The sequence below is a fragment of the Azolla caroliniana genome, unplaced genomic scaffold, assembly GCF_043228905.1.
Source record: "Azolla caroliniana isolate FFs.n. ecotype wild unplaced genomic scaffold, voAzoCaro1.0.p SCAF_1, whole genome shotgun sequence".
Taxonomy (NCBI): Eukaryota; Viridiplantae; Streptophyta; class Polypodiopsida; order Salviniales; family Salviniaceae; genus Azolla; species Azolla caroliniana.
The window spans coordinates 12,700,252-12,772,340 of NW_028230436.1; the positions used below are offsets into that span (position 1 = coordinate 12,700,252).

The window sequence follows — 72,089 nt, forward strand, 5'->3', positions numbered from 1 at the left end:
TTTATATTCTAGAATGTCCTAGAATATTCTAGAGTGTTATATATGCTAGAACCTTCTAGAATACTCTATAAACCTTCTAGATTACTAGATTACCCCAAAATATTCTAGAGTATTCTAGATTACTCTATAGAGAATTATAAATAAGGAGCTATCAACCATCCAAAAACCAAATTGGTTCAACGCCATCCTATAGCTCCCTATTGCCTACTTTGTGTACTCCATCTTATATCGCAATACAATATTTTCTTTTCAATTCTCTCTTTCTGCCTCATCAACATATCTCTTTCCCTTTTTCTCTCTCTTTCTTCTTTCTTTCTCTCTTTGTCTTGACACTCAGACTCTCGAACTTGTTTAGGGAAAAGTGTGCATAGTCGGCCACTCTCATCACTTGTGCCCTAATGCCCCATCTCACATCGCAATGCATGTGACCTATGTCGCACATTGGAAGCAATGGTTCGAATAGTAGATAACAGGATGGGCTCTAACATGTATCAATGTGTACGATTTCCCCGTTCCTTGAAGAATATGGTTTTGTAGTTAGGTGCAACATGTGTAGTATAATGTGTGATGCGTGAGCCTCCGCATTTGTCCCATGTCATGATACATTGGCATTGCAAAAAGGCCTCATTTATTGAGGAATCTAGTGATGCATCATGAAGCAAGTGTCTTGCATCCCATCTACGAAACCATTTTTCTATATCTTGCATCCAACTGGAACACAAAATTTTGCTTTTATGCATCTTTTGGATATTTTTGCTTGCGTCCCATGCAATTCTAGGAAGTCGATGCAAGGGACTTTTTTGAACCTTAAGCATGTATTCAACAACCCTTTCCATGGCCATGATCTCAATGGGAAGCGATCCCGTCTCAAGGAGGAGGAGGGTGTAGGGCGTTTGTTTCTTAACTTGTTGAAACTTTGTAAGAAAATGTTTTTGGACATTTTCAAACTCTTTCCACATAGATTTAGGGATGCTACCGCCCCATATTTCCACCCCATAGAGAAGAACCGGTGTCACCAAAGTGTCGAAAATATATTTCTTGAGGACCCAACATGTAATATCTCCAAGATTGCATGTGTTCTCAAATGCATAGTACGCTCGCTTACCCGCCTCTAAGCGGCGTGGAGCAAATTCATTCCATCTATGATTTGAAGGAACTTCAAGGCCAAGATATTTGAAGCTTTCCACACATTCAAGTGGCTCATTGTTGTATATAATGCATGGTTTATCTCTTTTTTGGCTCTTCACAAGCATAATCTTTGTTTTTAGACCTATTGACACTTAATTTAGTATGCATGCACTAAAGTATTTAAAAAGCACTACATCATCTGCATATAGCAAAAGCATAATCACAACATTCCCAATGACAACTTCTTCAACACATTCTTCCTTTACAAACTTGGTAACCATTTCTTCCCATTCATCAATGCAAGTGTTGGTGAGAGTGGGCATCCTTGCTTAACACCAATAGTGCTATTGAAAAAATCTGAAAGTCTATCTCTCATATGCACACAACATATAACCTTCTCATATATTCGGGAAATTGCAAGCATATATTCACTTGGCACCTCAAGTTCTTCCATTTGCCTCCAAAGATGCTCACGAGGTACCATATCAAAAGCTTTATTGAAGTCTACAAAGCAACAATATAAACCTTTACCTCTAAGGCGAATTTCCCCCATTAATACTCAAAGGGTGACAAGGTGATCAATGGTGCTAAGCCAACTTGTCCATAAGTTCTCTTACCATTTTTTTCAGCCCATACACTTATCTTTGATTCCATTATACATCCAAATAGTTTTGCTATTAATGAGCCAACCATGATTGTTCGATAGTTGTTTACATTATTTACATTTCCACATTTATATAAAGGTTTGATCCCATTTGTAGTCCAATCATGTGGCATACCATGTTGCAATGCATCATTAAACATATCGTTTATCCATACATGTGCTTCCTTTCCCATCCATTTGAGAATTTCAGTCTTTATACATTGAAGAGCGCTTGCCTTTTGAGAGGCCAATTAGTCCTATGCATATATCTTCAATTGTAAAGAAGGGAAACATATGTGAAAGAGAACCATAACACATCATCTTTCCAACAAGAGATAACTCATATAAATTTTTACAATGCATAGACAAGTCGTTAAGAGTTAAGTCACCATAACACTCAACATGTGTCCCCTTTAAATTTCCCCAAAATTTAGCACATGCATGTGCTTTCTCTTGCATTTGGAGAAATTGTTGAGTAACATCCCATATTCTTCTCTTTCTTTGAATTAGCCTTTTATACTCATGCAAATGCTTTTGGTAATTTTCTTTATCCTTAACTACATCCAAAACCATAAGGCACTTTTGAGCTTCAAGACATTCTTTATCAAACCATTTTTTCCTAAATTTCTTGGTGCATTTCCAAGATGTGCGGTTGGTCGAAAAACATTTGTTTGTACAAGAGAGAATGATTTTCTTAACAGCTTCCCATTTGCATTCTAGTGTGGCACTATGTTGTATCTTTGTCATTTGTAACATATCCTCAACCATCTTAGAATACATGAACGCTTTCTTAAGGTTCATGCTCAAGTGTGATTGTTTATTATCTTCAATGGTCTTCTCACAATCAAACCTATGCATACATTTGAGATCAATACATAAAGCCCTCTGATCGAATTCCGATGTCCATTCACCAAGTGAGAATTTATGTATATGATCCAAAATACCTTCAGAAAGTAGCACATAGTCAATCAAACTATTTTCGTTGTGTTTTCTACATGTAAAACCATTAGTGTTGGGCCATCTCCGATGTCCATTCACCAAGTGAGAATTTATGTATACGATCCAAAATACCTTCGGAAAGTAGCACATAGTCAATCAAACTATTTTCGTTGTGTTTTCTACATATAAAACCATTAGTGTTGGGCCATAAGGAAACACCATTTGCAATAAGCAATCCAGTACTATTACACATTTGTAGGAGTAACTTCCCAAATTGGTCTGGATCTTTTTCATCGCTAGAAAAGTGGTTATACATTTGCATATCCTCGTGCGTCCTTGAGATATGTGGCATGAAAGATTCTTGAGAATCAAGTTGGAAACTTCTTGTACGAGCATTCATGACACCAAAGAGTCAAGACAATAACTTCCCCTTTGGATTTGAAATAAGCAATATCATCTTCTAGATTGGCAAAAGGTTGATCTTTATCCAAACAAGCATAAAAATTAAAATCTTGATAAGGAATGTAAGTGTATCCAACTGTAACAATGGGCAAATCATTAGGTGTTTCTATTTTGAGCCATATGTAGCATTTATGTTCATCATTTTTTACGATTGACACATATTTCTCTATTTCCTTCTTAATCAAACATGACACCCCTCCTTGTCCTTTTCTTTGTCTTGGATTTTTCTCCCATATCAAAGAGTGTACATTATAGTTTCCTAAACGTTGAATCCTTTAAGTATCATGCTCCCATATTTCAACAAGAAGTGTGATATCCAAGTCATCGGTGAACTCCTCATTTCATGGGTATCCATTGCAATTCCAAAAGCATAGTCGTAAAAGACGTGGGTTAGTCTCATAGGTCACATGTCCCTCTTTGCCTACATTTCCATCTTTATGCACATCCTTAACCTTATTTTTCAATCTCTCTTCATATACTTTACGACATGCATTTTGTTGTGAGATAGTACGATCTTTACTCACAAAGCATTGCGTACCTTTGAGGTATACCCAACTATTTTCGAGTATGATCCGCCGCTTTGTATCATCCGTCATTGTGCATACAATAGGCCTTTCTCCAAAGCGAGTAACACCATGTTGCCCAACTCGGTGTGCCCCATATACATTCACATCTGACATCCCATAATGCATGCTAAAAAATTCACCAATGGCCTTTCCGAAGGATGCGGGTGTTCATACTCTCCTCTTTAATCCCACGAATGACAATGTTCTTTGATCGTCATTCACCTTCTTTCAATTCTTAGAAATCTATGCTTTCTATATTCTTCTCTTGATGCATCACATGCATATTAGATGAGTTTGATACCACATCCCCACCACATACATCGGCCCATGACTTCGTTGTACATACATTTTTCATCTCACTTACATCCCACCTCATCCTATCCAAATTATCTTCTTTTAATGTTTCCTTTAACTCAATCTTGTTAAGGCGCTCATTTGTTTCGAAAGAATCTTATCTTCGCTTATCCGGGGGGTCGTCCCCCTTAGTCACGTAAAGCGATCATTATTCAAACACGGTATCTGCGTTTTGTAATGGTAATCAAAATATCAATCATCTGATGGATCATTGAGTAATGCCTAAGGATTCCTCCATGACCCATCGGATGACAATGATTATTAGCAAAGACTTATCCGTGGCATATTCAATTCCTCAATTGAGAGAGAGAGGACTAGGGTCATGTACGTGCTTTGTTTGCACCATTCCGTTGGAGGACAATACACATTGGTTCATTAAATCTCCTATAGCATGTATCATTTGGAAATACTAATAAGACATTTGGTAAGTTTTAACTCGTTGTTATTTGAGGCCTCAACAATGGGTTTTTTCTCAGTATGTCGAAAATGGTCCAAATGATGAGTTGGAGATAATGTTCCAATTTTGACGATATTGGGGACTGCAACACAATTGGAATATGTGTAATGCTTTCATGTTTGATAATAGACATGATGTGAAAGCCTATATGAAGAAGTTGAACAATATTCTTATGTGGAATTTCTGGAAGTTAGAGCATGTGGGGATAATTTCTTCAAGTGCATATTCAAGTCTCTTCCATTTGTGTATCTTGTCCCATTTTCTTGCCTCTAGACTTATCCATTTGGTACCAATGTTAATGCAATTTGACCAAAAAGGCATGGGTGTTAATTGTATGGTAGGTACTTAAGAAGTATGGGGTGGTAGCACCCCTAAGTCCATTTGGAAAGTGGTACCAATGTCAATATCATGTGACAAAAAAGGCATGAGAGTTAACTCTATGGTAGGTACTTAAGAAGTATGGGGTGGTAGCACCCCTAAGTCCATTTGGAAAATGTTTGAAAACTTCCAACAATGTTTTCTTATGAAGTTTCTTCGAGTCAAGTTGTAAACACCATAAATGCTCCAACATTTTCAGACTAGTTCATTTTCTATTGAGATCATGGCAATGACAGGGTTCTCTAATACATGCTTAAGGTTAAAAAAATCCCTCACATTGACTTCCTACAGTTGGACATAAAGCAAGTAAAAAGCCTCAAAAGACGCATAAAAGCCAATTTTGGAGCTCCAAAACCAGAGCATTGTATGAAGAAATGGTTTGAAAAATGGGATACATAACATTTGTTTTATGATGCATCAATAGATTTGTTTGTGAATGAGGCTTTTTACAATGCCCATGTGTTATGGCATCAAATCATGTTTAATGCATTATGTGACATCATATGTTGGCAATGCACCAAACTATGAAAAAACCATCTTCTTCTTTGAACAAGAGAACCACACTGATTGATACATGCTAGAGTAAATCCCTTTATATCATCCACAACATTGCTTATATATTACTAAGGCCACATTCCCCTTGATGAGGTGGGGCTTTGGGGCCGTGTGGAGACTCATCATCAATGTGTATTAGTTTGAGAGTATCAATCGTTGATGCAATGCTTTGACCACATTCAAGTTTTCTTTTCACATAATGTCATTCTGGTCCACTCCCTACTTTGATTCCTTTCACAATCACAATGTGCACTATCAATTTCAAAGTTTATTAGTAAAATTCTTGAATATCAAGACAAGTACTCAATTTGACACACGTAGGTTGTACAACAATTTCACTTTTATTCCCACAGAATGTTTTACCTTTGAGGATGATAATAAAACCAATACCAATCCATTTATATAACATATTTATGATGATGTTGTCTCTTGTCGATTGATTGAAAGAAGTTCATGGAGTTATTACTTTATGTCAATGTGCAACATTTTAACATGAAATGTCCCTCATCCTCAATCTCATGTTGTCCATAAACAATTCTCTTTAGCTAAGGCATTCCATATACAATTAATTCTCTTTAGTTTGGTGCAACATGAGAATTGTATGTATGTACTGTGTACATATAGGGGAGAGAAAGCAAAAGCAAAAAAGCAAAAAAGCAAAAGGCGATGGCGAGAAGACTTCATTGCTTGCAGGAAATTGAAGAGAAAAGAATGAAGACTGAAGCAGTTGCGACTTTTTCAGGAGGATATTGATTTTCTTCACAAGAAGCCTCAACAAGTTAACGCTCCATTTCTGCTCGTGAGTGGAGAACCCTGTTTCATCCATCTCCCCAACGGTATCTATACTTCCTTCCTTCTTCTCTGCTGAAATCTGTGTCTAAATCCAAACACATACACTCTTTTTCTGTATACACATACATGGAAGTGATTGTTGACAGTGTCGGTGGATGTGAAGTTGCATATTTTTGCATCACGGATGTTCATGCATAACTGCATTTTGCTGCTTTTTCTCCCCCATACATACATACATACATACATACATACATACATATATACATACACAACATACATGTTGCTTCAGGTTTTCATACACATCATGTGACCAGTCAGAGACGCCTTTTTTCTGTGATATCATACCTAATATCATGTGTGGTGATCGTCCAAGTCTTCTCAGAGAATAAAATGATGGCTAGAGTGCCCAGTGGAAGTTCTATACTCACATCACCAGCTGTATCCACTAAGTGCGGAGATGCGGAAAAATGGCTATATTACCACCACAATTCTAACATCGTCAGAGTCGAGAGTCTTAATGCTAATCATAGAAATCAGTGTGCTTCTACTACTAATCAAACACAATCATCTCATGCTCCGAACAATCCTTGAAAATCATTTCACTTAGAATTATACCCCTATTCATTCCCCTACGGTTCAGCGTCAATTCATAAGGAGTTTCGCAAAACCTGCAGGTAATAATTATGGATTGCTCATTCTAGTTATTAGTAGCATACGTATATTTGTTAATGATACAATGTACACAGATGTGCTTATAGCACAAAGGAAGTACATGTTTGTGTCAGCTAGCATCAAAAGTCTGTGGATGGTTTGTCATAAGATCTATATATGTATGTATGTATGTATGTATGTATGTATGTATGTATGTATGTATGTATGTATGTATGTATGTATGTGTGTGTGTGTCAGTCATAAGAAGTATATGTATGAGTTGGTCATGCAAAGTATATGTACTATTGTACTTGATAGCCATAGAAGTATATGTAGGTGCCTGCCTAGTCATAAGAAGCATATGGATGTGTTTACTCAGAAGAAGTATCTGGTTGCATTAGTAGTAAGAAGTATATGGATGCATTAGTGACTAGCCATAAGAAGTATTATGGATGTGTAACTGTATCATTGTGTAATTTTTTTTTGGTAGTTGATTGGAATGAAGATATTGCAGACCAAAATGAGGTTTTTGCCAAGATGCCGACAGAAGGGCAATCAGATTTGACAAAAGATGCAGGTACCGAAGTGTCGCCTGCAACATCCAAAAGAGACATGGGTACTCGAATGACCCCATTGTCAAGTTCTTGTTCTTCTCCTATTAGAAATAGCTCACCCCCACGCCACAATACACCAGTCAAAATTAGACGGAATAGCGATGTGATGAAAAAGGATAATAGTAGTAGTCGTAACAATATTCCGATTCTTGACAGTAGAGATCACCACCTCAATCATGTTGAGATCTCGGAGGGTTGTCACATGTCTAAGCTAGATCTTGTAGACCCTTGTGGAAGCAAAGTGTCCTTGCAATCCTGTGATGAGAAAGACTCCGTGCATAGTTCAATGAATGTAACCACTGAGGAGAATCAGCATGCAGTGGAAGAAGGCATAAACATGTTGGGATCATTCACTCTTCTGGAGACCCGGACTGCAGCATGGGAGGAAGCAGAACAAGCAAAATGTGTCGCTAAGTGGGTTCTCTTTCTTTTTTCATCGATAGTGCGGTTTTTGGTTGTTTTAGTCATCGAACTATGTGATAATGAACAATCCATTCATTGTAGTCATTCCATCAGGGAGAATGATAGAGCAAGAGGGATTTCTCTTCTTTTTTTGATTGATTTTATCTTCAATGTTTTACACCTTTTCTTTTTGCAGGTGTAACCTTCATTTTCTTCTTAATCAATCTACCCTTTTTTCATGACATTTTATCTATTCGTTAACAAATAGGAAATGTGATGTTCGATTATAATTTTATCAGGTATAACCAAGAACAAGCTCGAATTGAGGCATGGGAAACCCTCCAAAGGGCTAGAGCAGAAGCAAAGTTGAAGAGGCTGGAGGTAAAATGGACTAATGTGGAAATCCATCAAATTTAAGTGAAAGAAAAATCTAAATGAAACAAGAAACACTTTGATGCTTGAATAAACTCAATTCATAAGCCAAAGCGAAAATCAACCAAATTCGTTGAATGGGACAACCATTACTTCAATTCATAAAATGGGATCAATTTTCATTTTCATTCCAATACATAAATGAAACAACAATCAACCCTATCCATCAATGACAGTACCATAAATCCATCTATGCACAAAAATACAGAGAAATTAACAACAATCAGCTCAATTCATAGAATGGAGCAAACGAACAATCCATTCATAAAATGAAAACAGTTTGTTTGTTTGGAAATCACCAATGTTGAATTAATTTAACCAAGTTATCCAAACTGTCTTGTTTAAAGGTAAAGTTGGAAAAGCTTAGAGCAAAAGCCATTGAGAAGGTTTCAAGGAAGGTAGCATCTTTGGAGAGGCATGCCAACCAAAAGAGAGTTGTGGCTGAGTCCAAGCAAGCTCGCCACATGAGCAATTTGAGGGCGAGGAAATCTAATCTCCATACATTGTTTCCATGTAGTAACTTCTACAAATGGTCAACTTGACGACACATCTGCATTAATGGTACGACCTAACCTCCCTAAGAACCGTCAGAACATGGAAGGACTCAATATGTAGTATATATACACTTTGATATAGCATCCCAATAATATTCTTTTTCTAGACTTCCAAGAGGGCTTTGGCCAAAAAGTTTGTATCTTCATCACTTGTGGATCCCATTTCAATCTTTAGGTTATCATAAAGTATGTTGCCACTTGTTCTATTGATGCATTTAATAGTATTTATCTCATTTTTCTTCACGAATGTGATGCATCTCACATCAAATTTGGAGTAATGGATATCTTGGCTTTTCTCAATTATCAAGAAAATAACAAAATGAACATATTCTGTATTCTAAAGTTCTGTAAAACATTTTTTCCTATAATTCAAATTGGTACTCTCCTTGTCTGATGAGTACCCACCTAACTCTGGGAACATGAGTTAATGTTCTCTCCCCCCTTCCTCTCTCTATGAATCTCATGGGAAGCCAGCAAAAATATCCAAAAGATGCATAAAAGCAAAATTTTGTGTCCGATTGGATGCAAGATATGGAAAAATGGTTTGGTAGATGGGATACAACACACTTGCTTCATGATAAGTCACTAGATTCCTCTGTAAATGAGTTCTTTTTGCAATTCCAATGTATCATGACATGGAAAAATGTGGAGGCTCACACTTCACACATTACACAAGTTGAACCTAACTACAAAACCATATTCTTCACTGAACAGGGAAACCGTACACATCAATGCATGTTAGAACCCATCTTGTTGTCTGTCATCTGAACCATTGCTTCTATGCGCCTTAGCTCACACACATTGAAATGTGAAAAGGGGTGTTGGGGCACAAGTGATGAGAATGGTCAACTATGAGCACTTTGCTTAAAACAAGTTTGAGAGTTTGAGTATCACACTTTGATATAATGCTCTACATTTGATCATATTTGACTATCCTTTCAACACATCTTCGACCAAACCGAATCCTTGCGCGAATTTCTCTCACATTCACAATGTGCACTCTCAATTGCAAAATTCATTAGTAAAGTTCTTGAACATTAAGAGCTGCTACTCATTTTTACGTATATATTACGTGACATATAATATTTTTGGCCTCATTGGTCATATTTGACCTCCTAAGATGATAATAGAATCTAGGGAAAAGTACCAGGATACCCTTGGAAATTCATCTATTTACCAGAATGCCCCTGGAAGTTCCAAATTTACCAAACTACCCCTATGTCCAAAAAATTACACTTTATAAAGTAATTATACACTCAAATCTTTGGTAAATAGGGCTAGTTCAGGTCCATTTCTTCCATCTTTGGTAAATAGAGCTTGAAGATGTGAGTGTATAATTACTTTATAAAGTGTAATTTTTTGGACATAGGGGTAGTTTGGTAAATTTGGAACTTCTAGGGGCATTCTGGTAAATAGACGAACTTCCAAGGGTATCCTGGTACTTTTCCCTAGAATCTATCAATGCATATTTTGGGTTGAACACATTCACAAGTTTGAGTATCAAACTATAATATAATGCTTGTAGCCTTTGGTTACATCAAGTTTTCTCTCCACATATTATCAATTTGGTTCAATTCATAGACACATTTCTCTTCATGAAAATATTAATAAAATTCTTGAACATCAAGAGGCTCTAATCGACGTTGCATACTATGTAAAAACATTTCATATTTGGTCTTATAAATCATATTTGACCTCAAAAGATTATAATAAAAACTCTTATGCAATCATTTAATTGACATGGGGATCAACTTTGTTGCTATAATTTAGTGATCTTTTTTCTTGTAAATAATAATTTAGTAATATCTTATTTGACCATACCCATAACAACTTTATAGTTGTGTACGTTGTGCATATGTATGAATATGCAAACACTTACTTACATAACTATTAACAACTATATATATGAGAGATTAACTTTGAATATAACTCGAATTGATTTATTTATTGCTCCCCAATGTATATCTTTATGTGAATGTATTTTTCCACATGAAACGCATATGTAACATTACTACTTCTGCATGATTATTGCTAGATACACATTTAAAGGTTAAAAGAAAATGTGTGGTTGTCATACATGTCCATATATGTTAAAGTATATATATTCATTTATGCATTATAATGTATATACATATACCCATCAAGTTTATAAGTTGCTCGCAAAAATTGTGGCACGTCGTTTAACACCGCTTCTCCCTCAACTCATTCATCCGTCCCAGACAGGGTTCGTTAGAAATCGGAGCATCCTAGACAACCTCTTCTCATTCTGGGAAGCAGTAGCCCTTGCCAAGCGTACCAACAACAAGGTAGCGATGGTGCTACTAGATTTTACGAAAGCATATGACAGGGTATGTTGGAACTTTCTAGAAAGTGTGATGGGGAAACTCGGCTTTCAAGAGACATGGATCAAAGGCATTGCAGGACTTTATAGGAACGGCAGTAGTTGTGTTTCACTGGTAGGTGAAAGGGGCCCCTTTTTCCAAATATCCCGATCTGTACGACAAGGATGCCCACTAGCTCCATCCTTATTTCTATTATATGCTGAAGCACTCTCTTGCTTTCTCAACTCGCAACATCTCAACCTACGTGGTCTTCTCATACCTCATTCTCACCAAAGCATCATGGATATAGAATTTGCGGATGACACAACGGTCTACCTGCAAGGGGACTTGGAAAACCTCCAAAAGCTAGAAAGTGGGCTAGCCGTATTTTGCAAGAGATCCAATGCCCTAATCAATTGGCACAAATCCTGTGCAATATGGCTTTCTCATGAAACACATCCGGTGTGGCACCTACATCCCGCTTTCAAATGGATCAATCAAGGAGCGAGCACCAAATATTTGGGTTTCCAAATTAGTTTCAACATACCGCCGAAGACTATGATTGCACCCGTTATCCATTCCATTCGACAAAAGTTGATACATTGGAGCTCGAAAAAACTGTCGCTAGTGGGTCACATCATAGTGGCAAACCAAGTACTACTTGCAACAGCATGGTACATTCTATTAGACTGGACAATCTCCAAGGAAAGTATACATTAGATTCAACAACTGGTCCGCAACTACATTTGGTCTAGTAAGGAAGACCATGTAACTCGCGCCAAGGTGGCATGGTCTATACTCACAGTACCTAAGTCGAGAGGGGGATTGGGGCTTATTTATCCCCTTTCACAATCAAAAGCCTTACTTGCCAAATTTGTGGTGCGAGGACTCCAACTAGGAAATGACTATTGGAAAATGTTACTGTGGTTACGTTTCGCTTACTTTAGGCCACGAAAAGGGGTCAATTGGGCCCCCCAAACAAGATGGATTCTAAACATGGATCTCAAACCTAGTTTCTCCCGCCAATTGGAGGATAGATTCAGTGCATCCATGTGGAAGGCATGGTTTGACATTAGACGAGGGCTTAAGTGTGATCAATCGAGTTCCGAACCTGCCTGGCTCAGTCAACGTATCTTATGGAACCCATGTATCAAGGATGAATCTAATCAACTGCTAGGATCACGTAAGGGGTTGTCATGGAAATACATTGCAGAAGGTCCAGGAAAAAGTATAGAATGTTGGTGACGGTTTATGTCATTGACACTACAAGATCAAGCCAACATACTCCATGGAATCATGGGCGGATAGACTATGAGATCGGAAATCATTAACGCTCTACTGATTATGGAAACTGCTACTCAAAGGACAACAATGGAGAAATGGATAGGCCACAAGGAGGAAGGATCTCTGATCCGGAGAGGTAGGGGATCACCAGACAGGATTGAAGGCTCTGAATTGCGAGACACTGAGACACCAACACAGAATAATGCAATTTGAGTACTTGTGTATATTGGTCATAAATGGATTGTAGATTCTGATCCGATCAAAGTACAACCCAATTGGCACATATGTACTCATGAAAACACATGGCTACGTAAGGTCGGTTGGGACCCTTTGCAATGGACATGGCGTGATCCTTACGCAAGACAAGGAAGTAAACCCATCACTTTCATCCAATTCACAACTAGATTGGGTTGCCACATTCTAGCTGCTCAAACCGCCCAAGAGCCGGTTGTTGCGAAGGTCTGGCACACATTTCAAGTTCCTCCCACAATTATCACCAAGTTTTGGCAGAAAATCTTGAATCAACAACATGTGAGGCGAATTACCATGTTCCAATGACTATTAATACATAAGTTCCTACCGGTGGGAGCATGGCAACGTGGGAACCTTAGCTCTCCTAATTGTGTAGAGTGCCCAAATGCAGTAGAATCAAACGACACGTTGTGTGGGAATGCCCAACGTCCCATCGAATATGATGGGGGGTTGGCCACTTGTTGCAATTATGCCAAGTGCAAGGCTCAATCAATTGGGGAAATATATGTTGGCTATCATGGCAAACCCCAATTGGCATATACGAGCATCAGGAGGAGGGGATGACGTTGGTGATAAATGCACAAGAGGTTTTTTTCTCCACCAACGGCAATGTCCACTCAACTCCTCTTAATGACAAATATCAAGTTGTGTTGGAATTGGTCAGCCAAATAACTCTTTGGATTCTATGGAAACAATGGTGTAGACGGGTCTTCTCCAACCAAACCGCGCATCCAACAAGGTTACTACAAGAGATATGGAGTGAAATTGTAACCACTCTAAAGAGCCAATATGATGGCCTCAAGGGCGGCTCCAATGGAGTTGAAAGACAACGAATAGCCTTCATCCAACAATGGTTGTCCTCTCCCTTTCTTGAGTCAGTGGGCATCCACATAAGATGGAACTATCACGTCCCTACAAGGATTTGTACATAATCGTCTCATTTGTAAAATTTTATAACAAGAGATATGAAGTGAAATTGTAGCCACTCTAAAGAGCCAATACAAGAGATATGGAGTGAAATTGTAGCCACTCTAAAGAGCCAATATGATGGCCTCAAGGGCGGCTCCGATGGAGTTGAAAGACAACGAATAGCCTTCATCCAACAATGGTTGTCCTCTCCCTTTCTTGAGTCAGTGGGCATCCACATAAGATGGAACTATCGCGTCCCTACAGGGATTTGTACATAATCGTCTCATTTGTAAAATTTTATAACTAATGGAAGGAGTTTTTTTTGGAATATATATATATACCCATCAAAAGTATATATACCTATCAACATTAATGTACCTCTTGGACCCCTCTTGTTCATGCCTTGGTATGTCACGACTCACACCCATCACCTTTTTTGAAATGGTAGTCAGCCCTTTAGTCTCTCACTCCTTCTCCATTTATAAATAAAATAAGCAAATCAATACCTTCTTGTAGGACGGAATATTTCTCCTAATAAGGAAAGAATATCATTCATCACTAGAGCAAAATACTAGCCCTTATTGGCCATCCCCTCTTAATTTGAGGCACCCAAAGGGCAACATGGAAAAGAAGAGAATTAACGTGATTTTCGGATGGTATAATGACGAAAAGGAGAGAAAGCAACAAGTTCATGATAAGATCATGGCACAATATGATCAAAGGACATTATGTGTAAAAGTTTTCCTAAAACAATTCTCATGCTAAAATAGTTTGAACATAATAATAATAACATGTTAAGCTAAGTGTTTCTAGATGAAGACTTTACATTAGATAGAGAATATAATAACATCATGGCAAAATCCAAAGATTGTCATTGCTCGTTTCTTTCTTAATGTGCTTATTCAAATGAATAGGTGTCTCCATTGGTTATGCACACTATAAGATAAATCAATGGTTTTAGCATTCAATTTTGCTCCTAATCAAGCACTTACAACTTCATGTGAAGGTTCATTTAATGTTGTAGCCTACGTTATCAATGTGTTTGAAAAACAATTTTTTGAGTATACAAGTGTTTAACGGAATCTCATGAATTTGACAAGTAGGGTGTATACAGAGATTTGCAATTGTTGCATGAAATGGTTGATTGACTCACTAAAGACCAAATCGTCCACATTCAATGGTAAAGGAGAGTATATTCTATATACTAACATTACCTATACATTTTCGTTCTAAATTTGTCCTTAGTTATTCTTTTTTCTCTTGCTCATTGTCGGAGGAATTTGCAAACTTTTGTTTACAATTTCAAATGATTTTCTCCTACAAACTCTCGTTTTTTAAAAGGTTTTCATCCCTTTTATTCTATCTTCCTCTTCTCTTTGTAGAAAGTTTTGTTTACTTTGATTTGCAAATTGTGAATCTCTATTTTACGAATATGTATAATTGTAAGAGAAGCTCATGTTAGAATAATTCATATAAATCCTTTTCAACACAAACATGTCCCGATCCACCTTTGTAATGAGTAATTTTTCCCATTAACAATCGAAATAGTGACCGTCGCACTTAGACCATGAACAATAGGGGGTCTCAATCTTATCAAAATATTTCAATGAGGCATATAAGATTGGGATACATCCTCGGGAAAACAGTAGTATTGTTCAACCTTTGCAACTTTAGAAAATGAAGCCATCTTTTAGAAGTGATTTGTTAGTGCGCGTGATCTCAAATAAAAATATTTGTGAGGCCATTTTCTAGGATCACATTGTTAATGTGTATGATCTCAAGCAATAAATAATGTGGAGAGAACATTTCTAGGAGCACATTGTTAGTGTGCATGATCTCAAGCAATAAATAATGTGGACAGAATATTTAATTGATGTAGCATTATATTGTTGCCCATTTCCATAGCCTCTTCATATTTATAGCTCGAGATCGTGCTAAAAGCATTTGTAATGCCACCAAAGTACATAGAAAATGCCAAACCTAAGGTAGAGAAAGCTAATCAATGAAGCTATATAACTTAGGAGAAACATGTGATTGTGAACTATCTCAATCTTAAAATAGATTGCCAACCAAAAAGATTGCACATCTTCAAGCGTTGGTATTCATGCATTGGTTTCAATCCTCAATAATTGCACATGCATATGAAGATACATGTTTTCTCATATATTATCATATATCTGGTAACAAGGATGACACATCATGGCAACCACGATAAACAAAAAGATGAAACGTGCCAATACCACATGCATTTATGCACTTTGGCCAAATCATCACGTTAAAAGTGTCTCGAGCTAACAGTCATGTATATCTAAGAAATTGCAAGACTTTGCTTCAAGTTGTAGGAAATGTGAACAAACATGATATCGACAATTATCTAATCTTTGTGCATGGTTGGGGTTATAAAGTTATCAAGGGTACAAAGGTTGTGGTTATAAGCTAGGTATATGGGGCTCATAAAGTAAGTGCCTCTGGAAGCCTTTATCAACTAGAGCTACTAAAGGCAAGTTGGCAAAGGTGAAGCTCTATTCTCCGATTGTCGTGATGAACCAACCAATTACTACCATGAAAGTATAAGTACTACATGACAACCCTTCTCCAATTTTTGAAGCATTACTTCTTTGTCTCTAGGACATGACCAATCGATTTCTCTCTACCTTTTCAATGGAGGCCTCGAGTAATCACTCACCTTCTTCACGGACAATCATACCGCATTATGATATGCTAGAGCAAGGCATCGTATGCTTGCGTGTGGGGGGATAATGTGTGGCACCCAATCCACATCCACATAACACTTGTCTTTTGTATGTGTGTGTATGTATAAATAATATGAACCATATGTACCATACGCACATTCACATTCTAGAATGTTTAATCATTCGAGTATGGTAAACACCCTCGAAGTATGATAAATACCATACTTTTGTATTCATTATTTATTATGAGGTAAAAAAAAATTTAAGGTAAAAAGTGCAAAAGAAAAATGAAAACATACGCGTTCGTGTGCATGCGTATGAAAACGAATGTTTTCCAATGCATTCGAGTATATTGCGTACTATGTTAAACAGTATACTGTATCACGATTCACAACAGTATGTATATGAAAAGGAGGAATAAATCAATAACGAATGAATGGATGCCATTCTCTTTCTGAGGTAGCTTCCAGAGGGATTGCACACATTAATGAACACATGTCAAGGGGTCTCAGAGCAGCTGTCTGAACCCCCTAACTCTTCTATTTAGAGTCTGGGAGAAAGAAGAAGCCAGGAAGGGAGAAGAAGAGGAAACTAAAACTGAAACTGAAACACAAGCAAACGAAAATGCAGTGTACTCTGGTTTTACAGCTCTTGTTGATTGTGTTCTTCACTTCCCACATTGGTCCGAGGTCCAGGGCAAACCCTAACAACTGCCTTGATCTGGGAATGAAGATTTTCCATAGGTTCTCTGTGAGAGGGAGAGACTTGTTTTTGAGCAATGAGATTAAAGTTAATTCAGGATTAAATGAACAATTGGAATCTCAAAGGATTAGGGTTAATTCAGGATTAAATGAAGTCGAAGAATCTCAAAGGATTTGGATTAAGTCAGGATTAAATGAAGAGGAATATTCTGGAAGAAAGGATTTGTACCGGTTTCTTCATAGCCAAGATCGGCGTAGGCTTGTTGGCAACAACAAAACCCAGAATAACGTGCTCCAGTTTTCATCAGGAAATGAAACCATGGATTATGGAAATTTTTTTGGATGGTGAGCTTGCTTCATTCTGTTTTTTCTTAGTTGGATGGATGATGATGCCATGTATGATGTGATGGATGATGATAATGATGTGTGCTTCAAACCTGGAATCTTTCATGTGCACATAGCCTATAGAAACCATAGCTTTTAATGGCTTGAGTCCATTGATAAGAAATAAGTGCAAACACAAGATGGAATGAATCAAGATGAGATAGAAGGGGATAGGGAAGCGAAAGAGGGAGAGGGAGAATTTTAATGTCCATGGAAGACAGATTGTGATCTATGAGATGGGGCCTAGCGCATGGCAATGAGAGGGAGAGATCTTTTTTACCTCCACAGAGGATAAGAGGGAGACAGATTGTGATCTTTGAGACGGAGCCTAGTGCATGGCGAGAATCAATCTTGGGCTCTTTCAATTTTAGGACTTTTGATGCTATGATGTAAACCACCAAACCAACAGCCAAGTGAACCAAATATGTTTTAGAATCTCTTTGGAGCCCCCTAAATAAAATGCTTTAGGGTCAAAAATAATTTGTTGTATTAAAGTGTGAGTTGAACGCTTCTGAGCCAGTTTATACTGCCCAAGTGATCGAAATATGTTCTAGAATCTCTTCAGAGAGTCATAAGGAGAAAGAGGCCTTTATAAATGTATAAATTGAGAACTCTTGGACCTTTATAAACAACAGCCTCCCACTTAAAAGGGCCAAGGAGGGTCCTTTAAGCTATGTTTCTCCCTCTAGCTGAAGAGGATGTTGATGTTTTGCCTTTGAAAGACACTTAGTGAGAGCATTTGCAAGTTCTGATTTTGAGCAATCAGATGAGTTCATCTTCTATCACCTCCCCAATGAAGTGACATTTAACATCAATGTGCTCAATTCTTGCATGAAAGATGGAATTTGTCACCAATCATATGGTAGTATAGCTATCACAATATAGGATTGGCATATTCAGCCTTGGTTGTAGATAATGCAACAATGTTTTGCAACATGGAATACTGTGAAACTGCACCACCAGCAATTGTAAATTTAAAGACACATCTGCTAGCGGATTTGCATGTATCCACATCATATTCCATATATGAGTCACAAAATCCATGCAAGTCTGGACTGTTTCCATAATGTAGACGTTTACCTTTTGTCCCTGTTAAAATCTCTCATAATTGGCTTGATGGCTTCCCAATGTGGCTTACCAGGCTTAACCATGAGCCTGCGGACAACTCCCATTGCATATGCAATGTTTGGTCTTGTGCCAACCATGTCGTACATCATAGAACCACAAGCTGAAGAGTATGGTTCAGCCTTCATTGAATTGACTGGTTTGTCATCTTTTGGGCAGTCCATTTTGCTCATCCTGGCAAGGTAAAGCAGCGGCCACTGTCTATCTTGCTCGATCCTCAAATCCAAAATAGATTCAGCCGGGCCTAAATCTTTCACGGAAAGGCTGATTTTAGTTGTTCTCTAAGTGCATTAAGAGTACTTTTGTTTTTACCAGAAATAAGCAATCTACATATAGCCTCAACGATGGGCCTGCAAAGGCAATGATCTGCACCAACTCCCTCTAAACCTAGTTGAGAACATGAAAGCATCAAGCATTTTGTAGCGCTGTCTAGAAGCTTGTTTCAGCCCATCTAGACTCCTCTTGAGTTTGCACACTAAATATTCCTTAACACGAATTGCAAACCCATCTAGGTGTTTCATACTTAACTTTTCTTCAATGTCACCCTGCAAGATGGTAGTCTTTACATCCATCTCGTAAAGGTTCCATTCAAGAGCTTGAAGTGGGAACCAAAAAAGTCTGCAAGATGGTCATTTCAGACTCCAGGGGTGAATAGCTCTTGAAAGTCAACCCCTTTTACATTGTCATAGCATTTAGCAACCAGCCTTCCTTTGTACTTGGGTTTTCCATCCACAGTCTTGATTCTATGCACCCACTAACTAGGAATGACATTCTTACTCTTGGGCAATTCTACCAAATCCCAACTATCATTTCCATGCAAAGCTTTTATTTCCTCTTGCATTGCAAGCTCCTACTTATTATTCTTTATATTATCTGTTATTTACAACCCTATTTTCAGCATTTTTCATTAGCTGCTCATGAACTTCTAACAGCTACCCATCATCTTCGGGTAACATTACCGTGGGCTCATCATGATTTTCAGCTGTTTGTGATTCCACATGACACTGACATTGGTTTTGCTAAAATGTGGACTTTCAGTTGTGTTTCTGAGAGGCACAAACAAGATTCGAGCAGCTTACTCTCATTGCAGACAATATGACCTTTTTGTAAACAAATACAAAAGTGACAAAAGAATCTTGCCAAAATAAATGTAACCACATAAGAGTACATTAATGAGACCCCATAAAAAGTACATTAATGAAACCACATAAAAGTACATGGATGAAACAACATAAAAAAAGTACATTAATGCGATCAAAGAATCTCATTATCTATACATGTAACAAGAACTAACTTCCCCTTGTTTCAAATCAGGTTACACTACACTGTGATTGATGTGGGCACACCCAACACATCATTTCTGGTTGCTCTGGATACAGGAAGTGACCAGCTATGGATACCATGCCAGTGCAAACAATGTGCATCTACCTCCAATGTAAGCCAACTCCTGGTAAGATTCTTAAACATTCCTATTACAACCAAGAACTCGTTCACAATAAGTCTTATAATACAGTTTTTTAGCAATGATTCCCACATTGTGGATTAGGATCAAAGAATATGTACCACATACGATACGCCAAAATGTGTATAGATAATAATTATGAAGGATATGGTTGGATTGGTATGGATGTATGTAAGTACAGAAAGCAATACAGTTCGAACCCCACAGAAATACTGCAGGTCGTATATCATACAGCATCCTAAAAGTGTATTACAGAAATATCTATCATATCTAATATCCAAAATACGGAAGATAAGAGTAACTGAAGCCATAAATATTGTACATATAATGGGTATGCAAAACATGAGAGAGACATTTTAGTGTCTGCTCGAGGCCATAATCAGCCAATGAGACAATCATGATTACAAATAAGGGTGAGTTAGGTTATCCATTCTGAAACAGAAATAAAAACTCTAGGTTTCCTAAACATTCATGATAAGAATCTTAGGTGGAACGAGTTTGGAGATGAGTTACAGGCATTAAGTGCATAACTTATATGTGTGGCTTGAGTAGCAGCAATGGTATATGGCATTTGAGGCTCATTGGTGCAGTGGAGTGAGACAATGTTTTTGAATCTCAAGCAAGATTTGGCCAATGTGTTGTAGGTCAGCATTCTCCATCATTAGTCTAATGTTGATGAAGTCTCAATGGAGTGTGGCATACTTCTCGTGGATATGCTTGTGATCTGTGCACCTGCACAAAATGTTCCTCGCCTCTAGATTTCTCCATCACACAATTTGCAAAGTCTTTTGATGTGGTTCAAATCTATCGCTTACAGAGTTTTCATTCATCTTGCCATGATACGTGGTTCCGTTCATGATGTTTAAGAGGTATATGGTATTGGAAGGGTGGCATGTTCAGTTTTTGCCATTTCCTTTGATGCTTCAAATGCCTTACGTGTGATTTTTTGAGGTGGGATGGTTCAGACCCGATTAATGAGGTTCACTGTTTGGACAAATGCTTCTACCATCATGAGGGGGGTGAATAATTCAGCTCAATTAATCATTTGTGGGGTTGAGGCGTTGCCACATATCATCTGGGACAGCATCATGACTTGTGGAAGCTCTGGTTTTGTCCATAAGTACATGGAGAGGCCTAGGCCACATACAGCACACTACTGGATGAGTTGATTCTTGGCTGCCTGGGTCATAAAGAAGCGCTCAATTATGCTTGTAAACATGAATCCTAGATAGAGATAGGAATCGGCAGCTTCCACTTGCCCTCATTATAAAGTGAAGACAGCTTCTTGATGAATTGTCATGGATGTGTGGAAGATCATAGCCGTAGTCTTTCCTTGGTTTATTGTGAGCCCTTTTTGGCTGCAAAAACATCATCGAGCATTGAGAGAACATGTGGTAGACCTGCATGAGGTTCAGAAACCGAGAGTTTATAGAAGAATATGGACAGGTGTAATTAATATGTTGAATCTCTCACACTCTCCACGTATGATGTAATCTGCTACCTTGAGTGCGTGGAGTTGTCGGAGATGTTCTCTTCATACAGTATCAAAGGTCCTGCAGAAATCTACAAAGCATCCATACAATCGTTTCTTTTGTGGATTTAGTTGGTTCATCAAGCAGCGTAATGGAAGGATGTGATCAATAGTAGAGAAGGCTCTTCTAAATCCTGCTTGTCCTGAGGCTTGTACCTCAACAACCTCATCAGAAGTGTTGAGTTCTGGTTCAAGCACCGGTCCGTGAAGTTTGGGGAGTGTGGGGCCAATCATGGTGGTCCAATGTCTCCATGGTTGTAGGGGGTCTCATGAGTTATGGAGAGGCACGATCATGTGCATGGCCCATGTGTTGGGAAGGGCCCTATTGAACAAGTGTGTGAGGATAGGGGCAAGTTTGCTCACTGTATATATGATGAGCTCACCTTGTAGTCCTGTGTCTCTAATGGTTGTGGCATGGGGTGTTGGTGAGGAGAGAGAGAGTGAGAAAGAGAACAAATTGAGTTAAGTAGCTAATCACCAAAAATTGAAGTAGTGAAATCGACACCATATGTTTCTTCCATACCAAAGGCTATATATTGTACTCTAAACCTTTTTCATGTCCAACAAAGCTTCTTGATTCCTCGCCTCTTACTACATGCGAAATGATGTTTTACAGGGGGTTTGAGATATTATGTCGCATTGTTTCTATGCAGAATATGCCATTGCAACCTTACAACCCTTCTACATCAAACACAAGCAAGCAAATAACTTGTGGAAGTAGTTTATGCTATTCTTTAACTTCATGTGCAAACGAGAGTGATGATTGCGGGTATACTCTCGAATATCTTTCGGATAACACGTCGTCATCTGGAGTTCTGTTCGAAGATGTGATTCATCTGGCCTCTACGACTACAGGAAAACATGGTGGCTCCATAGAATTTCCATTTGTGTTTGGGTATGTCTTTGTCATTGAATTGAAATTCTCTTAAGATTTCTATATTATCACTTTTTCTTTGAATGCATGGGGTTATCCATTTTTCCCTACCTTTGTGTTTCAGTATGTCTTTTTCATTGAAAATTTCAAGATTTTTATGGATACAAATAATAATTATGAATACAAGTGTGGAGTTCGTTCCTCTAATGTGCAGTACGCCTTTTTTAATCGGATTTTTGAAGTATGCCATTTTATTTGTTCCAGTATTGGAGTAGCCTGTTTCATTTAGATTTTCTAAGTGTTCCTATGAAGGGCTAGATACTCATTACACCCGTATGTTAAGAATTGTATAGATATTATTATATGAATTCATGTATTCTTTATTCTTGAATTGTTGGCGATCCTCATGTTTTAATAGAAGTGCAGGAAACCATATTCATCAATTGTTGACAATCCTTATGCTTTTTATAGATGTGCACAAAACCAATCAGGAGCTTTTCTTAGTGGTGCGGCTCCAAATGGTCTTCTTGGATTAGGATTCGGGGAGATTTCGCTCCCAAGTTCTCTCGCAAGATCAGGATTAATAACAAATTCATTCTCTATGTGCTTCCAAGATGATGGTTCTGGAAGGATTTTCTTCGGAGATACAGGAACGCCTTCCCAACAAACAACACCTTTATTACTACTAAATACCACACAGTTCAGTAAAAAAACAGAAATATCAGATCTTAGTCTTTATTTGATGATTATTTTCTCATGTAGTAATTTTGCATTTGAATGAAAGTATTTTAGCATTTATTGGATCTTTGTTTCTCAATTTTATTTTTGTTTTATTAATTAAAATAGTTTTTTATTGGCCTTTCTATGACAGTTTGCCCTATGTTGTGGGATTGGATAAGATTGCTGTGGGGAACAATATCTTCAGCCAATCAAGTGTTCAAATTATCGTAGACACTGGAACTTCCTTCACATACTTTCCGCCCAAAGTGTACTCTACACTAACCACTGAAGTAAGGAAGCTCTAGTCTCTTATGTCATAAATTCGGACTTTCTATTATTAATCTTCTCAAATTCATGACAAGTTCGATGGGCAAGTGCAACTAGAAAGGGCTGTTTTCACCGATGTCCCATGGGAATATTGCTACAAGTTGAGGTTGGTATCTATGTCGCCAATGAAATGATGGGTCAACATTTATGTATGCTCATAGCAAGCATGATATCGTTTCCTCTTTGGCCTTTTCGTTTTCTTCCCTTTTGAACATTCATTTTTTATACGACATTGACAGTGTTAATGATGATCTGGTGCTTCCGGCAATCTCTATGGTCTTTCAAGGAGGCGGCAACTTTTCCGTTGTTTCACCCCTTGTGGGGATTCCTAATGTGAATGTACGTATAATTAGTAAAACTTTTGATGATACATATAAATGTATCACATACACATGCATCCATATAAACACGATATCAATTGAACATGTATTAATCTCATGCATTTACACATACAAATATAATACACATTTATTTTAACAATTTGTTTTGTATGCACAAACACTTAGGCTTGTGCATTGATTTCTCTATCACACATACACATGTTTACAGTAACATTTTGTTTTAGCATGCATAAAGACTTTCGTTTTGGAATGCATCCAAACATATTTCTTATAGCATGCACACTGATAACAATCGGCAACGGTTTGGTTTGGTTTGGTTTGAGAGGGTCCAAACCGTTTAAATTTTTTGAAACCTAAACAAAACCGAACCGTTAAACATTTTTCAAACCATAAAAACCGTGGTTTCGTGGTTCGGTTTTGGTTTTCAACATAGGTCAAATTTTTAATTTTTTAAAATTTATAATATTTCATTTTTTAAAATTTTTAAGATGTTCTTAAAATGTGAAAATAAGGTCTAAAAATGAAAAGATTGTTTAAAAACAATTTTAAAATTTTTAAAATTTTTAAAATAATAATAATAATAAACCGTTAAACCGTTTAAACCTCGGTTACGCGGTTCGGTTCGGTTCAAACCGAACCGTTTCTGATTGTTACACACTGACAACACATGCTAAAGACCATGCATTAATCTCCCCTCAATTGATATATACAAATTTAAAATGTTCATAAAAAACATGTTTTTTTTTAATTCTTTGCTTATTGATAGTTTTTTAAAACATTTGAATATTTTGTATATGCTAGGATAGTGCTCTCGATGGCTTTTGCTTGGCAATATTTGAAAGCAATATCGCAATCCTTGGGCGTATGTTCTTACTATTGACTATGCATGAAATTTTATGTAAAGAGTTATCGATATGCTTATGCATAGGAAATGATGAGGATCATATATGTGAGTAACTAAAGCATGATCATGATTAACAGAAGAATCTCTAGAGATCAAATCCCATCGATCATAATTCCTCAAAACCAAAACGAATCCATCCACTTGCAAATTGTCCTATTTATAATCTTAATATTAAATTGTGATCCAATTTATGTTTGTGCACACAAGAGAAAATGTGATAAAGTTTTGTGCTTAGCATATAAGAGGAAATGCTAACCTTTGTACTACTCACAGAGAATTTCATGACGGGATATCAATTGGTGTTTAATCGAGAGGATATGGAGTTGGGATGGTCCCCGTCAAATTGTGAGTGTGCTTGTTTTCAATAAAATTTAAAATGGTCTAGAACAAGACAAAATCATTAATTACAATGCACACATGGCAGCAAGCAATTGTGTATATAGATAGTAAAGGAAAAAAACCGTGCACATGGTAGCAAGCAACCATACATATAGATAGTAAAGGAAAAAATGCACACATGTAGCAAGTGACCATGTATATAGATAGTAAGGGAAAATTTGCACCAAGAAACCATGTATATGGATAGTATGGGAAAAACTCTTTTAATACTCCCCGATTTTTCACAAAATCGCTAATTCCAATGCAAGCATGGTTGGAAAACTTTTTAATACTCCTCGATTATTGACAAAATCATTAATTAGAATGAATGCATGGTAGCAAGCAACCATGTATATAGATCATAAAGGGAAAACCTCTTTAATACTCCCCAATTTTTGACAAAATCATTAATTACAATGCACGCATGGTAGCAAACAACTATGTATATAGATAGTAAAGGAAAAGACTCTTTAATACTCCCCAAATTTTCTTTATCTCCCAAAATTCCCTAGGTTTCCATTATTCATTTGTCCTTGGTCAACGTCGTTTGAAGCAGTTATATAGCCAATTCTTGCTTTTTGGGGTTTTGACCAAGGGTATTTAAGAAAATAACATGCACGTTGGGCCAATCCTAGTCGTATTTGAATATGGTTCCTTGTTAATAAATTCAAATTGGAATGCAAACATGTTTGCTATCAATATCTTTAGAGGCAATGAATTCATTGAAATCTCTTCTTCTTTTATGAGGACCTGAGAAGGTATCCATGAAGCTTTTTTCTTACATGATAACATCTTTTTGATAGGTTATAAATTGGAGGAAAATGAGATCTTCGTGCCATCACCTTCTCCTAGTGTTCGTCAACCTGTTGCCAATGCACCGTCTCCATTTGTGCCTCCTGGTGTTCACTCGATACCACCGGTGGTTGCATCCTCGCACATCTATAGTGCTTCCTTTCACAACATAATATTCATCGTTTCACTTGTACTCAACAATCTAATGCCATACATACAATGAGAAACTTAAAATTATGTGTATACCACACCTTAGCTCTATAATTGCATTATTGATATAGTACATGGAGTATTGTAGATTACAATACTTAGTGCTTCCACCATGGTATTGCAAAGATGTATTTTCGTACTTGTATTTTATAAGAAAAAATTCGCCATAATCTAATTATCTACTTGAGTTTTCCAGCCTGGCATTTTTAATGTTTGTGCCATGGGACAATGTTGCTTCATTTGATAGATTGGTTTCATTTGTATGCTTTCCATGAACAAGAGGGAGCATGTTTGCATGTGCAGTGTTTTCACATAGAGAGTTTTTACTACATATTAAACCCCATCTTAGGAAGTAGTCACATCTGAGATGATATGTTTATTTGGTCCTGTAGGTTTGAATTGGCCTCCTCGTGGATGATAAGAAAACTCTTCTATATTATTCTATAGTAATGAACATAATATAGAAACACACGTTGAAGTACTATAAGGTTGTTGTAATGAACTATCATGTTTGAACATGATGATTGGCTTGGATGACAAGAATGTGTTGTTTTTGCTTGTACTCTACTTTATCCTTGAGGACCTCTTGAACACATAGCTAGCTAAAGTGATATGGGTCTCTTCACCTCTTTCACCAATTATCCATATAGGGGCCGCCCATTTAGTGTGAAGTATGCTAAGCATTAGTCCATATTGGATTTGGAATACCGAAAATGGTTAATGTTATCTAAAGTGTTCTTCATGGTGGTGGTAGAGATTATTGATTAAAGCTTTCTTACATTAATAGAAAATCTTCAACATAAACACACTTTGGAATCTATCCTTGATTGATTGCAACAGTTGTGAGGTTTCTTCATGCAAATATTATTGACCTAGATTTGTAAGATGTGTGCTTGAAATTCAACCAATGTGACTCCATTAGTTGAGTGGGTGAACACCAAATAGGAGAAATAAAGAGATCTATTCAATCATTGAAATTGAGATTACCAAGTAGATATTTTCATGCCCTTGATTGAATGGGATTGGACGTTGGATTTTGTGCATCCATATGTTGTATTTGGAGGAATTCCAACTTTAATAATAAATAGTTGTGATGAAGCAGAACTCCACGTTAAGTAGCAAATTTTAAAGATATTATTGTGGCAATTCAATAAAAGATCAATGTTTGTCATAATAATATTTTTACAACTTTGAATAGGATGTTCTCTTTTGCTATTATTTGCAATATAGTATTGGAATTTCGAATAACCTGTATTTTTGTTTGATTGTGTAAACTTAGTCCATCATGCATGTGTTCAATGATTGTTTCGAATGAACACAAAATCTACCATCTCAATGCAACAAGAGAATGAGGCTTCTAAATATAGATATGTATTCCATGCATAAGTGTAAACTCATTTGGGTCAAGTGGGCAAAACATAGGAAATCTAATGATAGCATAACCTAATATTGAGCAACCAAACATGCATGCTTGAGTAATATATGTCATTGTGAGTTCTTCCCAAAAATATTTGTCAATGAGAAATTGCACAAATATTTTCAAAGAGTAACATAAAGTGCAAATTAATGTTCCTATGACTAACACATCAAAAGATCACATCTAAACTATACATTCTACGCAATTAAACCCTAAACCCTAAACATGGAGAACAAACATGTGGGCTATTTAGTGTAAGATAAATAAGTGGTGTAGTCCATATGGAAGTAAGTAATGTCTAAAGTTGTGTATTGTATGTCATTTTAACTAATGGAGTATATTCTTCTTTTGGAAAAAAAAAATCTAAAGACTTCACAAGTTAAAACTTGGATAATATGACAGAAGTGTATGTTACAACGGTAGAGAAACCCATATTAGTATGGTGCAACCAAAAAATGTTTATCACATTAAATCAATTTGTGGGCATATTTCCCATACACATTATAAAAGATGAAAAAATCTACCAAATCATTGTTTGTAAATTCTCAAGCTTTGGAATAAGGCTTTAGATAAATTGTTAATCCTTTCCCAATTGAAACAAAAGCAAACATAGGCATTCCCTATCCACAACACGACAATGGAACCTATGCCACTAACTTTCCAAAAGGCATAGAGGTAACAATTATTTCTAAGAATTTTCAATGAATCATGTTGATGTGATGTTTGCATTATCATAATCATTTAGTGTGAAATATTATACCTTGTGAATGAACATATCGATCTACAATACACATATTTTCATTTGAATATTAAACAAGGCTTCAAGGAATAACAAAATGTTGCTATAGGATATATGTAAAACCATTGCCTTTATACATTTTGCTAAGTATCTCTTTCTAGAGAGTATCATTTTCTATGTTACAAAAAAAGGTACACATTAAGAAGCAATTTAAGGCAAAAAGTTAGCTTATGAAAATGTCAAATTTGTCAAGAGTTGTGTTTGAATATTTTGATGAGATATCGCGACATCTAGGCAAACTGCAATTACTCAAAGGTATGAAAAGCTAGAGTCAACACATCTTTTACTTTAAAGCGCAACACTTTCGCCATTCACAATTGTGCGACTATATTACAAATGCCAATGTTCAATTTAGGATGATCTCAAACTAAAATACTGAGGAGTTTTTTCATTGAACACGTTATCAAACTCATGAGTTGAAACTTTAAATTGCAAAACATAAGTTGTAGCACTGTAGATTTATCGTACTATCTACCACACAACACTCCCATTTTGAGAATGTGAATAAACTGACCTCGAAATCTTCAAGCAATAATTGTGGGGACGATGTTTGAAGTCTCTCTCATAGACGATGTGTAAAGGCAAATTCATTTCTTTGCTTTAGCATGCATAGTCTTCTTAGAGATAAGATTCCACAGAAGTTCTAGTGTAAAGTAAAAGAGGAAAGAAAGATTGCAAGTTCCTATATAATGATTGTAGATATAAGGACTTCATGTACTTTCTGATTGATGAGAGAGAGAGAGAGAGAGAGAGAGAGAGAGAGAGATAGAGAGAATGCAAATAAGTGGGACAACTTATATTCTAAGTTGTGTTATATACAATGCAAAACATCAAAATGCCCCTAACTCATGCTAAGAAGTGAGACAACTTATATTCTAAGCTATATTATACAATGAAAAACTTCAAAATGCCCCAAACTCATTAGGAACATAGCGATGAGAACGCTGGTTTAGTTGTTGTGGCTCACCATGCACGTAATCGCTTGAATAATGTATGCCAATGAATAAAGACCCCATCCCCCCATCCTTCGGTGCCAAAGAAGAAGAAGAAGAAGAAGAAAAGGTGTGAAAAAGAAGAATATCGTGGCACAACAGTAGGTTGGCCTCCGCCTCCAAAAGCTTTTTGGACATGTTAGTTATGGGCTGGCCCTTCGCTTTTTTACAAGTTTTTTGGCCATGGTTACCGACCGGCACTTTGGCCCGGTCCAAGTATGCATGCATGCATACATGTATGTATGTATGTATGTATGTATGTATGTATGTGGAAAAACAATGGGGTGGGGTCCATCATCATCTTATGCATCCTCCGTGCTATGAGAATCAAAGATTTCCTGCAGGATTTGATCACAGGCTTCGACCCTGTCCCGCCTTTCAATGGACTTCTTCATCCTCGCTCTCCTTCTACTGCTCGCGATCTTCTTGCTCTCTGCTCATCTTCAAGCTTTACAAATCTGTATCAATGAAGGTCATTTTGCTGCTTTCGTACCATTTTTGTTTGTTTGAGTGTTGGTGTTCTTTCTGATGCGAGTAGACTGAACTAATGGCAAATATGAAAGCCTGAAGATTCTTTCCGTGTCACGACTTCTTTTATGTCTTATAGAGTAGTTTCTAGTTCAACTGTTTCCTTTGAAGGAGAGAGAAAGATGTAGCTAATGTGCTCACCTGATATGCAAATATTCCATGTCTTTGAATGTAGTGTCAATCTAAGAGAAATTTGAACAAAATCAACGTTTTCTTAAGGAAATGTTAACAAAATCAATGTATTATCGAGCTCCTTCATAAGATGCTTTTCACACATGGAAAATTGTCCAAAGACAATCATCAATCAACCGAGTAAACTCGCTGGAAACAATTTGAGGTAGATAGAGAGACGTAAATCTCCATACTAGTGGTATAAATTTATTGATGCATAGGAATATTTAAACCTTGTGTAGCAACATCTGATATGGACTCTCGAGTCAACATGACTTAATATGCTCTCTTATAGTTCGATGTGTTATTTGGAGAAGATTTAAATTTTATGCATTCTCAGCATTAATATTGTATCACGCCTTGAGCTTTTCACACCTATACTGTACTCTGTAACCCTATTTTCTGGGTATTCTGGTAAATGCCGCTTAAGTTTTAAACAATTACTGGAATATCCTATGATGTAATAAAGTTTGCTCCTTTATTTTCTTTCCAATCATTGATCTTTGATTATAGATGGTGCCTGCTTGCTGTACAGCTTCCGTCATGTCTGCAAAAATCTATATTAAGAAAAGTATTGTGTTGTTTCAAACGTTTCTGGGCCTACATTAGAATTTAGATCTCTCATGTTATAATCTCTCGACCATATTTTTAGCTTTCCTGATCAGGGATTCTGATTATAGATGGTGACTTGCTCAAGAGCTTCCTTCAAGTTTCTTTTCTCTCGCATGTTTCTGTGTCTACATTAGAGTTTAGAACTCTCCTAAACATAAAAAAATCTCTGGAAATAGGAAATAAGGACTTCATTTAAGTTGAATTTTCTAGTTCCTATTACTCATGATGTGGTTTTGTAAATGTTCCTTTCTTGTTGTTTTCTTTGCAGAGGCTCCTCTCTCGTTAAAGCAATCTCTGGCATTTTGCTCTTCATTTCAGCAAAATGATTTCAGTTGCTGTGATGCAAGTATGGATGAGGAGCTACAAATCAAGTTCCAATCTTTCAATGTCTCAAGCACGGAGTGTGCTACCTATTTGAAGCAAATACTATGTGCTGTAAGAGTCAGGCGCCTCATCTTTTTTTTGATACTTTTTGATCTTTTGTGTCATTATCAATCCTATTTTTAGTTAAGCTTCCAACAGCATTTCTATCAGACAATCTTTTGTGTCATCATCAATCCTAGTTCTATCTAAGCCTCCAATTTGTGTGTCTATGGCTTGATTGTGCATCATTTCCTAGTCTCATTTGTTCTTCTTACGCTATTTTATGGCATGATCTTCTGTATCATCAACAATCATAGTTTATTTATTCTTCTAAGTTCTTGCTATTTCTTATTTTTTTGTACTATAAAATGTTGTGGGCATACTATACTGCTTGTCAATAAGTACATGATCATACACTGAAATGTTATTTTTCCTTGCAGCAATGTGACCCATATGCTGGAGAACTCTTTCAGATTCAGCTCCAACAAGTTCAATCCACTCCAATCTTGTGCAATTCTACATCAGAATTTAACACGTCACAATCATCAAATCAAACAACAAATTATTGTCAGAGTGTGTGGGATGCATGCAAGAGCATTCCTATTAAGAACTCTCCATTTTCAACCTCATTGCAAGGTGCTACAGGGACTTCACAATCTACTCAAAATACAACGATATTGACAGATATTTGGCAGTTAGAGTCTGACTTTTGCGCCTCTATTGGTGGTATACCTGGTCCAGGAGAGTTTTGTTATAGTGGGGAAAAGTTTGTGCCTTACAGCACAAATACATCATTACCAAATCTTGAGGGCATTTGCTTCGAGAAAATAGCAGATAATGCCTATCTGAATATGATTCCACACCCTGATGGTTCAAACCGTGTTTTTTTGGCGAGCCAGGAGGGGGTTATCTACTTGGCAACACTCCCTACACAGGGTTCAGGGAATATCAGTGTAAATATGGAAACCCCATTTCTAGATATCAGTACTAGGGTTATAAGCACTAGTGAGTATGGCCTTCTAGGTGTTGCTTTCCATCCAAATTTCAAGGAGAATGGACGTTTCTTTGTCTCATATAATTGTGATAAGAGCATGTGGGCCGATTGTGGTGGGCGATGTGCATGCACTAATGAGACTGGATGCTCACTGTCAGCATTAGGGTCAGATGCTGGAACTGTACCATGCCAGGTTTCAAGTGTAATTTCAGAATACTCCACTAATTCGTCATCAACATCTTCTCCCCTTGAGGTCAATGCTGCATGCAACATTTTGTTTTCTTGATTTTCATAACTTTTTTGGCTGATTTGTTATTGTACAAAAGGGATAAAGAAAGCAAATATATGGACATCTTTAAACAGCCATAGCGGCCTATGAGACCTAGCAAAGATCACAACTTTTGGTGCTAACTCATCAATGCAAGTAGAAAGAAAGCAAATAGATGAACATCTTTAAACAGCCGTAGTGGCCTATGACCTAACAAAGATCATGACTGATTATGCTACCTCATCAATGCGAGTAGTACCAGAAAAATATCTTTCTACTCTAGCTTCCTAAAACTAGAGTTGTATATAATTTTGGCTGGTTTCTGCAGGCTGTTACCGCGAATCCGAATGAAGTGAGGAGAATTTTCACGATGGGACTTCCTTATCAGGCTCATCATGGAGGACAGATTTTGTTTGGGCCCACTGATAATTTTCTGTATTTCATGATTGGTGATGGTGGAAGCAGTGGTGATCCTTTCAACTTTGCACAAAACAAGAAGTCACTGCTTGGGAAGATTATGCGATTTGATATTGATACAATAAGTAAGCATATATTGTGTATTTGTAGGCTATACTATGTATGTATGATGAATGCTAGATTCTTTGGCTAATTTTATGAATCTGCAGCCACAGAAAGCAATCAGTAAATGATAACATCATTTACTAGTTGTTTTGGCATAATTGTATACTGCTAGAGAAATAACTTTTGTTGATATGTATACATCGCATTTGTTGAGCATGTTCAGCTTAACCATAGATTCAATCCCTTATCATCATCAAATCAGGGCCATCATTGCTTGCCATCCATTCAGTGCAATATGCTGCTGCTAATGTAATATGTCGTAGCATTTCAGGGAACCAAAAATGACTTGTGGGACCTAAAGAGAGTGCAAGTCATTCACCCCATTTCTATATGATAATTGGACTATAAAATTAGTTGGAATTTGACTCTGGGACAGGCAAACAGTCTAGATGCCTAGTGCTGAAGGCGTTCCGTAGGTGTTTCCAGACAATTCCTCTGAAGCAGTGTATCCCCTATGGAAATCAGCTGATATTTCTCATGATCTCGACATTCCAATTTTACATGCCCCATTATTTTCTCTTAGTTCAAGTTGTACTGATTGTGTTTCCTCTTTTTATCTTCTATATGATGTCAACTTCTAACTCAAATTTGATTTTTGTGAGATCTTATGTTGCAAATATGAGGGTTTGCTATGAACTGGTTGGTGCATGGGTGATTTTTTGTGTATTTTAGACTCTGACTTCTTTGGTTGGTAGTTCTCCAACACTGTGCCTCTATTTGCTTCCATATGCTGTCAACTTCTGACTCAATTTTGAGTTGTGTTAGATCTCGTGTGCAATTTCATGGCTTGCTATGAGCTGGTTGGTGCATGGGTGATTTGATGTTTATTTTAGACTCTGGTGTCTTGGTTGATAGTTCTCCAACATTGTATTGATGCAGAGAAACACTCTTGCCAAATTTCTCTGCATCATAGCGTCTTAGCAGACTTGCATATCAACTCATCAGAATTTCAGTGACATCAGTTCTTAATCCTCTGGTATGGTTAATTGATGTATATCCAAACAACTACAATTGTAACCATACATACACTATACAAATATAGGAAATAAATATCCATTAGAGTCTATAAATCCATTTATATGCACAATCTACTCTTCCTTAATCTGACAAAATGATACATTCATATTATCCATAATGTATATGCATGTTTTGGTTTTGTTCTCTTCTACTAAAATCGTGATTTATTTCTAATTTTATGCAGGTTCTCTTTACATTTTATATTCATCTCTCAGATAGATATTATAAAAAGTACACTTTTTTCGTTTGTGGAAATCCAAAAAACTCAAGTAACATTAGCTGAGATTGATTTTTGCAGACAAACATTGTCTGCTGGATTTCCTTCCAATAGAATGTTAAAGGCCAATCAGTTAAGAGTTAAACATAAGATTGAGAACATTGAAATACACTGTAGAAAATTAAGGAAATAGTTCCACAAACGATATTTGAGATTGATAAGACTCTAAATGCTGCTACCTTGCTAGCTATTGGACCCTAGTTAGGATGTAGAAGAGAAAGATAAAGCAGTGAGTGAGAGTATACACACACCAAAGAAAAACAGCAATACAGTACACATACTGGTTTTGTGAAGATCGCTAGGTTTTGTATAAAACAAAACACATTAGTATATTTATGAAACATCTTTTTGTTGTAGGTGTCAGTGAACAATTGTGGGGAAACTATTCAATACCTGCAGATAATCCATTTGTACAAGACAACTCATCACAGCCTGAAATATGGGCTTATGGATTGAGAAATCCTTGGCGATGCAGCTTTGATAAAATCAATCCATCTTACTTCTATTGTGCTGATGTTGGACAGGTTAGTATTTTGGGGATTTTTTTCAATGAGGATACATGTGTCATAATTCTTCTTATCAGATGAGGTAAAAAGTACGATGCACAATTCAGCAATTCCTTGCGACATGGGTCTCGCATTGTGCTTTGGCACAGTTTAATGTATCAGTTTCAGACAGTTTCAGTTCTGTTGACTCTTTAACCTATCACCTATTGCTAGTTTCTGCTCTTTGTTGGGTGGGCCTAAATTTAGGGAGTTGCATTAAAAAGATAGATTACACCATTTATAGTCTTTCAAGCCTCCTATTCAGTTTGTTAGTTACCTTGGTAACAACGTTTTTGGCTGCTATCTTCAAGACACCACTAATGCAGATCGGACATCCCAGAGAAGACTTCTTTCACGATCTCATCTTTTTGCACCTTGTCTGGAAGCGACCAGATATCATATTGGGTATATGCATTTCTCAATGCTCATTGTTAATGGTAGAAAATGATTCAAATTACCTGGAGATAAATCATTAACTGAGTGAGCGCATGAATAATTTTATTAAATATTTCATCTTCTGGGATGGTGTTGCCACCTTAGAACCTTTCTCATGATGCATAATCGAACTTCTATGTGGAGCAATTGTTTAGCTTGTTTTTCACAGTTTTTTACAGCTTTTAGATTGCTAAAGTTTCTGCAACCCCATTTTACCTTGCTAAAGTTTCTGCAACCCCATTTTACCTTGCCACTTTTTCAGATCCTTACATATAGATGCATAATGAAACTTCTTTGTGCAGTATATATTTTCTTTTTGGCTCTTGTCTATTAGTTTCTTTCTCAATTGTTCAGTTTCCCATTTTGCTAAGCATTTTCAAATACAGCCATGTGGGCCATTGTATGATTTTTTTTAAAGTAATAAAGATGTTTACTTGATTTTTTAAAGCAATAAATATGTTTACTTGATTTTTATAGGTAATAATGTTATTACTTTCATTATAAAACATAAATAATTTCTGTTCTGGCATATGTGCAGGAGTCATTTGAGGAGGTTAACTTGATTACAAAAGGGGGTAATTATGGATGGAGAGTGTATGAGGGAAATGAACTTTATATTCCCCCAAGATCTCCTGGAGGCAACACAAATGCCAGTTCTATAAACCCTATATTTCCTGTAATGGAGTATACCCATGACTCTATAAATGCAGCACAAAATAGTGCCTCCATCACTGGAGGTTATGTCTCTAGGTCAACGCAAGATGCATGCTTGTATGGCAGGTAAATAAGTAAACTATATACTTGAATGACTGGTAAGCTACTTATAGTTAACATGCTTTTGGCAGGTAAGCTAGTTACATGCTTGTGTTACCTGTAAGTTAGATACATGCTTGTGGCCTGTAAGCTAGTCACATGCATGTGTGTCAGGTAGTTTATTGGTAGTTATATGCTGCTTGGCAGTTTAGCTAGTTACATGCTTGACTGGCATATAAGTTAGTTACATGCATGTCTTGCAGGTAAATTAGGTAAATACTTGTATGGCAGGTAAGCAATGCACATGTTTATGATGAAGGGAAGTTTTAACATGGACAAAATTCTAATGGTTGCAATTAGATATGTCTATGGGGACCTTTATGGGGGAGCAATGTGGGCAGGATGGGAGACACCTCCAGGAAGTGGCAATTTCACAACACAGAGGATGACTTTCTCTTGCTCAAAGGGCTCTCCTATGCCTTGCAACAAGTCAGAAAACAATTCTGAACCCAATTTCCTCTATTTGTTTTCGTATGGGGAGGATAATGATAACAACCTTTATGCATTGAGCCAAATGGGGATATTTAAGGTGGTTGATCCCAAGGGATGTGGATTCACTTGTAATGCCAAGTTTCCAGCTAATGTTGTAGTACCTAGTCCATCTGCATCCTCATCCTCACCCCCACCTCCATTGCTAACCCCTAGCTCATCCCCGTCCTCATCAACATCTCATTCCTCTTTGCTTAATTGGGTCTGTCATGTAGCTCTTACTCTCATTTTCCTTTTGTTTGTGTCAAATTGAAGGTTATTTGGGGATATCCTAATCCACAAACATTTAGGTGACATGTTATTGTATAACATTTCTTTCTACGGGAAGTTCCATGCACGATATCCAGGCATAATGAAGAACATTTGGGAAGAGTTACTAGTTCAACTCCATCAATGCTTCTTGAAACAAATAATAAATTATCATTGTGAAAACATGTGTTTAACATTGATCAGTTTATTGTTTACTTGTTGCATTGAAGGCACAATATTAAAAATAATAGGCTAATACTACAACACATACCTACATTCATACAATCGTACTTCTAATACAGCCATATGTTTATACAATCGTACATTAATAGTAATATGTACATACATACAAGCATATATTCAATCATACAAACGTACATTAGAATGTATGGGTGAATTCTTAAATGATCACTGTTAAAACATTTTGATGTTTTACTTGGTTCATTATTTTTCTTGATAGTGGTGCAACACTATCAAGAAAATTGATGCCTTTTGTTTTGTGCAGAATTTCTTGTGAAGGTGTATAATTTTACTTCAAATTTCTTTAAATGGATGGACTAGATTAATTATATTTATAAATTCATAAAAATATGTGCAGGTGGCAGGCCTATTTCTCAAATTTCATATTTATTGCAAGCTGAAAAAGAATATTGATAGATTGAATTGTCTATTGATGTTTACAAGGTGGCGCATTCAATGTATCATATTCCATTCCTTCTAATATAATGAGGTTTTTATGAATTCCATGTAGGTGTATGAGTGAAGTGAAGTGATGCATCATTTAAAGACATTTAGCAACTTAGTACTTTACAAAATTAAGAAACGTCTTACTGAAATCGTATAGTACTTGGGGAAGGTGTTGGAGTACATTCATTGTGATAACATCATCTACATTTCAAAATGCTAGGTATATCTCTTCGAGTTTTCCAATGGTGGAGCGAAGCTAGATGAGTAGAGATCTGGAAATGTGTATGACAAACATATTGGAATATGATTAAGTTTCCGCTTGTCTGTGATGGTTCATCACAATAAAAACACCCACCATTTTGAAATGTAGATGGTGCCATTGCAAACATAGATGAGTATGGATGTGGAAATTTGTGTAAAAAGCAAGTCAGAATATGATCAATTTCAAGGTAACATAGATGAGAGTATATATATGAAAACGTTTGTAATAAATATATTGGAATGTCGAGTTTTTGTCATGATTTGTAATCTAAATTCATCATCACATTTTAGTGTTATTGTATATTGTTTGTTCTTAATCATCAATGTCTTGCACATATATTTCAAAAATCCTGCTTATGTATACTGAAGAATAATGAAACACTGTTGAATAAAGCTGATGAGCCTTTTAAACCCATGCTTAGGGAGAGACTTTGATGGATTTTATGATTGTGGAGGTTACATTTGAGATGGGTTAACACAAAACGCATCTATGCAAAATAGCGTAGTCTCAAGAATTGTAAGTCAAATTTTGTAGAACATTGTATGTAGTTCGATATACAAAATGAGCATAATGTGGAATTAATATTGAGGCTACACAAAGATAATATGATCACCTTTAGGTGACTTTATTATCCTTGTGATTTTCAAGGCTTCTTCCAAAATGGCATCATCTACATTCATGTTCATACTTTCAGAGCAACACCTTTAAGGTGGATTTGTAAATTGTATACATATGCTCAATATGCATTTTCCATGATACTACATGTGTTTTGAGAAATACCCAACACGAATTGAGTTAGGTAAGTGCAAAACATGGGCACATTAGTGCAGCCAAATCTTTACTTGGAGGCAATGCACAATCACCAGTTTGGACCAGGTTAAGTACATTTATCTTGTTATTCTACTATATGGAAGAGCAATGTAAACTTAATTGAAGATGGATATCATTAAATCCAACCCACAATAAAATATCACAATTGGGAAGGCCAGTCATCTAAGACTGCATATGTAGGATGGATATTCCCAAGGGTGATTGATGTATGAGTGAGGAAAAACGGTTGATCATGGCATCTTACTACTTTGTGTGAGAAACAAGGATGGCTGTATGTTGTGTGACACAAGGCCCACTTGTTTCCAAATCTTTACCATCATTTATGAGCTAAATGAACTGTATTCTAAATCTGTTAGGTCTATCAGCACGATGAAACAAGTTGGTTAGTTTTATAAACCATTTTACAGAAAAGTTGATTTTGTAGAGACTTGTTTGTTTGGACAAGGTGTAGTATTCTTAGCAAATATATTGTTTGTTGTCAGATCATTGAGCCATTGTCACCATTGGACTAGATAACTGCCACAAAGTTTTATATTTGAACCAAAACTATCATTTTTGAGGGCATGTGTCAAATAGTATTAGAATCTAATACGAGCCTTGATAAGAAAAAAGTACCCAAGTACTACTCCATGAAGTGTCCAGGTCCCATAAAAGATGCCCAATGCAATAATCTAAGATGCTTTTAGGAGCTAAGAAAATAATACATCCCGAAACACTAAACCCTAAACCCTACTACAAGCCTCATCCCGAAACCCTAAGCCCTAAACCCTACTACAAGCCTCATCCATGGACATTCTTTGAGGACTACTGTAATGCCATGTTATATGCGCAGTCAAGATATTGACCCACATTAAAAATATATCAATGCATTGAATGACCATTGAGATTCTTGATATATCAAACCATCCATCTGTACATGTTTGTTTGTATAATCGATGAACTTGTTAAGGGGAGGAATGAAGTTGTTGGTAAAGCCAATTCACTTCATGAAATCAATATTCTTGCTGAAATTTGCCGAGATTAACTTTTGTTTCCACTTGGTGAAGCTGTTGCATACATTATTACGTTAGAACAGAACAATGAGAAAATTAATATGATTAGGGATAGATACTACTCAACTGAGGATGATTAGCATGAACCAGCACCTTTCAATGACTCACTTGTGGGAGAATCTTCATAGATCTGCCACATTGTAGAGCAGATCAAAAGATGGCATGTGAGGTAAAGAGTCGATGCAGCAGCAAACATTTCATAGTAAATGACAAGGCTGAGAATGACTAAAATCGAGGCTGGAAAGGTGATAACTAGGACCAGGCAGGCCACTGTACATGTGTGCGCACTTGATTATGCTAACATTTAGTCTTCACTGGTGGAATTTACATCTGTACAACTGCCTCCTCTAAGGAAGCAGAGCTAAAAGTCAGCACACTGGGACGACCTCCACAAAAACTAATGAGGATTTCAGTTATAGGTATTTGAAATATACAGGTCCAATACTAAAAACATGGAATAATTAGCATTACCAACCTTGCAGGGCATTTAGAGTTTTAGTAGGTGCTCGAAATATGCCCATTAAAATGTACTGGGACATGGTTCTAGCACTGAGCATACTTCCGAAGAAAGAAGCCTCTCTGCGTCCTCTTGCATTCCAGAGGCTGCATAAATGCTAGCCATAAGCACATATGCTGCAGCAGAACCAGCTTGTAATTGTACTGCCATATCAAAAGCCCGTTTCCCAACCATCACATTTCCCCACTTCTTACAAGCACCTAACAAGGCTACCCAAACTGAAGGATCATTTGACGGTGGCATTGTCTTAATCACTGACAGAGCCTTGTCAAAGTGCCCAGCACATCCATAGATAACCACCATGCACATATGGTGCTCCACCTCTAGCGCGATGCGATACTTCCTGCTCATGTTTGTAAAATAAGTTTGGGCTATATCCAAGAGGCCGGAATGGCTACATGCATTTAGAATACACAGAAATGTGACTGCATCTGGAGAGAGACCCTCCCCTTGTATTCGTTCCAAGCAATTCAGTGCTTTACAGCCTTGCCCTTGTTGGGCATACCCTGCAATTAATACATTCCAAGTGACAATGTCTCGAGTGGGAAGATCTTCAAGGACTTGCTGTGCTCTTGCAAGCACTCCACATCGGGTGTACATGTCCACCAAAGCTGTGCCAAGCATGAGATCCTTCACCAACAACTTCCTGCTTAGAATCTCGTTGTGAATTTTTTCGCCCTTGTTAATGGCCCCTATCAACCCACAAACTTTCAAGATGGATGTTAACGTGAACAGGTCTGGGGTGAGGCCCTCATTTTGCATTTGTTCAAAACAGTACAGTGCTTCTTGTGCTTTCTCCTGCTGGGCGAACCCTGAAATCATTGCAGACCAAGAGATTACATTTCGAATGGGAAGCTCCTCGAGAACTTCTTGTGCTTTAGTAAGAATGCCGCACTTTGCATACATATCCACCAGAGCTGTGCCCAGCACAATGTTATCCTTCAAAATTGCCTTACTGACAATTTGATCATGGATCTGCTTGCCCTTGTCAATAGCATGTATATTACCACAGGCATTCAATATGCATGTGAATGTGACCATGTCTGGAGAAAGGCCCTCACCTTGCATCTGTTGGAAACACTGTAGAGCATCAGAACCTTTCCCCTGTTGCGCATACCCTGCAATCAGTGCAGACCAAGAGATTACATTCCGAGCTGGAAGCTCTTCCAACACTTCTTGCGATTTCACAAGCAAACCACACTTAGCGTACATGTCTACCAACGCATTGCCAAGTATGATATTCTTCTCCAATAAACCTACGATCGCAATCTCTTTGTGAACTTCTTTGCCCTTATCAATAGCTCCTGCATTGCCACAGGCCTTCAGGATGCAAGTGAACGTTACCATGTTTGGATAAATGCCCTGCTTTCGCATTTGTTCAAAACAGCTCAATGCTTCATGATCTTGCTTATGTTGGACATACCCTGTAATTAAAGTGTTCCAAGAGACAACATCTCGAACAAGAAGCTCATCGTGTACTTGTTGTGCTTTTGCAAGCTTTCCACATTTGGCATACATATCCACCAATGCAGTACCAAGCACGATATCTTTCTCCAGTAAAGCCTTATCCACAATCTCCTCATGAATTTGTTTGCCCTTATCAACAGTTCCTGTGCTCCCACAGGCCTTCAAGATTTCAACATAAGTGACTGCATTTGGAGAGAGTCCTTTGCTTTGCATCTGTGCAAAACAATTCAGTGCTTCATAGCCTTGCCCTTCCTCCATATATCCTGCAATCAGTGCATTCCATGAGTCAACACTTTGAATATGAAGATTTTCATGGAGATGTTGTGCTTTTATAAGCATGCCACATTTAGCATACATATCAACCAACGCACTGGCAAGAACACCTTTCTCCAGCAAGCCCCTGCTGATAATTTGATCATTGATCTTCTCACCCTTGTCTATAGCTCCAATGCTTGCACATGCCTTAATGATATGAAGGAATGTAACTTCATTTGGACAGATACCCTCCCATTGCATTATTTCAAAACAGTTCAGTGCTTGATGACCTTGACAATGCTGCACATACCCGCCAATGAGCGCATTCCAAGAGATCACATCCCGGACACATAGCTCGTCATGCACTTGTTGTGCTTTTGCAAGAACACCACATTTGACATACATATCTACCAAAGAAGTAGCAAGAACAGTATCCTTCTCCAGCAAACTCCTCTTGACTATTTCATTATGGATTTCTTTTCCCTTACTAATAGCACCTAGGTTTCCGCAAGCCTTTAAGAGGCAAGTGAAGGTGATGGCATTTGCAGCTATGCCCTCGCTTCGCATTTGTTCAAAACAATCCAGTGCTTTGCGTCCTTGCCCAGACTTGGCATACCCTGCAATGAGTGCAGACCAAGAGACCACATCCCGGATGCAAAGCTCATCATGCACTTGGTGTGCTTTTGCAATCATTCCACATTTAACATACATGTCTACCAAAGCATTTCCGAGCACAACATTCTTCTGCAGCAAGCCACTGCAGACAATGTCATCGTGAACTTTCACCGCCATGTCGATAGATCGTATCCTGACACAGGCCTTCAGGAGGTAAGTGAAAGTGAAGGCATTGGGGGAGATGTTCTCATTTTGCATCTGCTCAAAGCAAGCCAGTGCTTGAAGAGATTGCCCCTGCTTCATATATCCCCATATTGCCGTGTTCCAAGAGCTAACGTTACTTCCTAGCCTCTGTCTCTGTGCATTTGCAAAGGGTGCCATCCATAGCTAATCTCCTTTCCATAACCTCTCTTCTTCGACCCTCGCAACAGCTAACATTACATCCTAGTCTATGCTACCACAATTCAGTGGGTGCCACAGCCACATATGTATGTATGTATACAAATTACAATACATACATACATACATATGCCTCTTCTTACTAGCAGCGAGAGGGAGACAGACTCTCTCTCTCTCTCTCTCTCTCCATTTTTATCTCAACTTATATTACTTTCACCTAACAATCGGCAACGGTTTGGTTCGAGAGGGTCCAAACCGAACCATTAAAAAAGTTTGAAACTTGAACCGAACTGAACCGAACCACGAAACTGTTAAACCGAACCATTAAAAAAATATTTCTAACTGTTAAGCCATTAAACCGGTAAAACCGTGGTTTCGTGGTTCAGTTTCAGTTTTCAGTTTGGGTCAAATTTTAAATTTTAAAATTTTAAAATTTTAAAAAAATCATTATTTAAATTTTAAAGATTTTCCTAAAATTTGAGAGTAAGGCATGAAAATGAAAAGATTGTTTAAAAACAATTTTTTTAAAAAATTGTAAAAAATAAAAAACCGTTAAACTGTTTAAACCGTGGTTTCTAACTATTGAAACCGAACAGAACCGTTTAAACTGTTAAGCCGCAATTTCGTAGTTCGGTTCGGTTCAAACCGAACCGTTGCCGATTGTTATTTTCACCTTAAAACCACTCCTAATACAATTTTCTTACTCTTAGACTTTAGTGCAATCTCTACCTATACCTAATGTAGGTGAAGGCAACTTCCCATAAAGTGATTAGAAAACCTGAATATTCTGCATTTGCCGAAATGATCCCCTCATGCTCCAAACGTCCATAAAATAATTCCATAGCCTTTCACCCCCCCATGTCTACCGTCGAACATGAAAGCCTTACACATATTCTAAAAATTGGAACATGAAGCTGAGATCTCATCTCAATCGTTTATTTTCATTGGGGGTTGTAGAGTTGGGAGATGTGGTGGGTAATGCATCTCAAAGGTTGTCGGAATTTGAAGATGATGAACGATGGTTATGTATTCCCCCAAATTATGGATTTATTCGGAAGAAATTACGAGATATACTATTGTTGCAATGATCTCTGCCAATGAAAGCAAATGGTGCTCATTGGATGGATTGATGGCCATTATAGGTGACTATAAATATATTGTATTATCATTTTGTGGCAATTACCTAAAGAAGAAAAGGTGTGGAATGTATGTAAGTCAATTGCAAGGTGGGGGCAAATATCACAATGTGTTGTTTGGCATCTTTGTTTTCTATTTCGTGCAAAGGTATTCATATGGAGAGTCATAATTGATGGGCTCCCATTAAGTTTAACCTTAAGGAAATGAGGACTAGGATCAAGTACATGCTTCTTTTGCACCATTCCATTCGAGGACAATACACAAGGTTAATTAAATATCCTATAGCTCATATTAGTTGGGACTATGACAAGTTTTATCGTGTTATCATTTGAGGCCTCAAAATGTGTTTTTGCTTAATTGACCAGGTCAAGGCTCACAAATGGAATTTATATTGTTGTTTTGTGGACTTTCACAAAGCCTTAGGCACAGTCCTTAAAGAGTAGTTGTTTGATAGACTTAAAAGCTTGGAAGTACTGAATGACATGATTTAGTCATTGATGCCTTATACGAGTAAGTCTCCAGGTGCATATGGTGTCCAAGTAATTTATCTAATTTCTTCACTAGCACCATTGGTGTAAAATAAGCTGGACCCCTATCAGTGACTATTTTTGGAATCCACATGGATGAGATTACTGATTTTATTGCACATAAACGAGGCACCAGAGTAGACCTAGGGGGTACAACGTCAATATATTGCTTTATGCAAACAATGTAGTTCTACTCTCTAAGTTTGAAAACGACCTACATAGGCATCTTAATGCCTTAGATGACTTTTGCACACAAGGAGGAATGATAGTGAATCTAGGGAAAACTAAAGTCCTTATCTTCCATACCTCTGCTCCGGTTAAGACTAAATGTAGCCTAATGCTCTCTAATAGACAAGTTGAGGTGGTCAAATCTTATGTATATCTTGGAGTCACTTTTAGTGCTTGCTCAAGTAAATGTTTTATGACACATGCAACAAAAGATAGATTAATAAGAGGATATGTGTCCCGCTCACTCTAAAAGAGACAATCCCACTAGGCATACTTCCAAGAGCCAAGAACAAAGGTTGGCTCTTCGACTCCTTAATGACCCCTTCCCTCATGTATGCAACAATGGTTTGGTCGGGGCTACCACCTTTCATGTGGTCATAGTTAATGATGTTATCTAGACAAATCAGAAGAAAACAACAATGCTACATGAAATCATTAGAGAAGAGTTTAGTTTACCCCCTATGCTATTATAAGCACTCAACTAATAGTTTTTATTAATAAGATACATGGTCATTGACAAGATCGGTTATCTCAGCAAGCTTTCGAGGCATCTCGATCACTCTATGAGTTCATGGATAATAAATCAGTTCCATATTCAGTAAATGTTTATGTTTATACTAGATATTCAGTTCCATATTGCTAACAATCTAATACTATATGGGCACCAAAGGTAAAGTGTAACTACCACTACCAAACCCTCTTAAGACTTCTGTATTGGGAGACATTTGCGCACACATTTATACTTATCCTTTCGTAGGCTAGATGAGCTATCACCTTCTACAAAATACATGATCATGACCTAACTGGAGTGGAATTTAATTATGCCTAGCCAAGGAGAATTATACATGCACATGCATATATGTTACCCATAGGGGTTTATTGCCAAAAAGGTCGAAAGGCCAGATGAAGTGTGAAAGGGCCAAATAGCCGAAAGCTGAAAGTAGTATGAAAAGGCCGAAGTCTGGATAATAATGTATATTTCCTAATTAGATATCGTCAAAAATAATATTGCCGAATTATGTATTAATTAGAAAATTGTAAATAGTAGATCGTTAACGATATGTCATATGATATTGCAATTGTAAGATTGGAAACGCTATGCCGATTGGCATTGTAACTTCTCCATGTCTTTCCTATATAAAGGGGGCATGTGAATTGTATATAGGGGTTTAATAGAAAGATATCTTTTGGTGATATATTGTCTGTGTCGTATTCTTGTGTGTCTATGATCTATTCTGATTTTATAAGTTAAGTGTTGTGTGCATAGTCGATTCAACCATAGCCAATCTGAACAAGAGCCGACCATCGGTTAGTTATTTTTGTTTGCGATCTATTCCCCACATATAATTTATGGATGTCATATTACAAGCTAGACGAGAGAATGTTACTTGCTTTAGTTTTTTGCAGGTTTGTTACATGTGCACAATGCTTAAGCAATGTGTTTCTTGCATTCTCTTGACCTTGATCACTTAGTCATACACTCATGATGGGCTCAGTTTGGATGGGACTCATCCTCGCGTTCAAGGAGCATCACAAGGTAGAGGTGTGATGTCTAGGTGTTGTATCAGAGAGGGGACGAGAGGATTAAGTGAAACAACTCCTTGATACGAATTGATCCTAGAGAGGGGAAGAGAGGAAACATGACCATTTCACCCAAAAAATATAAAAGAGAGAACCCCACCTGCCAAGGACATTGTGATGCACACCATAAGTAGTATTTCCACATTCATGTTTCGTGTTTCAAACATGGATGTTTCTTCTTAAGCAGTACAGGCATCAATACAAAAATAATGTTTGATGAAAGCATTTACTCATATCACTAGGGGCAGAGGAGGGATGGATGGTGGGATAAAGGGCCAACAAATTCAATTTCCAAATTGGCAATTAAGGATTATAAAGCATTTAAAATTTTGAGTGATCCAGATCACATATTTCTCACTCAGTATATGTATGAAGAACCGAAAAAGGATAACCATCAAATATGGAGGGATCTGAATTCCTTTTTAGTTTTGCTTGCTATATACACTTACAAGGAACTCCTTATGTTGGAATTTTCGAGTGAGGTACCCAGTACAAATCTGTGGTGAGAAGGCAGAAGAGTTCCTAAATCAACTTTCTGGCTTCCAATATAGAAATTTCATCTTCTGTGTCTTCAACATTATCCACATTGTGCTTTGGCTACATAATTATTACCAGCAGTTGCACAACTATCATCTAGTTGTACCACCTGATCAAAGGCCCATTTCCCAACCTTCATATTCCCCCATTTTTTACAAGCACCTAACAGTGTGGGCCAAACTGCACTAAAATCATGAGAAGGTAGTGTCTTGATCACAGACATTGGCATAGCAAAATGTCCTGCACATCCAAAACAAATCACCATGTAAATAAAGGTCTCTATGTATAGTTTAATACTGCAGTTTCTGATTATATGGCCAAAACACATTTGAATTTCATCTAATAGCAGTGATTGGTTACAAGCATTCAGAACACATAGGAAGGTAACCCTATCTGGACATAGGCCCTCACGTTGCATTTGCTCAAAACAACACAATGCTTCATGACCTTGTCTCTGTTGTGCATAATTTCCAATTAATGCAGACCAAGAGACTACATTACGTTGACGAAGCTCTTCAAATAATTGATGTGCTTTTGAAAGCAAACCACATTTTCCATACATATCAACCAACGCAGTCCCAAGCACTACATTATTATCCAGCAGGCCACGGATTACGATCTCCTTGTGAATTTGTTTGCCCTTTTCAATTGCACCAATGCTTCCACAGGCCTTCAAGATAGAACTGAAGATGACCGCATCTGGAGAGAGTATATCACCTTGCATTTGCTCAAAACACTTCAGTGCTTCATGACATTGACAATCTTGTACATACCCTGCAATCAGTGTAGACCATGAAATTATGTCTTGAATGTCAAGTTTGTCATGCATTTCTTGTGCTTTTGCAAGAAGGCCCCTTTTGGCATACATATCGACCAACATAGTCTGGAGCAAAATATCCGTCTCCAACAAGCCTCTACCAAAACTTATATCATGAATATGCTTTTCCTCTTTGATATCTCCATTAATGCAATAGGCCTTCAAAATGCAAATGTATGTGGTTGCATTTGGACACAGCCCCTCACTTTGCATCAATTCAAGGCAATTCAATGCCTGGAGACCTTGACCCTGGTTGGCATACCCTACAATCAATGCATTCCAAGAGACAATATTTCGCACACCAAATTCATTATGCACTTGCTGTGCTTTTGCAAGCTCACCACATTTAGCATACATACTTACTAATGATGTGACTAGCACAATATCGTTCTTCAGTAGTTTCCTACTAACAAGCTCATCATGAATTTCTTTTCCTTTATCAATAGCTCCTGTGATGCTACAAGCTTTCAAGGCACAAATGAAGGTGATTGCATCAGGAGAGAGCCCCTCGTCTTGCATTTGTTCAAAACAGGTCAAGGCTAGATCAGCTTGTCCATGTTGCTGATATCCTGATATTAAAGCAGACCAAGAGGCTACATTTTGGATGCCAAAATCCTCATGGACTTCCCATGCTTTATTAAAATCACCACATTTAGCATACATATTTACCACTGCAGTGCCTAGCATGGTGTGCTTACCTAGAAATCCTCTCCCGACAATTTCATTATGAATCTGTTTGGCTTTGTTAATAGCTCCTGTCATACCACAGGCCTTCAAGACAGAAATGAAGGTGATTGCATCGGGAGCAAAGCCCTCGCTTTTCATCTGTTCAAAACAGTTTAGTGCTGCAGAACCTTCTCCATGTTGCACATATCCAGAAATTAGTGCAGACCAAGAAATCACATCATGAGCATAAAGATTATCATGTATTTGTTCTGCTTTTGTAAGGAGACCGAACTTGGCATACATATCCACTAAAGCAGTGCCAAGCACAACATCTTCCCTTAAAATACCCGAGTTAACTATCTTGTTATGGATTTCTTGACCCTTTTCTATAGCTCCCGCGATGCTACAAGCTTTCAAGATGCAAATGAATGTGACTGTATTCGGAGAGAGGCCATCACTTTGCATGCACTCAAAAAGGTTCAAGGCTTCATGACCTCTCCCTTGCTGGACATACCCTGCGATTCGTGCATTACAAGAAGCCACATCTCGAACACCAAGTTCTTCATGTAATTGTTGTGCGTGCATGTGCCGACCACATTCAGAATACATATCCTGTAACGCGATGCGAACCGTAGTATCTTTGTCCAAATGCTGACTGAGAATTGCAACATGAATGTGTTTGCCCCACTTCACAGCTGCTATGCTTCCACAGGCCTTTAAGATACAAACAAATATGACCGCATCTGGAAAGAGGTTCTCGGTTAGCATCTGCCAGAAACATTCTAGAGCTGTACAACCTTGCCCATGCTGTACATACCCCACGATCAATGCAGACCATGAGACTGTATCTCGAGCATAAAGTTGATCATGCACTCTGTGTGCATTCACAACCACACTGCACTTGACATACATATCTACCAATGCAGTACCAAGCAGATGATCGTGTTTCAGCATGCCATCACCAACAATCACACTATGAATTTGTTTGCCTTTCTCCATAGCACCTTTGATGCCACATGCTTTTAAGGTACAAGTAAAGGTGATTGCGTTTGGAGAGAGACCCTCAGCCTGCATCCTTCCAAAATAGTCTAGAGCCTCATGACATTGACACTCTTGGACATGCCCTGAAATCAATGCAGACCAAGAGATGACATCTCGAACACAGAGTTTGTCATGCACATGCAGCGCTTCTGAAAGCAGGCCGCATTTCAGGTACATATGAAGCAAAGCAGTTCCAAGAAGAAGATTGCTCTCCAAGAAGCCACCGCTGAGAATTTGCGCATGGATTTCTTTGCCCTTGTCAATGGCCACTCTGCTGCCACAGGACTTGAGAATGCAAAGGAAGGTGAGTGCATTGGGACATATGGAGTGGCAGCGCATCCGTACGAACCATCGCAAGGCTTCATCGTCTCGGCCCTGTTTAGCAGCCACAGAGATCAGAGAATTCCAACTCACTAAGCTCTCAAGGTTTAACAAGCTCATCACCGCATCATCATCTGTCCCATTTCATTCACTCGCAATCCAATACTACATACATCATTCACCATGTACAACATACGTATGTACATACATATGTAGCTCGTTGTGTCTATTATACACCAAATCATAAATAGTCGTTGGCGAGGGAATTGCGGCCATAGACAAGTGCAAGTCGCTCGAAGCATGGCGCGTGCGATCTGCACCGTTCGATTAGGATAAGAAAGAACGCGCAAATTTTTATTTTGTCAGAGGTCGCCCAACCTTGTCAGAGGTCCGCCAACTCTGAGTCGTCGGTCGCCCAACTACATTTGGTTGCCCAACTCCGACCGTTGCAGGTCGCCCAACCAAATGTATTATTTCCACCAAAATCTTCAAATAAGTCTTCAAAACTTACAATAATATATCAAACAGTCACAGAATCCAACGTTAAAAATTCCAAAATCGACGAACTTCACCATACTTAAAACTTAGACTTTACAACAAATAATCATCTTAAAACATAAAACTTAAAACATATATAAACTTATAACATACTTGAAACATAAAACTTAAAACATGCTTTTAACATAAATCCACTTTAGACATACTTCATTCGTAAACCCAATTGCAATGGTTCGCAAAACCACTCAAGCCGTGCTTATGGCTCATCTGGAGATGATGGCAAGATGCGGCCACAGTTCTTGCAACAATCAACATTTGAGTCCCTTGATCTAAAGGTCAAGGCATCGCAATGCAAGCATTGAATCTTCTTTGTCGCACATATTGGCAACCACCTCCTAGCTCAACGTGCATCTCTTTGCATTTATCCGGTGTGTGTTTTGGAAGTGTTTGGGGAGCTGCCAATAAGATCTTTTGAAATGCCAATTGATGATCCTCTCTTTGCACCAATTGCTTGCTTCTGCCTTATGGATCCAAAGTCTTCTTCATTGAGCATTGGTTTTGGTGCACCAACGTGATACACCACCGCTTGTCTCATTTCTGAAAGGGACATCATACATGCCAAAACTTTTGCATGATCGAGGGATTGTAACCCTTGCCTGAGACGTTGAATTTAGCTACCTCGGTCATTTGTAATTCCGACTCCTATTCCTCCATATGTGTTGCACTAGGGTTTATCTCCACTTTTATTTCTATGAAATGGTCCTTGTGCATATGGGCCGCGTGATCTATAAAAGGCAACGACCCACATAGATGTGGCATGGGCCTCTCAATAATTATCCGGATGCCGAGTATATGCTTATATTTACTCACAAGGTCTTGGCAATAAGAATATGAGCACTGGAACGATACATTATACCATACAATGGGTTTTGTCAAGCTCAATATTTTAAACCAATATTGGGGGTTGTCCACACTATGCACTGTCACATTATTAGTTTCATAACTCTCTAGTATCCTCTCGGCCTCTTTAAATCTTGTTGTTTGATCCCTATTATTTGCACGGGGTGTAAATCTACAACTCTCACATATTTCTTGTTGTTGATTGTACCATTCAATAACGGTTCCTCCGACGCAAGTGCTAGTTTGACTGTCCCCGGTTAAAACATGCACAAGATCGATAATTGGTCGATTTATTCTTCCTCTCAAGGTAGTATATTTGATAAATTGCCAACGTCTCTCCACAATATTGGTAGTGTGAACATGTCTGTAGTTGAACATTCTACCAAATTTGGGCCATAGTTTCCTCCACACACATGTCAAGCCACACCATCCTCCCTCTATAAATTGCCAAACACATGGCTTGTTTGATATTCTACCTTTAACTCCTCACATTGGACACTGAATGTGGATTCCGTAATGCATTGCATGAGTTGGCACATCCGGTTATAAAGATGGTTTCTCTTAGTTGCACTTACCTTTGGCAACAAGTTGTCCACCCATGCTTTTTTGGCGTGGAATTGACACAACAAAAGTCGACAATGTGTTTGCGACCTTTGCCCATTTGCAACAATCCAAGATAATCGGTCTGCTACAACCACATTACTTATGACATTATATGATGCCCAACTTTTAGTGATGACTATCACATTTGGCCTCACATTGGGCCTCCGTGAGAATATGACTCTCGAGCAAGTTTCTAAAGCTACTTGCTCATGGTTTGACCCCTTATCAGCTACATATCATGTACCATAATGGGATACCAATTCCCATGGCGTTTGGGGCCACAACTGCATATAATGGCAAGCCAAATTGGTTTGTTTTTAATGTGTAGTCGATTGCCCAAGAGTTGTTTATTGACAATCACTCACACATTTCTAACATCCATTCATCTTGAAGCACCAAGATGAACGGTTGCCTTGCTGGAGATCCATATTCACCAGGCAAGTAAGGTTGGACATGAACCACCTTTCCAAGATCTTAGAGTGCATAGGTATCTTGCATCATCAAATACTAATCAACCTCTGACATGGCACTCCCAAATTTTAACCTGTTGGCCATGTTATGGACCTCCTTTGGTATCATAAAGAACCTATAACTAACAAGGTCTAATGGACTAGCCTTGGACTTATGATATGCTTCTTTACGTATGCTTATCTGTGCCACATGTCGTGCACATCCAACATAAAAAAGGTAATCTTTGTAACAACTTATAACATTTGGGTGTGCCAGAAAATAGTACGCATCCGGTCTACTTCCTGGTACATGACCCGTATGAGGTTCATATATTGAAATGATTATAGTCCCATGGTCAACCCCATCATTCCTTTTGTAGGAAACAACGCGGAATATTGCTCGACCACAACCGAGTCTTGAATCACTTCAATGAGAATCAAACACAGAAATGGGAAGTAGAGAGTGAACGCACGTACACACACAAGCAGTGATAGAGAACACATGATGTTTACGTGTGTTGAGAGTCGAACTCAACTTCCCTTAGTAATAGGTTTCACACTAGCTCATGAACATACCAGGCTAGTTTTTTAAATTGTAGAAAGGGCACTTGCCCTAGCTTAGTTGGTATTTAAACCAACTCTTTGTAACTTTGTTACTGTTGGATGTAATACATAGTTATCTCTGTCTTAAGCTCTCTCTTACTCTCTCTCTCTCTCTCTCTCTCTCTCTCTGTTTTGCCTTACGTACACACACACACACTCAATTATCTTCCGCTGCATTACACCATTTGCTCCATTTTCTTTACATGGTATCAAAGCGTGTGGTTACTTAATCCTCCTCCTCATTTCTTATGTGGTGCTACTCGCCGACGAACAATAGATCCGGCTCATCAACGGAGAAGAAAACACCATGAATACTCAGATGGGAAGCGCTCTTTTGATGGAGAAGCTTGACATAATGAACTTTGCATCTTGGGAATACAAGATGCATCAATACCTTGTTGGGCAAGGTTACTAGAACTACATTGAAGGAGCTCACGAAACGCAACCCAACCCAACACACGCGGACTATCCCGATTGGGAGAAGGCCGCAAGCCGTGTGTTGTACTGCTTGGCATCATGCGTACATGATCATATGTTGGGATATATCAAAGAGGCAAAAACGCCGAAATAGGCGTGGGAAAATCTCAAGAAAATCTTTGCGGCAAATACGGCTGCACGGAAGCTCCAACTTCGACAGGAGCTAAACAATCTGCAACAGAGGGATATGTCGATCACAAGTTACACCTTGAAGATCAAGGAACTATGTGACGCCCTCAGTTCGATCAATGTCATCATCAATGATGATGAGATGGTGCAAATATGCCTCGGTGGCGTAGCACCTCAATTTGGCTCGATTAGATCAACCATCCTTGCGAGAGAGAATCCTCCTTCCTTTTTTGACCTCCAATCATTATTGCTTGTCGAGGAGAATCATGCACATCAAAGAAACAACACACATGACGGACAAATGTTGTATTCGAATTTCGATGGATGAAGAGGACATGGTCGCGGAAGAAGAGGCCGACACAATCATGAGCGTAATCCCCACCAATGGCAAGCGGATAGATTCAGTCCCAGAGAGTTCGACGGAAGGGGGAGTCATCACACCATACCAAGCAATCGTAGAAACCCAATAGAATGCGGGTATTGCAGAAAACTCAGTCATTACAAAGAGGAGTGCCGAAAGAAGAAACACGAGGCAGGCCGACAACTCACTAATTACGCTTCGAATTCTTACTATGGTGACGGTGGTGGAATGTTCATAATGAAACATGAAGCACACTCGATGTCCGCATAGGCTTCAACTAGTGCCTCCACCTCAAATAGTGTGGTTTGTCGATTCAAGATCGTCAAATCACATGATGTCTCGTGAAGATTGGTTTCGGGAACTATGGAAGCCCGAACGTCCCGAATATGTCGAAATAGGAGATGACACAACTCATCCAATACAACATATCGGGAACGTCCCATTCAGAAACGATGGAAAACAAACCTACCTAAAGAATGTACTGCATGTTCCCACCATCACGAAAAACCTGGTCTCAGTCGGCCAGATTGTCAAACAAGGAATGCAAGTACGATTCAACAACGATGGGTGCTTCATCCAAACAGGCGGTCAAGTCGTAGCTCACGGTCGATGAGAAGGTTGTATGTTTATCCTCGAATCAAATGAGGTAAAGTTAGTCGTGTTTGCAAAGGGCCTCAAAGTCGAAATGGACTTAAATTTGTGACACAAAAGAATTGGCCACATCAATCTCCAAAAACTTCAGAACATGCAATCGAAAGAAGTGGTAATCGAACTCCTGAACTTTACCGCGAAGGAGATTACGGGCATATGTGAAGCGTGCCAGTTCGGAAAGCAACACTGACATCCATTCCCAAAAGAGCGAAATGCGAACAAAGGGATCCTGGATGTCGTACATTCAGATGTATGGGGACCGGCCCAGACAAGCACACTCGGCGGATGCCGATATTACGTTATGTTCATCGACGACTTCTCCAGGAACACCTGGATCTACCCGATGAAACAAAAGAACGAAGTGTTCAGATACTTCCAGAGATTCAAAGCCGAAGTCGAAAAAGCCACGGATCGACATGTACATTGCCTTCGATCGGATGGAGGCAAAGAATACTTTTTGGATGAGTTTATGGAGTATCTCCTAAAGGAAGGAATCTGACAAGAATTCTCATGCCGTCACACACCTCAACAGAACGTCGTAGTTGAGCGTAAAAACCAGCAAATAGTAGAAGTCGCTCGGGCTATGATGAATGAGAAGAATCTACCGAAATCGTACTGGGCAGAAGCGGCGAACATGGTCGTATACCTCATGAATAGGTGCACAACCTTGGGAGTACACGACATAACCCCGCATGAGAAGTTGTTTGGAAAGAAGCCAGACTTATCACACCATATTTTTGGTGCAATTGCGTACGTACATATTCCCAACGATATGTGACAAAAGCTCGACCTGAAGTTGGAGAAATGTATCTCGTGGGATACTCGCTCGAACAGAAGGGGTTCAAATGCTACAGTTCACCTACCCGAAAAGTTCGAACAAGTCAGGATGTCGTTTTCAACGAGTCCGCATCCTGGTACGCACCAGAGACAACTTCGACTTTGACTTCGATATACGCCGAAATAGAGGCAGAAGCCGAAGATCAAGTTACGCGCATGATCGATAAAAGTCCAATTACAATATGACTGAGTGGGCCGGTAGAGCCGACGAGCGATCAAAGCACATCTCGACCGAGTCCAAAGCTAGACAAAGGGAAGGCGAAAATGCGGGAATACGAAGACCAATTCGAATTCGAATCGACTCACTCCCTTGATAGTGAGTTTGAAGGCCTTGACATTTGGACAGACGACGTGAAGAAAGCTTTAGAATCCGCAAACGAAAAGCTATGCCGGTCCACTCGAGAGAAGAACCCCGTATACCGTTATGGCTACAATGAGTACATGGCGTATCATTACGCCTTTATGATGAAGGTAGCGACAATACAGGAGCCGGAAACGATTTCCGAAGCCGTAAAGGATCTGCGATGCATGAGGAAATGGAAGCGTTATGCAAAAACGAGACATGGGATCTCGTTCCTCACCCGCCGAACAAGAAAGCAATTGGCTGCAGATGGATTTACAAGGTGAAGCACAATGCCGACGGCTCTGTAAATCGCTTCAAAGCATGTCTTGTTGTGAAAGGATACGCACAAACCCACAACGTAGACTACGAAGAGACCTTTGCCCCGGTGGCAATGATGACCATTGCATGGACCGTAATTGCCCTGACAACAGTGAAAGGGTGGCACCTCCACCAGATGGACGTGAAAAACGCCTTCCTCCAAGGAGAATTAGAAGAGGAAGTGTATATGATTCAACCACCCGGATTTGAATCGCGTACCTATCTGCACGCCGTATGTCGACTTAAGAAACCACTTTACGGTCTCAAACAAGCACCTCGTGCATGGCACTCAAAGATTACAGAGTATCTTCATTAGATCGGATTTCGAATGTCAAAATCTGATACTTCTTTGTACATCCGAAACGAGTTGGATAGCTTGATTGTCATTATCCTTTACTTGGATGATTTGGTCATCGGAGGAAAAGATCTAGCCGAGATTAACAAGGTCAAATCACTTCTTTCCGGCTGATTCGAAATGAAAGACCTGCACGATCTCCATTACTTCCTAGGCATTGAAGTAATTCGAACACCAGTCGGAATACTGATATCACAATGGCACTACGTTCTCAACTTACTCTACAAGTTCGGAATGACCGAGTGCAAACATGTGACTACCCCTCTCGATCGTAATTTCGGCAACTTAATTTATCTAACCATCATGAGACCTGACCTCAACTATTCGGTCGGCTTGCTTAGTCAATTTATGCAAAATCCACGAAATCTTCATCTGGATTGCGCTAAGCGGATACTTTGGTATGTCAGCACGACGATGGACTACGACAACATGTATAAGTCGAATACGATCATTCAACTCGAAGGGTACACAACCGCAGACTGGGCAGGATACAAAGCAGATAGACGATCCACATCCGGATTTGTCTTCTCTCTTGGTAGCGGAGCAATCTCCTGGAGTAGTAAGAAGCAGTCGACAGTCGCACTGTCGAGCACGGAAACCGAATACAGGGGCGCGGCCGTCACCGCATGTGAAGCCGTATGGCTCAAGCGTATACTGAAGGAGTTGGGCATACTCATCAAAGATCCAATTCGTCTATACTGCGACAATATGAGTAGTATCTACCTGGTGCGGAACCCCGTATTCCACGCGTGGACTAAGCACATTGAAGTGCACTATCATTTCATCCGTGAGCGCGTATAGGCCAGAGATATCGATTTACAACATCACAGTACGCACCTACAGGTAGCTGACATTTTCACGAAAGCCCTTGGTGTTGACAAGCTTCGGTAGTTTGCGTCGAACCTTGGCCTATCTCTTCCCGATCAGCCGAGCTTGAGGGGGAGTACAAAACAATGACAGTGAACCGATCGATTGATCGAAGCCGAACAAGTAATACGCAACCAAAAAGCTGAACAATCGAAGTTCGAAGCATCCCGAAGTATGAATCAAACAACGTACGCACGATATGCAAGTACGTAATACGTAGTTGATCGAAGCCGACGAGACGAGTCAAAGTACGAACCGAACAACCTTTTGATAGATAGAAGTTGTGTTCGAGGGGGTGTGTTGAGAGTCGAACTCAACTTCCCTTAGTAATAGGTTTCACACTAGCTCATGGACATACCCGGCTAGTTTTGTAAATTGTAGAAAGGGCACTTACCCTAGCTTAGGTGGTATTTAAACCAACTCTTTGTAACTTTGTTACTGTTGGATGTAATACATAGTTATCTATGTCTTAAGCTCTCTTTTACTCTCTCTCTCTCTCTCTCTCTATCTCTCTCTCTCTCTGTTTTGCCTTACGTACACAGACACACACTCAATTATCTTCCGTTGCATTACAACACTTGCTCCATTTTCTTTACAACGTGGAAAACCCTAAAGGGGAAAAAACCACGGGAGCCCACAGACTCCAAACTATCACTATATGAGAAAGGTACAATTAGAGACTCAGAGGCAACAACCTCGAGCTCTGTATCTTCGCCAAGCGGCAGTTACAACAGAGTATCACTCAGTATCTCTCTCTCTCTAACAATATACAACAACAACTCTCATCACATATAAAGTGATTGCCCTAAGTCATATTTATACTCATATGACTTAAGGGCTATTTACAAATATAGCCTCAATGGGCTTTCTCTGAATTATTTACAAATATGTCCTTGGATCCGTTTTGCACTAGATCCATCCAGATTCACTCAATCCGGTTTCCGGGTCTCATCCAACAAACTTCCCCTTCACTCCGACATGGGATTTCTTGTTAATCCGATCCTTCTTCGGCACGCGTCCAGCTTGTCGGTTGAAAGCACCTTGGTCAACATATCCGATCCGTTTTCCTTCATGTGGATCTTCGTCAGCATGAACTCTTGATCTTCTACCTTCTCTCGGAGCCAATGATATCTCCTCTGGATGTGCTTGGTCCGGGAATGGTAGGCCGCATTCTTCGCAAGGTGGATGGCACTTTGACTGTCGCAGTAGAGCCGCTATTCCTCCTATCAGATCCCTAGCTCTTCGATGAAGTCCTTCATCCAGATTATCTCCTTGCCGGCTTCCATAGCTGCCATGTACTCCGCTTCCATTGTCGATAGTGCAACAGACTTCTGCAGCCTCGATTGCCATGATACAACTCCCCCTGCATAAGTCATCACATATCCGGATGTAGACCGGTTGGTATCCGCATCAACATATATATCCGAATCCATGAATCCGTCAAGTTGGGGTTTACCGGAGCCAAACTGGAGGCACATACTCGAGGTGCCTTTCAGATACCGGAGTATCCACTTGATCACGTTCCAGTGCTCTCTACCTGGATTGCTCATGAACCGACTGACTACTCCGACAACATATGCAATATCCAGCCGGGTGCACACCATTGCGTACATTAAGTGTTAATCCCGGGCTGGACAAGCCACTAACATAGGGTGTGCTTCTGGAACACTTCACCAAAGGGGTGGTACGGTAAGGAATGGGAAGATTGTAACATAGAACCGATCCTCTCCGATTGTTATCCGGATCGATTAGTTACACGCGTAGGATCAACATCATTAAGCACAGAACGGAAATGACAAGATAAACAAGATATGAAAATAACAACACTTCTCTATTAATTATCCATCCCTAGTTACATCATATCCAGATCCTTTTATAGGTATCCGGTTGTGTTACAAACCAGTGCCAACCGGCAACCAACTACGAACTGGTCCGTATCCGGATCGACATACTGATTCCAGGTCCGTCCGTTCGATCTTATAATTATCATAATTAATTCTAGTTACAACTCCCTTTATCCCAAAACCGGCTATGCTTTCATACTTTGGCTTAACCAGCCAACACATGGCACGCCCATGGGACAATACCTTGTACGTCGAACCCATGGTTTAACCACTTCACTCATCTTCCAGAATGTCTAGAATACTCTAGTCTAATGGTTCCAATGGTTCATTGGGTAGTTGCTCCATCTGCTTCTGCTGTTGCTCCGATTGTTGTTGTTGCTATTGTGGCTACTGCTGTTGTTGCTCTCCGGCCGGATCCTCCTCTCCGGCTCCATCCACTTCCGGCTCTACTGGCCTCGGCCCCTTCAGCTTTGGCTCCTCCGTCCTTAGCTTCTCCTATTGCTCCTGTTCCGCTTCCGCTGGCTCTTCGTTTTGGCTACTTCCGGTTGCTCCACTTGGGCTTCGTCTAACTGGCCTCCTCCAGTTCCGGCTACATTCGGTGGCTCTGAGGACTGCTCTCTGTCACTTATGTTGATTGTCGCCGTCATTTGTGATGCCACCTACCGTCTATGCTCCCGCTCGTACCGCTCAAATTGGAGTTGAGTGGCAAGCTAGTCATCATCCAACTATTCTACCAGGCGCCTCACAACTGCCAATTGTTCTCTTGCCAGTGGCAAGAAATCGTCCGACAACTCATCCTGGATGGTTACAATGCTCTCTGCATCCATCTTGTAGAAGTTGTCACCGCCCTTTCTCTAGTTCTCAGCATCCGCTCACAAAGTCTGTAATTCTACCACTTGTTGTGCCCATTTTGACCACTATTGCACTGAGTTTTCCTCAATCATACTCTTTGTCCTTTCTTTCCATGCTAGCACGATGGCGCGGATTTGGTTGAGCCCTATCTTGGATTTGTCCTCCGCAGCCTGCTTTTCCTCCTTTAACTTCTTTATCAGGCCTGCGGTTGCCTGTGCTTGCACCCCATATTCTAGCAATTGGGTCTGATACGTTGTCTGAACCCTATTCAGAGCCAATTTTGCTCTTTCCATCTCGTCATAGTGCTGTTCGGTGAGCACCGTCCTTTTTCTTGCCGCTTCCTCCAGCAGCTTTGCCGACTCAACCGCCTTCGTTTGTTCTTCTGCCAATGCCTCCGTTTCTTGGTTACTTCGTTCCAGAGTTCTCTTATCTTCTCTTGTTGCCGGTCATATTCTGTTATCAACTTCTTGTGCTCTGCTTCCAAGTGCTTGTAATCTCGGTGCAACCTTTCAAAGTCCTCGATCTTCTTATTTAAACTCCAGTTGCTTTGACTTCTTGCTCGATCTTCTCTCTCTTTCTATTGTCGGTGCTCTTCTTTCAGTTGTTCAATCTCTCCTTCTGCCATCCGGCGTAGCGTGTCTTTTTCTTGCAGAAGTTTGTTGTTTTCCTCTTTTAACCGGTTGTTGGCTGCCTGAATCTTTTGGAGGTTTCCTTCTATTTTTCGCTTCTCCTCCTCCGATTTCTTCTTCTGCTCCCTGTCTCTGGCCTGCAAGGCCTCCTGAGCTGCTAACTCCTCCCTTAGGTTGGAGAGTTCTTGTTCGCGCACATTACTTGTGTCCGGCACTGTAGGAGCTACCAACGTGTTATTTATCCGTTCAGTCACCGGTGCCACTGGTTTTGGACCTATTTGTCATGAATTGACCTGTTTGGCCGCATTTGCTTTGGCCTTTTTAACTTCTTCCTCCATGATCCGAATCCTCGACCGGGCTTTCTCGAGTTCTTCGGTTGTGGCGAACAACTGGTCCCCTTGTGCTCTCTCTTCGCCTTCAATCTGGCTTACCACCCTTGCCACATGCTCTCCGATCCAACGCAGTTATTGACTGCCAGTGTCTTGTTGCCTTGACGGTTTAGGTGTGGTGTCGGCTCTGGTCTCGCCTCAAGCCCTTGTTGTACTGTTGTTTCCAGTAACAACTCCTTTTCTTGTTGTGCATGTCGGCCCCGTTTCTTCGGCTTTATTGCCGGCACTGGTGGTGCGAGGAGGGTGAGCCATTGGGCCATCGCTGTCCATACTTTCTTGCCATCTACTACGGATTGAATGGCCACTCGTAGAGAATCGGCGATGATTACCGGTCAATCCACTTTCACCCCTTCATATGTTACGATGATGAACCTGAATCTGTTCTTAGGCATTGCCGGGGGTCGCAGGTGCACGGACCCATACTCGTGGAGCACATGAGCCTTCTCGAAACAAGGCGTTGTCATCGCCTCGTGTCCGGTATGCTTTGCTGGCTAGGGAGTACTCACGGAAGAACTTCGTCAACGTCTCTGGGGATGGATTCTCAATAGAGTAGAACCCTCCCGCTAGCAATCCGATAAGGCAAGGATAGCCTCCTCTATTACTTCCTCCAGGCCGATCTTCTTTGCGACCTTTTTCGGGTCATCGTGGGGAGGTACTTCTACTATCCGGAGAAAACCCTCCAATCCATGTTGTGTATACCCTCCAATCCAATGAGGCGTCCATCTTCGGTGGTGATGGTAAGCTTTAGGATACCTACGGTAGCGTCTTGCGTTTTCAGTACTTCTGTCAGTCCTTCTAGGACTTGTATAAAAGTGTTCATTGAACACACATTTGTATAGAGTGTGGTGAATAGAGATTGTGTACTTCTGTTATATTTTTTGTGTCTTCTCTCTCACTCTCTTTGTCTCTCCCGCGTATACCGTGTAAGCCCAAGCTCTCCATTGAACCTGAGTTTCCTTCCTTCTGTTCGGTCTTCATACTTGCTTCCGCACGTTACTTTCTATAGAATAGCGTGCGGAAGCAATAGAAAACCGAACACAGAAATGCAGGTTTAATGGAGAGCTTGAATATACACAGTACTCGGGAGAGAGAGAGAGAGAGAGAGAGAGAGAGAGAGAGAGAGAGAGAGAGAGAGAGAGAGAGAGAGAGAGAATGCACACAAACTCAAGTCAAAAAATAATAGTCAATCTGTACATAGGATGTGCTCAATGAGCACTTTTATACAAGTCCATACGAACTGACAGAAGTACTGACATGTACTTCAATGCTCATAAGTAAGCTCTACACTAACTCCCAAAATATATTCCTATGCGGAATATCTTTCCAACGGCCTCGTGCTTTACGCATCACTACGACTTCTCGTTCCACGCCAATTTATGCACCGGTCTGACCTAACTGATCGATCCCAACCGATCCGGTTCTTGTCTTGCACAGCCGATCCGGCCAATGTTTCGAAACAGGTAGTGTTTGGATTGCCCAAATTTAGTGGCTAGAAGGCACGAATTTGTGAAGCCTGCCAGCTAGGGAAGGAACACTGACTTCCTTTCCCTAATGAGCATAACCGGAGCCGGAACAAGCTCGACTTGATACATTTCAATGTATGGGGGCTGGCACAGAACATTAGTCTTGGCGGGAGTCGATATTTCGTCTCCTTCATCGACGACTATATGCGGCACACGTGGATCTACCTCATTGAGAAGAAGAGTGAAGTCTTCGACTGTTTCCGGGACCTCAAGAGTTTCGTCAAAAGGGAAATAGGAAGAAAGATCAAGTGCTTGCGGTTAGATGGCGGAAAAGAGTACTTTTCCGGTCAATTCAACGGGTATCTACAACAGATGGGAATTCGACGTGAATTTAGTTGTAGATATACGCCGGAGCAAAATGGTGTGGCCGAAAGGAAAAATTGGTCGGTTGTGGAAGCGGTGCGGGCAATGCTTGAAGAAAAGATCTTGCCCAAGTTCTATTGGGCCGAGGCGGTACGAACCGCGGTGTACATCTAGAATTGGATCGGAGACAAAGTGTCGGCGCATCAGGAGTATTTCGGAAGGAAGCTGAATCTACGACACTTGAGAGTTTTCGGTAGCATTGCATATGTGCATGTGCCGAAGGAGAAACGAAGGAAGTTGGACGAGAAATCTGAGAAGTGTATCTTAGTCGGCTATTCAAACGAGAAGAAGGGTTATAAGTGCTATAACCCCTGAACCAAACAAGCTCGTGTAAGCCACGACGTTGTGTTTGATGAGTCCGTGTCCTGGCACTTGCCTCTGACTCTGGACCTCAACTCCAATCCGAGCTCTAATGATGAGGTGCCTCCGGATGAGGGTGAAATCGGGACCCTCGAAGAGAGTCCGATCTCGTTTTGGTTAAGTGGACCAAACGTGTGACTGGGTTGGTTTGACCAGTCCGAAGAAGGGCCGGTGAGTAGTGGAGACTCGGTCGTGCATTCCCCACGTAGGAAGCCAAGGAGATGGCTTACTCGCAAGGAAAAAGGGAAGAAGAAGGTGTCGGATTACGGCACAGATAGGAACGAGTCGGATTGACACAAGTTCGACTCTGACGGAAGTGATGACGGGTCTTCGAGAGCGAAGTCCGCGTCGGCTAAGAAAGCCTCAACATTGGCTAATGAGCAATTACGCCGATCTACCCGCCAGAAGAACCCTGTTGTGCGGTTCGGATACAGTGAGTACATGGCGCATCACTATGTGTACATGACCCGTGTAGCGGAAGTGCGTGAGCCGGAGAGCTACGCAGAAGCGACGAAGGATGCGAATTGGCGTGCCACAATGGAGGAAGAGATGCGCATATTGGCTGAAAATGAAATATGGGACCTAGTTGACACACCGAAAGGTGTGAAGACGATCGGATGTAAGTGGGTGTACAAGGTCAGGTACAACAGTGACGGCTCAATTAACCGATACAAGGCCCGGTTAGTAGCGAAAGGCTACGCGTAGCAACACGGCATCAACTATGATGAGACGTTTGCACCGGTCGCGAAGATGATGACCGTCCGCATTTTGCTTGTAGTAGCTGTGGCGAAGGGGTGGCACTTACATCAGATGGATGTAAAGAATGCGTTCCTGCAAGGTGAGCTTGAGGAACAGGTGTACATGGTACAACCCCCCAGATTTCACTCCAGAACGAACACCTCAGCGGTGTGCTGGTTTAAGAAGTCCCTTTACGGACTAAATCAAGAACCATGTGCCTGGAACACGAAGATCATGCAACGATTGCGTCGGATGGGCTTTGGGACGTCAAAATCGGACTCCACACTGTTCGTCTGGAAAGGTCGACTTGGGCCAATTAGCATTTTACTTTATGTTGATGAATTGGTCATCATCGACGCCAACGACCTAGGTGAAATTAACCGCATAAAGCTCCAGCTCGCGGCATCATTTGACATGAAGGACCTGGGGGACCTTGATTACTTCCTCGGGATTGAAGTGATCCGTCCTCCCGAGGGCATACTGATCAGCCAATGACATTACGTGGTGAGTATGCTCTTCAAATTCGGGACGGCCGACTGTAAGTCTGTCTCGACTCCTCTAGATAGTCGGTCTCGACTATAAGTCTATGTTGAATCCTTTGGCGTGACCTACAGAAGAGCACCTTCAGTGTGCGCAACGCGTACTGCGGTACGTAAGCAGCATTAAGGACCGGGGGCTACGATATCGGACCGGTTCAACCCTGCAATTGGTCGGCTACACCGATGCCGACTGGGTCAGAAACGTCGCCGATTGCCGACCCACGTCCGATTTCACGTTCTCTCTTGGGAGTGCCGCGATCGCGTGGAGTAGCAAGAAGAGGCCGATAGTTGTGTTGTCGAGCACCGAAGCCGAGTATAGAGGAGCGGCAGTCGCAACATGTGAAGCCATATGGTTGAAGCAACTACTTAAGGATCTACAGGTTGAGGTATCCGATCCAACGAAAATCTACTGCGACAACCTCAACAACATCCAGCTAGCAAAGAACCACGTCTTCCACACTCGGACTAAGCACATTGAGGTGCACTACCATTTCGTCCGTGGGCGCGTCCTCTCCGGTGAAGTCAGACTTCAATATGTTCCGACGGATCAGTAGACCGCCGACATCTTCACCAAGCCTTTTGGTCTGGACAAGTTGCGGCAATTGTCGGGTGCACTTGGGTTGTGTCACCTCGACGTGCCAAACTTGAGGGGGAGAGAAGTTCCGGAAGACCGCGACGCCGAGTCGGATGACGAATTTGATTTCGGATCGGCTGAAGATGCCGAGGGTGGACCCGCGGAAGTTTCCGAAAGCGGACATAAGGGGAGCAGTTGAAAGAAAGAGCCGAAGCCAACCAAGCATGGGGTAGATGAAGCCATCAAGTGCGAGAGAACCAAAGATGAGTTAGACACAACCACCTCGGACGGAAGCGAAAACCGATCGGAGGAAGCCGAGTCGGTTCGTATGTTTGATTCGCATACACCGAATCAACTAAGGACCAACCGGAAGAAAAGGCAGTAGAAGAAGTGCCAACACCACAACAACAACGGAGCTGAGAAGGGCCGCACGGGCACGCACGCCGAGAAGGGTCAAGGCGCGCAGAATTGAACAGGTCGAGGAGCGCGAGCAAGGTGTGGAGTCAGAAGGAACCGGAGCGTAGATCCGGAAGAGCGGATGGAACCTGAAGTTGAGCTTGAGGGGGAGTGTTGAGATACATGCTCAACATTGGCCGGCTCGGCTGTGCAAGCCGAGAACCGGATCGGTTGGGATCGATCGGTTAGGTCAGACCGATGCATAAACCGGGTTCGTAAACCGGTGCACAGACCGGCGTGCAACGAGAAGCCGTAGCGGTGCGTAAACCGCGAGGCCGTTGGAAAGATATTCCGTGAAGGAATATATTTTGGGAGTTAGTGTAGAGCTCACTTATGAGCATTGAAGTACGTGTCAAAACTTCTGACAGTCCGTATGGACTTGTATAAAAGTGCTCACTGAGCACATCCTATGTAGAGATTGAGTATTATTTTTTGAATTGAGTTTGTGTGCATTCTCTCTCTCTATGTCTGTCTCTCCTAAGTACTGTGTATATTCAAGCTCTCCATTAAACCTGCATTTCTGTGTTCGGTTTTCTATTGCTTCCGCATGCTATTCTTTTCACAACACTCAACCACTTGCGGTTGTGGGTGTTTCCCTTCGCTTCTTCAAAGCTTTCCGTCTCCCCGTCATCGGCTAGCAACACATGCTCTGCATCTGGAAATCTCCGTCCCTAGTTTCTGACTACCGGTTCATCCGAATCCAATTCGGGATCTTGTCCAGTTCCTGTCTCTCCTCCTCCTCCCCCTCCTCCTTCTTTAGTCGGTTCGGTTTCTTGTCCATATCTGGGCGGTTCGTCGAGAGTCATCCGGTTACCGGCTAGCGTCCAGTTTTCAACCGGGTAAGTCCTTGTGTCCTCAAGCCGATTTTCATTGAATGATCCGGAGTTTATCACCTTCTTCTCCGACTCCCTGTCGGCAATGGTCCTAGTTTCCATGAAGACTATGTCCCAACTCCGAAACACCTTCTTGTCGACCAGGTCCCACACCCGGTAACCGAACTCATCATCGCCATATCCAAGGAATATGCATGGCCTGGACTTCGGATCCAGCTTTGCTCTCTTGTCCTTTGCAACATGGACATATGCGAGACACCCGAACACCTTCATATGCCTGTAAGATACATCTTTACCGGTCCATACTTTCTGAGGCGAGTCTCCTTCCAAGGGTGCTGAGGGTGATCTATTTATCACATAGGTCGCCGTTGTCAGCGTCTCAGCCCAAAATGTCTTGTGTAACTTTGCATGTGCTAGCATGCTCCAGACTCTCTCCATTATGGTCCGGTTCATCCTTTCGGCCAACCCGTTTAGTTCCGGCGTCTTCGGCACAGTAAACCTTAGCTGAATTCCCTTTGACCGGCAGTACTCCTCGAACTGTCCTCGGTATTCTCCTCTGTTATTTTCTTGGACCTCCTTCAGCTTCCGACCGGTTTCTCTTTCCACTCTCGCATGGAGCTCCTTGAAGACGGATAGCACCTGATCCTTCGTCTTCAGTGGTGAGATCCACAGCTTCCGGCTGTGGTCATCTATGAACGTCACGAAGTACTGCGATCCAGCATGTGACTTCGTGTCCACTTGACACACATCGGTATGCACTAGCTCCAGTGGTGCATTCCGTCTCATTGGTGGTCTTGACCGGAAGGAGGTTCGGTTTTGCTTGCCAGCCAAGCAATCGGTGCACTTCTCAAGTTGCACATCCTTCACCGGAATGAGGTTGTCTTTGGCAAGCCTCTTCATCCCCTTCTCACTCATGTGACATAGTCTTTTGTGTCACAGCTCACCTACAGTGTCGGATGCTACGTTCACTTCTTCCCGACATATCCGGGCATTCATCAAGTACAATGTGTTGATATTCCGGCCTCGAGCCATATCAAGCTTCCCTTGCTGAACTTCATAACTCCGTTCCGGATGCTACCCGTGTGTAGCCTTCATCATCTAGCCGACCAGCTGATATCAGGTTCAGTCGAACCTCCGGTATGTGTCGGACATCCTTCAACAACAATTTGCATCCGGTTGATGTCGTCAACAACACATCTCCTATGCCGATAATTCAGCATGTACCTTCATTCCCCATCCGGACACAACCATGATCACCGGCTATGTATGATGAGAAGTATTTCCGATTCGGTGTCAAGTGGAACGACGCTCCGGAATCGACAACCCATGTTGTCTCGTCGCCAACAAGGTTTAACTCATTCTCTTTGGTAATGAGAATCAATTCTTCTTCACTTGTCGCGATCGTTGATGTTCCCTTCTGATCCGGGCCTCTCCGGTCCAAACTTTTCTTAGAATCGGTGTTGCCGGTTTCTTTCTCTTTCCGAAAATGCCGATAGTTCTTTTGGAAGTGTCCTGGCTTCCCACAGTAGAAGCAAGTAGGCCTCCCCCTTGACTTCGACCTCGTCCCCGACTTGTCCCGGTTTTGGAAACTTCGATACCGGCCTCTTCCCCGGTTGTGGTCATCTTTCGTGAGCAAGGCCTTCGGATCGGTTCAAGACTCCCCGTCCTTCCGGTGAGCTTCTTCATCTAGCAGGCTTGATTCTATTCTTGCTAGGGACAACTATTTTCCTTCCGGCCCAGTGTTGCCCAACGTGACAACTAACGTCCCCCAACTATCTGGGAGGGAATCAAGCTGGAGCAATGCGAGTACCTCATCGGCAAGAGGTACTTCCAACGAGGTTGCTTGATGTATCAACCCCTGGAAAGCATTCATGTGGTTCACCATACTGGAGCCATCCTGGTACCGGAGCCTCACTAGCTTTCGGAATAACAAAACCCGATTAACAACATTCTTGTTCTGGAACATGATGTTGATCTTCTCCCAGAGTTCATGAGCCTTGCTCTCTTCATTGAAGTTGTTGTACAGGCTCATGTTGATGAAGCACCGAATGTAGGCCGTCGTCTTCATGTGCATCATCTCCCACATTGTGGCGTCGATCTTATCCGGTCTCTTGTCCCTGAACTGAACCGGCAACCAAAGATCTTTAACCACTGACATGTCCGTCATCTTTGACTTCCACACTGAGTAGTTGGAGCCGGTGAGCTTGAACATGCCACCGACCAATTCTTCCATTTCCTGTGTTGCTCTCTCTGATACCAGATTGTGAAGAATAGCGCGGAATATCGGTCAGCCACAACCGAGTATTGAATCACAGAAATGGGGATTAACGAGAGAGTACAGAAAGGAAATATACAGGATGTTTACGTGGAAAACCCTAAATGGGAAAACCACGGGAGCCCACAGACTCCAACTATCACTATAGGAGAAAGGTACAATTAGAGCCTCGGAGGCAACGACCTCGAGCTTTGTATCTTCGCCAACCGGCGGTTACAACTGAGTATTGCTCTATATCTTACTCTCACTCTCACTCTCTCTATCTATACAACAATATGACAATAACAACAACCTTACAAAGTGATTGCCCTAAGCCATATTTATACTTATATGAACTTAGGGCTATTTACAAATATAGCCTCAATAGGCTTACTCAAAACATATTTACAGATATGTCTTCTCTTTGGGTTCTCACCGGGTCCTCTTTATTCATCATGGGATCCCATCCGAAGAGACCAATTTCCCAACATGTTGTACTCCCGGTTTGTGGTAGATTTCAAATTCGAACTCCTGTAGAAGCAACGTCCATCGTGCTAGTTTGCCGGTTAACGATGATTTGGAGACCAAGTACAACAATGCCGAATGATCTACATGGAATGAGAATTTCCGTCCCAGCAAGTAATGACGGTATTTCGTTATACTGTATACCATTCCCAAGGCTTCCCTTTCCGTTGTCGAATAGTTCCGTTCCACCGGGGAGAGATTCCGACTGGCGTAGTAAACTGGTCGGTACCACTTCGGTTCGGTCAGCTACATAAGAACACTGCCAATTGCAATATCCGATGCATCCACAAACACATGAAATTCCTTCGACCAATACGCGGGTTGTACCACAGGTGCCTGGGACAACATTACCTTGAGCGCATGGTATGCCCTATCCTCCAATTCCATCCATTGGAAGGGTGTCTGGTGTACAGCTGCATGTAGTGGTGTCGCAAGGTCGGCAAAGTATTGGGGCATCCGGCTATGCCACCGGATCTGTCCTAAAAACCGGCTTAAAGCTTTGGCGGTTGTCGGTGTAGGTGCTTCCAAAATGGCTTTAACTTTATCCGGATCCACTGCAATCCCGTCCTTACTAACGATATGGCCTAGTGGCGTGCTGTTGGTTACCCCGAATACGCATTTCGCCGGATTTAGATTTAGTCGGTAACCTCTGCATTTTTCTAGGCATAACCAGAGATAGGCAAGATGTTCTCCTTTCCTGCTATACACCGCAAAGTCATCTAAGAACACCTACACAAACGCTGGGATAAACTCCTCGAAGATTTCCATGATGATTCGTTGTAATGTTGTCGGTCCCATCTTTAGTCCGAACATCATCACGACCGCTACGAAGACTCCCCATTGTTACAAACGTTGTTTTTTTCCTGGTCGTCTGTGTGCATCTTGATTTGGTTATACCTGCTGAATCCGTCAAGGAAACTATACACCTTGTGACCCCCTGTCATGAGATGGCAAGACTCGAACCCATGACCTTATGGTATATGGGTCGAGCTCTTAACCATCTCACCATCTATTGTAATTCATAGAATATTATTTTCATTTATGTTTTATTATAAGAAAGTAATGTATATTCCAGATTTCTCTGGAACATTCTAGAAGCTTCAGGATTATTCCTGAGAACACTATAAAAGAAGGCACTAAGCATTATGTTGAACCAAATTGGTTCAACACCAGTCTTAAGCCTCTTAGCCGATTTGTACTTATCTTTCATATAATATAAGAGCTGCTGTCATCATTCTATTTCTCTCTCTCTCCTCTTCTCACTTCCTCTCTCTCGGGAATCTTACGCAGTCCTGTCTTCTTAGTACTAATAGTACTACTCTTCTTAGTACTAATTCCATCTCTGCTTTAGTACTATTCCTGACAGTTTGAACCAATTTTTCTCTCTAGCCTACTTGTCACTCTCCCTCATCCTCCTACCCTTTTCCCTATACTATGGCTACTGTTAGCGCCCAAGAATACCAATCCGTTTTCTCCGAGCTACAGTGCCTAAAAGAAAAGTTTGTTGCCCTGGAACAAGAAAACCAACGGCTGATAGGGGATCTGCAACAAATCGCTCTAGAAAAACAACAAACGCAACAACAACATGGGGAGTTAGCGTTACGGGTACAACAACTCGAAGCAGCGTTGCAACAACAAGGATCCAGTCCCCAAGGATTTCATAAAGAGCCCAAGATTGGACTTCCTGTGAAATTTGATGGAACGCGTTCGCAATTCCGGGGATTCCTTAATCAGGTACGCTTAGTCATCCAGATGCATCCTTCCCGATATCCCACTGATGCATCTCGAGTCGGCCTAATAGGCACGCTACTTAGCGGCTCAGCCTTGGCATGGTTTGCTCCGCTTCTAGAAAAACAATCACCCTTACTTAATAACTTTGAAGATTTTATTGGTGAGTTTAAAGCCTGCTTTGGAGACACCGACAGCATCAGGACGGCGATCAACAAGATCCGGCGATTGCGTCAAGGCGATCGTCCAGCCTCTGCCTACGCGGCGGATTTCCGCCTACTTGCTTCAGATATACCCTGGGATGATCAAGCACTAATGGAGCAGTTTCGCTATGGCTTGCGAAACGATGTCAAAGATCTACTTCTAACTTTCCCCGAAGAACCAAAGTCTCTTACGGAGGCAATCAGTCGAGCAGTTCGATGTGACAACCGCCTTTTTGAACGGCGTTCAGAACGTCAATTACAGATACCACGCTCTAGGCCAGAGCCCACCTACGCCGCAGTCGCGGCTAAACCGTTTGCACGAGACACACCTCAAGCAAATACTTCGACACCGATGGAGATTGATACCATGCGTCGACGCGGCCCGTTATCGGAAGAAGAAAAGCAACGACGACGTGCCAATCGATTATGTCTTTATTGCGGTGGACCAGGACATATCGCCATCAATTGTCCCCATAGGCCAAGAAGACAGGTAAATCAAATCGTCGCCTGTACTAAACCCGAGTCAATTCTTCCCTTTGGAGTGTCTGATAGTATTAATAGTACTAATAGAGTGTCAGATAGTATTCATAGTACTAATAGCCCAAGTATCTCAAATAAATTTGAAATTCTTAGTCAATTAGATGAAGAGTTAAACGATTGAGTCCAGCCAAAATAGGAGCCATTTGGTTGGACAGCAGCCCTAGATCTGTACAGCCCATTAGTGGTTCCATTCCTTCCAAGCAAGTTAGCAATGTGTTCCTAGCCCAAGTCATTGTTAGTACTAAAAGTACTCCCCCAGTACCCGTTCTAGCACTTTTAGATTCCGGAGCTAATTCTTGTTTCATGGATCGAAATTTTGCCCAAGCTTCTCAGATATCCTTAAGAAAACTTCCTTGTCCCGCATCTGTAGTGGTCATTGATGGTCGTCCCATTGCTTCCGGGAATATTGTAGAAGAATCAGAACCCATTCAAGTTGTCCTAGGTAGTTTTGTGTGTATAATATCATTTAATATAATTAGTAGTCCAGAGCATCCCATTGTCCTAGGATTACCTTGGCTTGAGTTACATAATCCAGCCATAGATTGGAGAACAAGAGAAGTCCGATATCGACCACCCCAAGAATCAACTCGCCGAGTTTCGACCATTTCACTCCATCAACTACGCGAAGAAGGACCCAAGGAGGCAATGTTCCTATTTTCCATATCAGTACATCCTTCCAGCACTATTAAGAAGGACTCCTCAGTACAACTTCCGGCAAAATA

The 72,089-nt window shown here is 40.3% G+C and overlaps 5 protein-coding genes across 11 annotated transcripts; 3 read left to right on the forward strand and 2 right to left on the reverse strand.

The window, feature by feature from the left end:
• The first annotated feature begins 6,648 nt into the window (after positions 1-6,648).
• LOC147869025 (uncharacterized) lies at positions 6,649-9,170 on the forward strand. The gene is made up of 4 exons (XM_087325929.1): positions 6,649-6,948; positions 7,416-7,953; positions 8,241-8,322; positions 8,721-9,170. Exons 2-4 carry the CDS (start codon positions 7,463-7,465, stop codon positions 8,913-8,915), a joined length of 768 nt encoding a protein of 255 aa, XP_087182055.1. The 5' UTR covers positions 6,649-6,948; positions 7,416-7,462; the 3' UTR covers positions 8,916-9,170.
• Positions 9,171-16,906: 7,736 nt separating this feature from the next.
• LOC147869026 (aspartic proteinase-like protein 1) lies at positions 16,907-26,330 on the forward strand. Of its 6 annotated transcripts, none has more exons than XM_087325964.1 (11): positions 17,294-17,432; positions 19,911-20,046; positions 20,143-20,276; positions 22,243-22,484; positions 22,935-23,162; positions 23,335-23,473; positions 23,546-23,616; positions 23,750-23,849; positions 24,653-24,713; positions 25,029-25,100; positions 25,937-26,330. In XM_087325964.1, exons 2-11 carry the CDS (start codon positions 19,989-19,991, stop codon positions 26,146-26,148), a joined length of 1,317 nt encoding a protein of 438 aa, XP_087182090.1. In that variant the 5' UTR covers positions 17,294-17,432; positions 19,911-19,988; the 3' UTR covers positions 26,149-26,330. The 6 variants fall into 6 exon arrangements, 5 of the variants coding, with proteins under 5 accessions (XP_087182070.1, XP_087182078.1, XP_087182062.1 ...); XM_087325973.1 differs by lacking the exon at positions 17,294-17,432 and adding an exon at positions 19,692-19,746; XM_087325944.1 differs by lacking the exon at positions 20,143-20,276 and having other exon boundaries at positions 16,907-17,432; positions 22,243-22,478.
• A 3,347-nt stretch (positions 26,331-29,677) lies between these two features.
• LOC147869027 (HIPL1 protein) lies at positions 29,678-36,869 on the forward strand. The gene is made up of 7 exons (XM_087325983.1): positions 29,678-29,815; positions 30,923-31,089; positions 31,458-32,264; positions 32,608-32,821; positions 34,513-34,679; positions 35,674-35,915; positions 36,249-36,869. Exons 1-7 carry the CDS (start codon positions 29,725-29,727, stop codon positions 36,688-36,690), a joined length of 2,130 nt encoding a protein of 709 aa, XP_087182109.1. The 5' UTR covers positions 29,678-29,724; the 3' UTR covers positions 36,691-36,869.
• Positions 36,870-39,306: 2,437 nt separating this feature from the next.
• Positions 39,307-42,840, reverse strand: LOC147869028 (pentatricopeptide repeat-containing protein At3g09040, mitochondrial-like). 2 transcript variants are annotated; one of them, XM_087326003.1, is made up of 2 exons: positions 39,586-42,840; positions 39,307-39,512 (listed from the first exon to the last, which is right to left on the reverse strand). In XM_087326003.1, exon 1 carries the CDS (start codon positions 42,751-42,753, stop codon positions 40,039-40,041), a length of 2,715 nt encoding a protein of 904 aa, XP_087182129.1. In that variant the 5' UTR covers positions 42,754-42,840; the 3' UTR covers positions 39,307-39,512; positions 39,586-40,038. The 2 variants fall into 2 exon arrangements, with proteins under 2 accessions (XP_087182129.1, XP_087182120.1); XM_087325994.1 differs by having other exon boundaries at positions 39,581-42,840.
• Positions 42,841-46,821: 3,981 nt separating this feature from the next.
• LOC147869029 (pentatricopeptide repeat-containing protein At2g39620-like) lies at positions 46,822-49,746 on the reverse strand. Its single transcript, XM_087336720.1, has one exon. It carries the CDS (start codon positions 49,744-49,746, stop codon positions 46,822-46,824), a length of 2,925 nt encoding a protein of 974 aa, XP_087192846.1.
• Between the last annotated feature and the right edge of the window lie 22,343 nt (positions 49,747-72,089).

Coding starts and splice junctions, on each gene's coding strand:
- LOC147869027 (XM_087325983.1), top strand. CDS start 29,725: ATGGACTTCTTCATCCTCGCTCTCCTTCTACTGCTCGCGATCTTCTTG. Junction 32,822..34,512: donor ATTTGATATTGATACAATAA/GTAAGCATATAT, acceptor TTTTTGTTGTAG/GTGTCAGTGAACAATTGTGG. Junction 35,916..36,248: donor GATGCATGCTTGTATGGCAG/GTAAATAAGTAA, acceptor GGTTGCAATTAG/ATATGTCTATGGGGACCTTT.
- LOC147869025 (XM_087325929.1), top strand. CDS start 7,463: ATGCCGACAGAAGGGCAATCAGATTTGACAAAAGATGCAGGTACCGAA. Junction 7,954..8,240: donor CAAGCAAAATGTGTCGCTAA/GTGGGTTCTCTT, acceptor TAATTTTATCAG/GTATAACCAAGAACAAGCTC. Junction 8,323..8,720: donor CAAAGTTGAAGAGGCTGGAG/GTAAAATGGACT, acceptor TCTTGTTTAAAG/GTAAAGTTGGAAAAGCTTAG.
- LOC147869028 (XM_087326003.1), bottom strand. CDS start 42,753: ATGGCACCCTTTGCAAATGCACAGAGACAGAGGCTAGGAAGTAACGTT.
- LOC147869026 (XM_087325936.1), top strand. CDS start 17,011: ATGCAGTGTACTCTGGTTTTACAGCTCTTGTTGATTGTGTTCTTCACT. Junction 22,485..22,934: donor GAATTTCCATTTGTGTTTGG/GTATGTCTTTGT, acceptor TGCTTTTTATAG/ATGTGCACAAAACCAATCAG. Junction 23,617..23,749: donor GAATATTGCTACAAGTTGAG/GTTGGTATCTAT, acceptor CGACATTGACAG/TGTTAATGATGATCTGGTGC.
- LOC147869029 (XM_087336720.1), bottom strand. CDS start 49,746: ATGAGCTTGTTAAACCTTGAGAGCTTAGTGAGTTGGAATTCTCTGATC.